A 72,089-nucleotide genomic window follows, 5' to 3' on the forward strand; every position below is an offset into this window, starting at 1 on the left:
ACCTTCTTGGGCCTGTGCCGAGGTTTTGAGACCTGGTAGGCCGCACGACATGAGTGTAAGACCCATGGAGTATCCCCAAGGGAGGGAAAGCCAATAGGTGTGGCAACTGGAAGAAAACATTTGGTTGGAAATCCCAGCTTGTCAACCAGGAGTGAACTCACCCCAGGGAGAAGAAACTCAATCAAGCTTCCTGCGCTGTTGCCCGGTGGTCCTGCTCTCCCTGCCTGCCTGTGTCATTTAACGCATGAGCATCCATCACTGCAGGCGTGGGTGGGGTGACGTGGCGGGGCAAGGAGCATGGGGGGAGATGGGAAAGCCAACTGGTGATCACTCACAGCTGGTCTCCCTCTGTCCCTCCCCCCTTGGACCCAAGGTTCCCAGGGGCAGGGGGGAGTCTGATTAAGAGCCGTCTGTCAGGACATGCCCACCAGCTGCCGGGTGACCTCAGAGGCTGTTTTATGTCCAGCCACACAATGTCAGTCACCACCTTTGGCCTGTCTGCGCGGTTGGAGGATGGAGCTTATTTCAAAGAGGAAAACATCTTTAAAATAGCCGCCCTCCTCAGCCCACCCCCGGCTTTTCCTGCAGCTTCAAGACTCTCCTTGGCAGTCTGAAGACGGGTGTTTTCCTTACTTCAGCCAAGCCAAGCGAGGAGGCAAGTGGGGAATTAACCCAGTGGAGTGGGGACCACTGGGACCAGTTGTTGCCCTGGAGTCAGTGAAAACATTGTAATTGTCAAGGAAATGTATCGGAGAGCCCCCTGCCCATTTTATGAAAGGGGATCTCCAATGGGGAGGCCCTCCCTCTCCTGTTTTCATTCATCGGGCCCTGCCTGTTAACCAGAGGGGCAGTGAGCACACCCGGGTCTTAGATGAAGAAGTCTAATACAGAAACCACGAACCACATGAAGATCCCTATCTACACACATCTGTACCATCACAAGCCACACATATACATATATTTACCTTGTTTGAAATTAAGTACGAAAAACGAGTTTTTTCAGTTGCCCTTGCCACTTTTCAGATACTAGAGACTCGATGTGCCTTTCCAGTTGCTACATTCCACCCCCAAACACAAAAACCCCAAACTCATTGCCGTTGAGTTGATTCTTACAGCAAGCCTGTAGGACAGAGGAGAACTGCCCCCTTTGGGTTTCCTGAGCTGTAAATGTTTGAGAGCAGAAAGCCTCATCATTCTTTGGAGGAGTTATTGGTGGGTTTGAACGGCTGCCCTGTGTCTAGCTGACCAATGCATAACCCACGGCGCCACCAGGATGCTTCTGGTTGTCAGGCAGATTCTAACTCATGGCCAACTCAGGTGTGTCAGAGTGGAATGGCTTCTTGAGGTTTTCTTTCATTAAATAATTGATTTTCTTATTTGCTATAGATGTTGATAATACAACACAGAACACACACCTATTCGACAATTGTTGCAGGTACTCAGACTCTGTCATTGAGTCGGTTCCAACTGATATCAACTTTACAGGACAGGGTAGAACTGCCCCTGTGGGTTTCTGAGACTGTCACTCTTCACAGGGGTAGAAAATTTCATCTTTCTCCTGAGCTGCCACCGGTAGTTTTGAAGTGCTGATCTTGCAGTTAGCAGCTCCATGCTTAACCCACTACATCAGCTGTTCTCAACCTGGGGGTCGAGACACCTTTGGGGCTCGAATGACCCTTTCACAGGGTCGTCTAAGACCATATTTCCGATGGTCTTAGGAACCGAGACACGGCTCCTCTATCTGTCTCCAGGAGGGTCTGCCCACATGCAGATACCCCTACATAAGAGTACCCGGTATGAAGACTGTTGCCCATGCTACATCATTCTTCAAGACAAAATTTCATTTATTTGTAATTAGAAATAAATATGTCACAATATATAATTACATATTGTTTTGTCATTATTCATTATGCTTTACTTATGTTCAATTTTGTAAAAATGAATCTTGTGTATCAGATATTTACATTATGATTCATAATGGTAGTAAATTACAGTTATGAGGTAGCAACGAAGAAAATTTTATGGTTGGGGTCACCACAACATGAGGATTTGTGTTAAAGGGTCGTGGCTTTAGGGAGGTTGAGAACCACTGCACTACATCATCATGGAAATATATATATATATATTTTTTTGCAAAGAGAATATATATGTATATATATATATTTGCAAAGAGACGTATGACTGATTTTATTTAGGATCATAAATATAATTTTGATGTGAAGCGTTCTGCATTTATGAGCTCCTGTGTTTTCTTTCTTTTTAAAAAATATTTTATTGGGGGCTCTTACAACTCTTGTTGCAAATCATACCTCAATTATATCCGACATATTTGTACATATATTCCATCATTCTTTTCTAGACATTTAATTTCCATTGAGCCCTTGGGATCAGCTCCTCCTTTCCCCCCCCTCTTCCCACCCCCCCGTAACCCTTGTGCCCCCCTGATAGAGTGTAGATTGCTAATTATTTTCAATCTCACTCTGACTGCCGCTGTCTCCCTTCCCCCTGCAGCTCTGTGGTATTGATTACATTCTTCTAGTTGTACAATCATTCAAATTGGTTTACTACAGTTCAACTCCCTACGGAGAATTTGCATTTCGTCACCAATACAAGGTATCAGAATTTACAGTTCATTAAGAGCCCTAGGTGATTCTTATGTACACATTAGACTCTATGAGAATCGCCTCGGGATCTCATTAAAATGTCAATGCTGATTCAGTATCTTGGTGGTGAAAATGTAAATTCTCACCAGTGAGCAGAAAAGGCGGGAACTGGTGTAAAGCCCTGCTCCTAGGTTTCCTAGGATCTCTGAAGTTCTTTTTGACAGTTTGAACCCATCTACATAGTCCTTTAAACTATGGTCTGGTTTTAAGAGGCCTTCAGGGGTGCAATGTATTATTTTCAATGGAAAAAATGTCCGCAAGGGAGTAGTTGAACTAGAGGTGAGATATGAAGGGCGAGAAACTTTAGCTCCTCCTCCTCCCCCACCTAACCTACCAGTAGGATTGTTCGTGGTATTTTTCAGAAGTCAATCACCAGCTCGTTCATTTGAGGTCCCTCTGCATCCTTCACCCTCTGGTGAGTAACTAAATGTGATGGGCACTTGTACCACCATGGCTGCCATGTTGGACTGGAGACCTATCAAACATTTCCATCGCTGCAGAAAGCTCCTTTGGACAGCGTCTAGCGTGGAACAGTGGTTCTCCACCCTGCCTCTTCAGTGGAATCATCTGGGGGAGCTTATGAAAAGTCCTGGGGCCTCTGTCCGTCTAGACTGTGGTAGGACTTCTCATAAGTGCGTCCCTATGCTTCTACTCTGTAGCCAGTACTGATCCAATATATTGCAAACTTACATGGGGCTTAAAAACAAAACACAAACACCAAAAAGAGATCCCTCAGAGCTAAACTAAAGGTCCATGGTTCGATCTACTCATTGGCTCCACATTACAAAGACCTGGCGAATTGGTTCTGTAGAGATGATCGATAAGGACATTCCCCGGGGCAGTTCTGCTGTCACATCGGGGTCTGTCCTGGGTCAGAATGGGCTGGTTGGTCTTTCGGAGGGACTGAGTTGGATGCATGAGTTGACCTTTTGACCTTCATATCTCTGCTCTTTCCAACCCAACATTACCCAAGAGAAATTCATCTTCTCATTATTCCCAGTTTGGGGTTACCCTCCTCCGGATCCCAGGAGGGATGAGCCGCTGACAGGCTCTCTCCTCCAGGGATGGAAGTGCTTTGGGTTTGGGGAAGGCCTGAGCAAACACAAGACTGGCCTTATCTCACTGACCCATCTCTGTTCTACCTCTTTTCTGGGAAGGAGGGGAGAGACTGTGACCTCCAGGCCCCCTTCAGCAAAATGATGGCTCCTAAAAAGGTCTTTCTCCAGTAGCTCATGAGGGTTCTCTTCTCACAGAGAACAAAAAGCAGCACATGGCTAGACAAGCAGGCAGGGAATCTCGGTGCACGAAGAGAAGGGGTGCTGGAATCAGCTCAACTTGTATTTGGATCCCTTCTCAGTCCTTTATTGCTGTGTGACCTTGGCCATACCATTTAACTTTTCCGAGCCCCCACCGACTCTACTGTAAAACAGAGAACAATAGTAATATTTATCTTTTGACTGCTGTGGGGGTTACATCAGATAATGGCTGTGGATGCCCCAGCCTTGCTGGCTGCGCACAGAGGCACGTAGCCATAAGCCATTTCTATCTGTGATTGTCGTTACCAGCCACCCAAGGAGCGATGCAGTGGCACGGAGGGGGAGCTGTCACGTGCCATCTGGAGTCGCCCAAAGGCCCCTTTCTCTCAGTGTTGATTGGGGACAGAGGAAGAGGGGGGTTGGTCCTGGAGAAAGGACCAAGGCCCTTTAATGAGCTCAGGAAAGCCCATCTCCTGACAATAGCTGACCAAATCTCTGCAATAACATCCTGCCAGAAGAGGCAGTGACAGGATATGTGCTGGGGGTGGGAGCGTGTGGCAACCCCACGCCTGCCTCCCTGCCCATCCGTAGTTCTCTCTGCTCCAAGGAAACTCGGGAAGTAGCAGTTAAGTTCAGAGGGAAATGAAGACTATCCCCTTCCCAGGCAGCTTGGGCTGATGTGGAACCTGGGAGATCAGCTCTTTGGATGGACAATCCCACTGGGCAGATTGCTGACACTCACCCTGTGAGCTGATCCCACCCTGTCACTGTCTCTGCCTTGGCTGGAGCTGCCATCTGGGGTCATGCTCCGTCACCTTTGGTGGTCTTCCTGGGCCCGGGAGCAGAACTGTCGAAGGGAAAGGACTCCATCTGCCATCTGCCAATCCAAACTCCAGTATTTAGTGAAGGCGTCCAGGGGTTGAGTGCAGAGCTTGTTTGGCAGTGAGAATGCAATGATTCTGGAGAGCCATATGGTTCCTGCACTTGGGGTCCTTATGGCTGGGTGGCTAAGGGTCTCAGTGAGTTGAATGGAAAAACTAGAAGCGCAGATTGCTTTGGGGCAGTGGTTCTCAACCCTTGAATATAGTTCCTCATATGGTGGTGACACCCCCAACCACAACATTGTTTTCATTGCTACTTCATAACTGTAATTTTGCTACTATTATGAATCAGGCGACCCTGTGAAAGGGTCGTTTGACCACCAAAGGGGTTGCGACCCACAGGTTGAGAACCACTGCTTTGGGGGGTTGTGGGAGATGAGAGGGCAGCAAGGAAAGGTATCTGGAGGAGGATGAGCATCTAGTTCAGTGCTTCCCTAAAGGCATGATAGTAGAATGATCCGGGGTGGGGGAGTGGGGGGTGGCCTTCAAAAGCAATACCTATACTTTAACCTGGATTATGGGCTATAGTACAAAAAGTGTTTCCTTGCCAAGGGTTGCCGAATACTTTATTCTTTTTTTCCTGGAAAGGGGGCCGTAAGCAAAACGTGCTTGAGAATCTATGATCTAGCAGATGGATAAGCAGATGTTGCCAGGTGTGTGAGAGCAGCTGAGAAGGGGTGATAGGGGCTACAGCTTCTAATTCCAACGACTGCAGGTGGAGAGAAAGTCGAGTTGGAGGTGAGGGGCTTTACAGACTGAAGGATGAACTTGGAGGTAGGGCAAAGCCACTGAAGCCTTTTGGGCCGGGAAATGGCTCGAGGAGATGTATGGTTTGAATCTTGTCCCATCAATGGGCAAGACTTGACAGAGACCTGCTTGGCTCTCAAGCTCAGACTGGACAAATGTGTTTTCATGGGAGGACGGAGCCCAGCAAAATAGAGGAGGGAGATCTGTGTGGGACAGAGAGGACCCTGCTTCTGCCAGTCATTCCCACAGACTTGAGCAAGTCACGTTTGCCTCTGGACCCCAATTCCCACATATACACAGAGATACTGGTACTAGGTGAATTCTACAGGTCTTTTCAGATCATCTATTCATGACAAATGGTAGAATGGCATACATGTTAGGCGAGAATACTGGCTAATTCCTAGAGATCATATGGTTACATCTATGGATTGTTGCCACTGTTAGTTGCCTGCTAGTGGCTCTTGTGTAGAGTCCTCCAACCAAAGAGACTCATCTTCCAGCGATATATATCTGGCGATTTTATTTTGTGAGCCACAGGACTTTCACTGACAACTGTTCGGAGTAAATCCCAGGTCTTGCTTCTAGTCTGGGAGCTCTGTCCCTCACAGGGGAGTCTTGTTGGTTCTGGAGATACTGGTGGCATATTTTTCAGCATCAGGGCAACAGCAAAGCCATCATAGCCCAGCCAATTGATAAAGGAGTCATGGGCATCTGTGGAGGAGGGTACAATGCTTTCTGTTTTTTTGGTCTGCAGAGAAGGAGGGTATTGCCGAGATGTGTTCACCTCCTGCTGGAACCGAGGTTGGGTTCCCCATTAATCCTCATCTTGGGGGAGATCAGCTTTTGCCGTTAGACATCTGAGGGGATCCAACAGGCCCTGTCTGCACCCCACCCCCCAGAAGAGTTGAATAATCTTGCCTTCTGGGCCCTCTTTTTGTGGTAGTACCGTAAATAGTTCCCATTCCTGCGATGTTGGGGAACAATGAGGGAAGATGTCAACTTGAAGTCACAGACTTGGCTTCCCCTCTTGCTGTGTGACCTTGGACATGCCACTCTCACTCTTGCTTTCTGCAACTAGTCTCCTCAAAGTTGTTTTTTTTTCTACTAGTGATAGTAATATGCCAGGCACGAGGTGCTGCTGATAATTATGGAGAGGCCTGGGTTCCTTCCACCAGGTAGTCTTCAGTCTAGTGGTGGTGCAGGTGCATCTGCTGAAACACATACATTCAGTGTAGTGTGCTAAGGAGAGTGCTATCGGGATGTTGAGGGGGTGTGAGAGAGCAGACTTGGATCCCTTTGTTTAGCCAGGGAGGTGTATGAAGGCCTCCTGGAGGAGGAGGCCTCATTAATGAAGCTCTGTATGATCAGTACAGACTCTAGAAGAGTGGTTCTCAACCTGTGGGTCACGACCCCTTGGGGGTTGAATGACCCTTTCATAGGAATCACCTGATTCATAACAGTAGCAAAATTACAGTTCTGAAGTAGGAATGAAAATAATTTTATGGTTGGGGGGGGGTCACCACCGACATGAAGAACTGTATTAAAGGGTGACAGCATTACGCAAGTTGAGAACCACTGCTCTTGAAGGAAGTGGGCTAAATGAATTTTGGACAATTCCCAAAGAATAGAATTCTATCTGTTTATTATGCCTGTCCACAGTATACACGCTGGCTGTCCAAACCCCCGATGTTCCTTGAGTGATTCCGCTGGCAAGGGGGCAGCCACCACCAGAGGTCTCTGAGGCTGGTCTTCTGAGCACCCTGGGCCGGAGGGGACATTGAGCACAGTCAGCATTATACTTGATTTGAACAGAATTTTTTCAGTATTCAAAGACTTGGAGCTGGGGTTAGTGTTGGTCTTTGCTAGAGTTTTCTGGAAGAGATGCCGTCCTCAGGGCTTCCTGAGTCATAGACAATTCAATCCCACTTACCTAGATTCTGAACATTCATTGAATATCAACTGTGTGGTGGATATGGGTCCTTTCCCCACAGAACCTACATGTAGCTCCAAGTATAGGAGGGTGTAGTAGACAAAAAAAATGAGCTAGTTTGTGGATGAGTGTGCGCGTAGAAACAGATCATGACCACCTGTGGAAAAGTGGACTGCTCTATGGGTGGGTCTGACCAGGGAATCTGAGCTATCTTAGCTAGTTGCCAAAAGAAGGGATGTTTGAGGTCTGATCTAAAAGAGAAGAAAAAGTAAATAAATAAAAGAAGAGAAGAATTCATTAGTTGACAGGGACTGATGAGCTAGTGAGGGGGAGGACCAGCACTCTAGACGACAGGGGCTTGGGAGCGTTGTCCTTTACAGAGGTGAAAGAAGGTCAGGTGGCCAGAGAGCTGAAGGCAGGGGAAGGGAACGTGTTTCCATGTGGAAAGGCTGTCTTGAGCCAGTCTTGGGTTCTTTCAGGCTGCACTAGGGTTTGGGTCTTGACTCTGACAGCAGTGGGCATTTACAGCAGTAGGGAGTGAACAGGAGAGGGTTGTTGTTTTGAGAAGATGAGTCACCATGGACATCTCGAGGACAATGGATCGTGGTAGGGAATCAGCTAGGAGGCTATGGAAGTGGTCCAGGAGGGAGGTAATAGCAGCCTGGATTAGGGGTGGACGTGGAGAGGCTGAGATGGGTCTAGTTTTGAAAGTGACCGAGAGTTGATAAAGTGCAGGCAGGTGTTATGAGAAAGGGTTTGTCCAGGTTTTTTAAATGTGAGAGCTGTGGCAGACTGAAAGATGATCTAGTCTATCCTCTCATCTAATGCCATGCGGAAACGGAGGCTCCGAGAGGCAGGAGGAACTTGCCCAGCCGGAAGAGTGGGGCCAACGTTAGAGTTAAATCTCATGCTTGCTTTGCTTGATGACAGCTGGTATAGCTACCGCCAAGCTGACCCCTGACTCATGGCGACCTTACATGCAACATATCCAACTGTTGTCACTCATAGGGTTTTCATTGGCTAATTTTGAGTCTAGAAGCTCCTCTGAAATCCATTCAACATCATAGCAACACACAAACCTCCATTGGCAACATGAGTGGGGGTTATACCCGAGGGGCATTGGCCAGGAACATAGAGGGTGAGAGTGGCATCACGGAACCTTCACTGTCCCTCATCGATCTCAGTGGAGTCGAGAATCATAAAGAGTTGGAGCTGGAAGTCCCCTTAGATGTCAGCATGTCTACTTCCTAACTATATATACATCTGTCTATCTATCTATCTATCTATCTATCTATCTATCTATCTATCTATCTATCTATCTATCTATCTATCTATCTATCTATCTACCTATCTATATTGAAGACCAGGATGTGAATGGGGCTTTCCACAACCGGCTGCTCTCTAATAAGGCCCCTTTGTGCCAGTCATTCTTGATTCCACTCTAAACATGCTCCCTTCTCCACCTCTGTGCCTTGGGTCCGACTTTCCCCCTACCTAGAATGCCTCCATGACTGTCCTTACTTGTGGAAAGAAACCCACCTATCGCCTTCAGATGTCCACTTCTCCCTGACATCTTCCTTGATACCTTCAAGGGGATCTGATCTCCCTCCTTCTACATGTGCACTGTGCCTGAACGTTTCTTCCTTCTGTCCTTGATTGCTTCTGCTTTGTCATCTGTCATCTGGCAGCCACAGTGTTCCTCTCCTATGAGACTGCGAGCTCCTTTAGGGCCTTGGTCCTGTTTCAGACGGACATCAAATGGGCTGTTGTCTTGCACACGGGCACCCAAAGCAGGATATTGCTTGTGGATCTGAGTGGAATTGATGGAATTGGTATAGACCTCTCCAACTGTAGGGGGACCAGCCTCCCCACAACAGAATGGGCTCAAGGGGCGGTTGTGGGATTGAAGGGTAAATTAATGGGACATCAGACAAGACATGCAGGGACTCACTTCTTCCATGGCAACCAGAACCAGAATTAGGAGTAATGTATTCTCTCACAAGCTTAAATAATCTCAGGCAGGCAAGCCACGTTAAGCACATGTGTAATAGGAAGGGGTTGCATGACAGACATACACAGAGAGGAGGGAGCAAGCTAGGGGTATACACACAATGGGAAGGGAGATGCTAGAGGGATACATGTGACAGGAAGGTACATAACAAGAGGGGCAGGTTCTAGAGTTAAGGTGGCAGCCCAGCCTTCGTCATCTCTGAGCTGGCTTGACCTTAAGGGCCCTGAGCTCTTCTTTAGGGGAAAAATGTATGATCCTTATCAGAAGGGAGTGGGCCCTAGTTAGGGTTAGATGGTCCAACTCCTTTTGATGGCAGCTAACCTTTAGGCAGATAGCCGTTTGCCCTTCAAGCATTTATAGTAGCAACCATGTGCTTACAAGCATCCTAAGATTGGCATTATTATGGGGGACATGATGGGGAACAACTTTTACTTGCGAGCATGTGACTGGGACGCATATCCAACCCACGAATGTGAAGGTCTCCCTCCATGGCAGGCCCGGTCTCCCAGCCTCCTTAGAACAGTGGTTCTCAACCTGTGGGCTGCAACCTCTTTGGGGGGTCCCTTTCACCAGGGTCACCTGAGACTATCGAAAACACAAATTTCCAATGGTCTTAGGAACCAAGACACCACTCCTCTATCTGTCTCCAGGAAGGTCTGCGCACATGCAGATACGCCCACTTGCGAGTACTCCTCATGATGACATCATCCTGTTAATCCCATTACATACACTCTCTACAAATACAGGTGTATGGGACAGGGTTGGCGCCATAATGTACTAATGCAGTCCAGTCACACATGGTAGAAAGCAGCTACTCTGTTAAAAGCAGCTACTGTGTTGAAAGCAGCAGTATTGGAGGTAAAATGAGACTTCATGAATTATAATTAATGGGTAAATGTAAAATAATGTACTGTAAAATCATCAACTACTGCAAAGGATGCTGATTGGTCTTTTCATATTTAGCTGTGGTTATGTTCAATTTGTAATGATTAAAACACTTCCAGCATATCAGATATTTACATTATGATTCATAACAGTAGCAAAATTACAGTTAAGAAGTAGTAACAAAAATGACTTTATGGTTGGGGGTCACCACACATGAGGAACTGTATTAAAGGATCGCATCATTAGGAAGGTTGAGAATCACTGCTTAGAATATGAGCAGAGAGCATTTGTCTTCCCAGTTTCCCACATCCATTGTGGCTTCATTTCCATCCTCTGCACAGGTCTTGTACTCAATTAGTCACTGGTGGTTTGGTGGTAGAATTCTTGCCTTCCATGTCAGAGGCCTGCATTCGAGTTCCAGATAGAATATTCTTCTCAGTCACCACCGGCCTTTCAGTGACAGCTTGCTTGCATTTTGTCATGATGCTAAACAAGTTTCTGTGGAGCCTACAGACTGAGCTAGACTAGGAAGCAAGGCCTGATGATCTATGCATGGGAATCAGCCAGTGCAAGTTCTGTAGGTCTCAACGGTCTGGTTGGATTGGAACTGATCATGGGGATGCTGCCAGTCAGTCCTGTGTTTCATTTCTATATACGTGAGAGAGGGATCGATGACATGGCCGCTAGCAAGAAGCCTCAAGGAGTAGAGCTAGAAGCAGGCAGGCACGGCGGAGGGAGGACCTCTGCTTCTTCTCTCCTCCCCTCCCCAGCAGAGTCTGTTTAAGAGCCGCCCTCTCCTGGGGCCCCTCTGACCTCGGCTGACCTTCACCAGGGCTGTTTTCTCATTCTGCTGGACCGGACTGGGAAAAACAGGAAGAATCATTAAGAGTCAGAGCCTTCCGAGCCAGCAAGATGATTACTGATTCTTTTTACAGACACTGTCGATGGCGTTGCCATTTGACACAAGAGGGGGCTTTTCCTGCCGGCCTGGCAGAGAAGCCTCCACCAGTCGCCTGGACCCATCCAGGCACCACTTCCAGCTACCCGCCCCCGTTCACTTCCTTACCTTTCCACCCATAGTCTCTAGTGTTTTCTACATTAAAAAAATAAAAATTAAAACATAGCCTTGGAGGCCTCTCAGGTGTATTCCGACACTCTTTAGAGACCATCTGCCCTTGGCTATCAAATTGTGGTCTGTGGACCAGTGATGGCTTTAGAGATGTCGCTCACAGGGGCTCTCCGCCCCGCCCCCCCTTCTCCCTACCTGTTACCATGGATTGTGACTATGGAGTCAGGACCTGCCCCTTCACAATATTCCCAAGTGATGTTCAAGTTGGAAAAACTCCATCCCATTCTTCAAACATTTCCTTCTTAATCAGAGGTGACCTATGCATCCCCAAGAGAGACGGTGGCCTGCGGTTGAGTGGCAAGATGAAGACCAATTCAGTTTGTCAAGCACTTGTTGAAAATGTGACTGTGCACCCAGTTCCACGCTACACACGGCAGATAGCAGGGGGAAGTAGGTTTTCAGGTCTCTTGGGTAATTTTTTCATGTTTCTAAACATGGCCAGATGAGGCCTTCAGTGAGTGTCTGTCGAGTGAATGAGTCTCTTGAATTCCAGCCCCGTTCTTCTTCTCCTTCGCTACAGCTGCTTTCTATAATTACCAGCCCCTTTGAGTCGCGTGTAGCATTTTCAGACAAAAATAAACACAGTCTTTAAGGAGGGATTCAGACAGTGAGCTGGCAGTCTCGTCTCTGTCTCACCAACTCTGGACAGTAGAGGTTCCATGTTCCATGCAATGCACACACCCATATATATCGTTTGATAGAAGGGGAGGCTCTGCACTAGAGCGACGAAGCAATAACGAAGCTAAGAACAAACAACCACTTGTAATGGACTTAAACATCTTTTTGAAAGGAATCCCGGTGGAGCTGTGAGTTGAGGCGCTGGGCTGTTGACCTTGAGGTTGGCTTCAAACCCACCAGCTGCTCCACGGGGTAAAGAGAAGGCTATGTGCCTTCTCAGAAGTGCTCTAGAGGATTGCCATGAATTGTAACGGACTCATGGAAGTCAGTTGAGTAGGGTGTGGGGTGAACATCTTTAAAGAAGCAGTGTAGGGGGGCGTCATACGGTGTTGGCTTGGATGTGGCTGTGGTGTTGGGAGGTATGCCACTGGTGTTTCACATACCAGCAGAGTCATCATGCATGATAGGTTTCAGTGGAACTTCCAGACTAAGACAAATAGGAAAGAAGACCAGCTATTCTACTTCTGAAAATTAGTCAGTGAGAACCCTATAGATCCAGACTTTTTGGAGCCTGAAGTTCGACTGGTATCACATACTCCACAAAGACAATGTTCTACATCTTACTTTGGTGAGTAGTGACTGGGGTCTTACATTTTATTTTTTTTAACTTTTCATTATGAATCAGGTGGAGTTTTTATAGAGCAGATTATTAATTTTGCATGTAACAATTAAGACCCACTTAATTTTAACTTATGCATCACAATTCCCTCAATGTACCATCACTTAGCCCACTCCTTCTCCTTTCCCGATACTCTGCACTTTGCTTCAGATGCATCTCAAATGGTTAATTATGTAACATGGGGATGAGTTGAATTCCAGACCAGAAGGGTGATCAAGGGCCACATGTATCTTTTGGCTGCTATATTCTTTCTGGAAGCTCAATATTTATTTACTACTGTGGAGTTGGAATCCCTAGGTGGTGCCGTCAATCAGTCATTGTCCTTGGCTGCTAACTAAAAGTTTGGTGGTTTAAGTCCACAAAGAGGCTCCTTGGAAAAAGGCCTGGAGACATCTTTATAAAAATCAGTCATTGAAGATCATTTTTAGACTAGACTATTATCTGGGGTTGCCTTTGTGTCTTTTTAAGAATGTGCTTGTCCCATTTCAAGCTGTCCTGGTGATACCCTTGTCTAGGCATTTGGCTATTAACCACAAGGTCAGATGTTCAAGATCACCAGATTCTCTGAGGGAAGAAGATGAGGCTATCTGTCCCCATACAGCTTTACAACTTGGGACACCCTACATGGAGTTGACTCAATGGAAATAGGTTAAACTGATTTTTTTCTTCTATATCTGAGTAAGGGTTATTTCACAGAATCACCACTACAGCGCTATGAGACAGGCAGTATCCCCATTTTACACAGGAGGAAATGAGTCATGGAGCTATTGAGTGTCTCTAGCTAGCTAGTGGCAATAGCAGGATATGGATTTTGGAAGTTTGACCTCAGAACATGGGCAGTGATACTGTATCCGACTTGCTTCTGGGATTGGATGGTTTCTCTGGTTTTCAGCCTGTTGTTGCAGACACCTTTTTGTCCCCAGGAAGCCTGCTTCTCATAGGCCAGCGTTTCAGCTGTCCACTGCTAGATAACATATCACCCTGAAGCACAGAGGCATAAGATAACTGGCTATTGGCCACTCCTAGAGCTCAACTGGACAGTTCTTTTGCTGGACCCATAGGCCAGCAGAGTGGCTGCATCTGAAATGTCTACAATGGATCCTCTCACGTGCTCCTGATGCCTTGCAGGGATGACTAGAAAGCTGCCCTTGGCCGGGATGCTTAACCCATTGCCATCAAGTTGATTTCCATTCACGATGACCTCATCTGCTCAAAGAACCGCTGCCTAGGCTTCCTGGGTGGTGGTGCGAATGGTGAATCGCTCAGCTGCTAGCTGATAGGTTGGACTTTGGAACTCACCTCAGAAGATAGGCCTGACGATCTGCTCTGAAGGGCCCCAGCCTTGAAAAACCCTCTGAGCATAGTGTTTGACGCTGTGCACTTGGGGCTGCCATCAGCAATCTGAGTGGAAGCTGAGGCGGGTTTGAACTGCTGATCTCAGGTTGGCAGCTGAGCACACACCATTTGCATCACCTAAGGACAATGGGCTCAGACTTACGAACAATTGTGAGGCAGGCGCAGGGCCAGGCAGTGTTTTGTTCTGAAGGTACATCTCGTCTCTGTGAATTGGAATCAACTTGATGACACCGAATAAGAACAACAAGAACACAACAACAGCAACAGGGACCTTGCTGATATCCTTGAGTGCCTTTCCTCTCCAGCTGGTCCCTCTATGTAGTCTCTCCAACAGGGCAACTGTATTTTAACCCATGGTGGCTCAGGGTCCCCAAGAGCCCCAAAGCAGAATCCTTTTAAGGGTTGGATCTGGACCTACTTCCACCACCTACCTTTGATTACACCAAATCATAGCTGGGTCAGCCCAGCTTCAGTGTGGAAGAGGACTCCTCAAGGGCTTAGATGCAGAGAGGGAACTCACTAGGTAAAGAGCCCTGGTGGCGTAGTGGGTTACTCACTGGCTGCTAACCACAAGATGAGCAGTTCGAACCCTCAGCCACTCCCTGGGAGAAGGCTGTGTTGGAAAGCCTAGGGAGCAGTCCTATTCTTCCCTGTAGGGTTGCCGTGAATTGCAATCATCTTGGTGAGAGTGAGTTCACTAAGTATCCAGTGTGGAGACTGACTGCCACACCTTACCACTGCCACACCTTACCAACATGACCACGGTGGTTCGGCCCAGTGGCGCTGGAGGACAAGTGTAGATGAAAACTCTGCCTTCACCACACACCAGCTGTGTGAGCCGGAACCAGAGACTCACATCTTGTAATCTCTAAGTCTTCCCTTTAAATGAGGGATGATCATAACAGTTCCTGTCTTTCATTGAAGCTCTGGTGTCGCTACCCAGTCAGTTCTGGTGGCAGTGACTGCTAACTCATGTTGATTGTTCAAACCTACCTATCACTCTGTGGGAGAAAAGTGAGGCTGTCTGCTCCCGTAAAGATGTATAAAGCCTGGGAAACCCTAGATATGGTCACTATGGCTTTTAACTAAAGAGGTGCAAAAGGGAGGTGCAAAAGGTTCTGGCCTCCACTAGTAGCTGAGAGGTCGGTGTTTCAAACCCACTCACAGGCACCTTGGAAAAAAGGCTTGGCAATTCTCCTTTCAAAGGTCATAGCTTCAAAAATTCCATTAGAAAACAAAAACAAAGCAAACAATGACTCACTGTCACCAAGTCAATTACAACTCACGGTGACCTTATAGGACAGAAGAGATCTTCCCCTACGGGTTTCTGACACTGTAACTCTTTACAGGAGTGAGCAATCTCATCTTTCTCCCACTGAGATGCTGGTGGTTTCAAACCTTGTGGTTTGAAGCCCACCACATAACCCCTGCATCCGCAGGGCTCCTTAGATAAAATACAAGCCAGCCAACAACCAACTAACCCACTCACCCGCCCACCCTGTAGAACAGCTCTAGTCTACACATATGGGATTGTCGTGAGTCGGAATCAACTCGATGGCAGTAACAGTAAAAACATTGTTGTTCTAATATGCTTACCTTAACAGGCACTGTTCTAATCTGTTTACATAAATAATCTAACCTAATTCTCCATAGATCCCTTATGTAGTAGATACCATGAGCTACCCAAATGGAAAGCGAATTGAAAGACAGGAAGACATGAGCTCTCTGTCTCTCTTAGTTCCCTGGGGTTGTGACAGCAGGAACATCTCACAAGTAGGTGCCTTTAACAAACAGAGTTCTCTTTTCTCATGGATGGGGAGGCTGGGAATCTGGAGGCAGGGCCCCAGCTCTATCAGAAGAGTTTCTTTCTGTGTTGACTCTGGAAGATGGTTCTTGTCTTTTCCGAGTTTCTGCTCCTGGACTGTCTTTATCTGGTTTGACATCTCTCTTCCCCTGTCTCTGCTCGGCTGGCTTCTTTCATCCCTTCTTATCTCAAAAGAGATGGACTTAAGATGTACACTACATTATTTCTGCCTCATTAACATAACAAAGCCAACCTATTTCTAAATGGGATTATAACCACCATCATAGAGACTGCAATGCATTTTGTATGTGTGGCAGGGGTGGAGGAGGTGGGGGAAGGACAGAATTCAATCCATAACACTGCTTAAAGCCACATAGTTGGCAAGTGGCAGTGTTGGGATGTGAACCTAGACACTATGGGTCCCAAGTCCATGCTTAATAGGAGCCTTCTCCCAGGGTTGTGTTCAGAATTCCCTCAGCCGTTGCAAACAGAGCACTTGGTGCTGCGTGTGGTACCAAGTAAATGCTCACACTCTGGAGTGCTCCGGGATGTTCAGGGTATTAATGTCACCCCGAGAGACCCAGCCCGTCACAATCATCTCTCATCCTGTTGCTAAAATGAGCACAAGCTGTTTGCTCCCACTCGTCTTTATATGATTTTACGCAGTTTCCCAGTCCAGACATTTTTGGGCCCATCTTAATAATTGTTTCCTGGATTTGTTTATCGATCTACAGCCAAGAGAGTCTTATACCTCCCTTCTAGAAAATGACTTTAGATGGATGTTCTGCCTCTAGCACATCGCCGTGGATGCACAACTAGCACATCTTTGAAAATGCTGCTGATGCCTTAGGTCTGAACTCGATTGCCTGAGCCCCACGGCTCTGTTTAAAGCTCTGCAGGGGTGCTTGGCTGGATCCTGCAGTCTTAAAACCAACTGTATGGCGTCCACGTTTGCTACCCAGGCTCTGGGCCTTGAGCTTTGGGCTGTTTCCTGAGATTATAAATCTGTTTGCATATCTGCTTCCTTCCTGCCACTTCTAACTAATTCCTGGGGCTTCTCTGATTTACTGATTATGGACAGTCTCTTGGTAGTTTTTCATGGAATTAAGATAGTGTTTCTGCTGCTTGTATCTGGCAGGGCATAGCTGGAGCTGGAGCTGGAGCTGGAGCTGGAGGTGAAGAGAGAGAGAGAGAGAAAGAGAGAGAAGTTATCCTTGACTCTTTTTTTTTTTTTGCCTTGTCTTCCTACATCTAGGGCATCAACATGACCCACAGGCTTTGCCTCCAAAACAGACCTACAATCTGTCCCCTTCTCCATCACCTCTGTTGCTACCCTTTCAGAACACCGTCACCTAGACCCAGGCAGAAGGGTCCTACCTGGTGCCCTGGTTTGCATACTTTGCCATCTATTGACCATTGCCCATCTAGTCTCTAGATTAGTCTTGGACAAAGAGAAGCACATCAGATTATTCACTTGCCTAAAATCTTCCAGCTGTGTCCCATCACCTTGACCTTAAATGTGATGTCCGATCAAGGCCAAAGGAACTTCTGCTTCAACCCCAGGTCCCAACTCTCTTCCTGCTACGTTTCTGTTGCAGCACTTGCCGTTCTTCGGAGTTACATGCTTTTCTCCTTGTTGTCCAGTCTCCTCTCTCCCGACATAGAGAGTAAGCTACGTGGAGCCAAGACTTTTTGTGCATGCATAAATTCCTGCCTTCATCTGCCACACTGCCAGTGTTAAGATAGTGCCTACCACGTGGAGGCGTGTGATGAACATCTTGAATGAGTGAGCGATTAAATAGCTCCTTGAGATGATAAAGGAGCCCTGGTGGCACAGTGGGTTAAGCGTGGGGCCATGACCCGAAAGGCTGGCAGTTGGAATCCATCAGCTAGATGCTCCACTGGAGAAAGATGAGGCCACGGTATCTGTAAAGATGTCTGCCTTCGAAACTGCACACAACATTTCCTATTCTGTTCTATGGGGGTCCTATGAGTCTGAACTGACTTGATGGCCTTGGGCTTTTGGGTTTATCTGGGTATCTAACTCTCGGCTGGCTACTCTTTCTGTTTTATTGCTTTTGCCATAAATTTACATGGCAATACCCAAAGGTCTCTTTTGGATTCTGGTACAATTTCAAGTATGGAATCTTCAGGGTTGTAAAAAATCAGCCCATTATCAAGCACTTCCTAGAACGTTCCCTCATGTACTTTGGGTGCGTCATTAGAAAGGACTTGTCCCTAGAGAAGGGACACCAGGCTTGGTAAAGGTCAAGGCCAGTGAATAAGAGGAAAGCCATCACCAGATGTGCTGGCACAGAGGTTGCAACAATGGGCTCAGATGCAGGAATGACAGGTGTGTGTGTGTAGGGGGGGTCAGGATTGATGGTATTTCTCTCTGCTGTACCCAGGGCTGCGGTGGGTTGGAACTAGGAGAAGACCTCCATGCTGTATATTTCTCATTGATCCCACAACCTAGGTGTAAGGGCTTGGAATAGCTTGACAACAGACTTTTCCTATTAGCCTTGCCACAGTGGTGTTTTATATCTCCCAACAATATCTGTCCTGGGGAAAGGGGAGGCTTTCTACTCCCACAGAGTGACAGTTCCAGAAACCCACAGGGGCAGTTCTATCCTGTCCCACAGGGTCACCAAGAGTCAGGCGTGACTCCATGGCAGCGAAAGGAATGACATCTGCTGTTCATGCGCAGTGAACCTGTTAGATCTCTCTGGAGCTAGAGTTATACCTCAGTCCTTGGCCCCGTGCGAGAAGGAATTCACGCCGAAGCCTGGTTCGTGATCTAAGTGAGTTTTATGAGAGTTAGAAGAAGTTTCTGGTTTACACGGCACCCATAGGACTCCTCCTGACCATGCAGCATGGCGCAAGCTGCTCAGTGTCACGCAGACAAAGTCTCTCTGAAGTCTGGGCTCCTGCCTTTTCAAGGTTTCCATGGGGAGGCATGGTAGACCACCCCTGATTGACCCCATTGGCTGAATTGAATTTACCTGGCCTAGGTGGGCCAATCCAGGTGGGCCAATCCAGGTTTAGCGCCCACGTATGCCTACCGGCGGGAAACCTGAACCTCTGAGCATGTGCAGTGCGCCACTCCTTTGTTTCATGGTTGGCTCTCTGGGCATGCGTTAATGGACATTCCCAAGCTCTGCGCTAGCCTACCGAACGAACCTAATGCTTATTAGCTGCGCAGTCTCAGGCAGGTACTTGACCTGCCTGTGCCTCAGTCTCTTCATTTGAAAAATGGGCATAAGTATAGTATTTAGCTTGTAATGTTGTATTAGGTGACTTAGTCATACTAAGCGCTTAGCACACCATCCAGCACATAACAGGTGCTCATTCCTCCCCTTGCTCTTCTTCCCTCTCAGGATCTCTAGTGGCTTGGTACTGAAGACAGCACACAAGTTAGTCTTCTGGGTGACTCCTGTGTCTTATTTCAGGATGTTTATTTTTGATTGTTTACTTGCGCTGTAGTATTGCTATTAAAGTTTAAGAGAAAATGTTTGCCTCTCTCCAGTCTGCTCCATGGGCTATGGTCTTCCCAGCTGAGTGCCCTGAGTCAACCCATGTGACCTCTTTAGTGGCTTCATTCTGTGGGTGCCACCTTTTAATGAACCCTGTGGCCGTTGGGTTGGGGGCCACAGGGGAGGTCGCAAGTGCTATAAATGCTATTGGAAGAAGCTTAGAGAGCCACTTCCTGCTTAGAGTCGCTTCCTTTTTGGATCAATGTCTCCATCAGTCATTTCCTCCTGAAGTACGGAGATACAGATGGTTGCTATCGTACTTACGGATGGGATCTCTCCTCCTGAGTCCAGCATTCCCAAGAGATACTCCCCAGCCATCGCATTTCCATGTTGTGCGGACATTTCCATGACCCGATAGATTTAGGCATTCCCTTTCTTCGACATGAACCTTGAACTTAGACTGAACTTATGCAATGGATGGGATCTTTCAACTCTCACTCTAAAGCATTTCGATGCCTGGTTTTCCTCCTTGCTGAATCTAGTATCCCTTTCCCACACTAGCTCCCTGGCACACACTCCCCAGTGATGCTAACCACACGGGCACCCCCACTTGTCTTGGCATGTTTCAGGGGTGACCCAAACTGTAAACCCCAACATGTATAAGACATATGCTCTCCTTTTTGTGTCGTTTCAGGCACCAAAATATGCCTACACATAGGGGTGTGTGCATACAGACACACGCATCTTCCTTTTTGCCTGGTAGAAATCTGCTTCTCTGATGTGCCTTCCCCTCCCACACATGCCCCTCCGTGGCTGGCACTTCTCCTAATTATTTCCATCGACTCCCTCCCCATAGACCTTTTGTGTGTATATTTTGGCACACATTCTCTTGGTTCTGCCTAGTTCCCCCTCCCTCCCCACCTCTTTCTTTCTTTCCTTGCTTCCCTCCCTCTCCCTCCTCTTCACAACTCTTCAGAAAATTTGCTAAACTATACACTCTTTATTATTAATGCGCATTTATGAAAAATTCTTCACAGTTACAAAAGTGCATGGTTATAAAATCATCTCCATACAAAGGTTGGCATCTTCCCCTGTCCCACCCCTCCCTCCCCCAGACATCAGCACTCCACAGGGCAGAAAGTTAGAAAAACTGAGAGCTATTGTTGCTCCAGAGTCTCTACCCAGTGCCAGCAAACACAATGGTGATTTATGAAGGACCTTGCTACCCGCCTCCGTCATTTCCTTCTTGCCTCTTTTTAGGGTGGTGAAAGCAGACGAGTTCCTTTAGCTTTGAGAAGATGTCCTTGTGAGTAGTGGACAAAAATGGTGTCCCCTTAAATTCTTCTAGAGCGGGAAAGGATGCCAGAGCTGTGTCAACCACGTGGGGGTGGGGACTGCAGATCTTGCTTGATGGTTGAAGAGAAATATTTGCCTTGGTCATTGCGAATTGTATACATCAAGGCCCTTGAAAGGAACTGGAAAACTACAATATGTCCAGGGACCTATTTTCTGGAGAAGCAGAGATGAGAGTGTGTCTGAGGGTGACCAGAGGCAGTTGGTCTAGCGTGGTGTGAATCTGAGATCTTTTCAGAGGACAATTTTCTTGGCTTAGATTGTGATCATGGTAGTCCTAGTGCGCTGGTTACACTTGGATCTTCTTGGATCAAGCAGGAGAGAGGCGCCTACGAGTAGGGCAGGTCTTTGCGGGATGGAGAACCGAGGGTCACAGGAAAATGTCAGAGTCTCACTAGGCTGCATGATTTTTTTTTCTCTCTCAGATTTTCTAAGCAGCCAGTCCAATTCCAAGCCTGACTGGTTTCCATCTTGGCATATCAAAAGATGCAACAGACAGAAGACTGAGTAGATTGTGTCAACGGACCGAGTGCAAATTCCACAGAGATCTGCTTGACATCTGTGGGTACCCAAGACATAAAGAGCCTTACAGTAGAGACAGACAATGACTCAGAAGTACCCCAACACATCCATGTTGACCAGTCTGGAAAAGAAATAATGAAGCCTGTGGGAATACCCTGATGGATTCTCAGTCACCAGGGAACATCAGTAGGAGCAATTCTCACTAGGATTTCTAGATTACCTCTAGAAGTGTGCTTATTTGTTGCTTCTGACAGTCAGAACAAGGCGGTAGTGGTGGTGATGGTGGTGGGGTAGTGAGCAGGGAATGGATTCCTCGCCAGTAGGGAGGTCAATACACCAAATCACTTCCCTCCTTGTAGTTCAGTGAACTGGGGACCTTTTAGCTTAGAAGTTAGAGAAACTCTGTTCTTTAAAGCCATCTCTCTTTCTCAGAAAGGGTTGCCATGAATGGAGACCAAATTATCTTACCAGAAAACAACAACAACACTGATCTTAAGGGATAATTGTCATTTTGCTAGGTCCTAGTTCTATGCAAAAAGGGACATATCTTGAGATATATTACCTATATATTAGTATATGAGTCCCTAGGCTATCATGAATGCGCATGGCGTTCCTCTATGGGAGGTCTAGTTATTTGCATCAGGACTATTATTTTGATGAGCTACTCCCTCAATACTTGAGCCAATCAGCTGGATTGGTAGACAGCAGCCCTAATCCTCCCCTCCTTGGGTGCAGAAGGAGAGACACGTTGCCGTTGTGTCTCAGATGTCATGGGAGCAGAACTCTACCCCCAGTGCTGTAAGATGATATTCAAGGGACACAGGTTCTAATCTCCCAAGCCTAGCAAACTCTTTGGTTGACTAGTCCAGGGAAGCATTCCCCAGTTGCTATTGAGTCCATTCGGATTCAGGGCACCTCTGTGCATGGTAGAGTAGAGCTGCGCTCTCTAGAGTTTGCAGGGGTTGACTTTTTTGAAAGTCGATCTCTGGCTCTTTCCTTTGGGGAGCATCTGGGTAGCCTCAAACAAACCTCCCACTCTGTGGTTAGCAGCAGAGCCCATTGACCATGTGCACCACCCAGGAACTCCTAGTGAGGCATAGGGAGGAAAGACTTTCTGGAAAGTAACATATTATACTTCATAGGCCTTGCTGGGCGCATGGGGTGATGGAAGCCTACTGGGGCTGGGGACATGGCAGAGAGCTACCGTTCCGATTCATTCCAGTCAGTGTTGCCAACACAGTAGACCACGACTGTACTTTGAAGTCTTATCAAAGATAAGCTAGCATCAATTTTCTTTTAATCTAGCCCTCCTTTAGGGTCTCATTATACGCCACCTAACCATCAGAGCCTGGTTTCTCTTTAGTCTTCATTCCTCTTTCTCATTACACTTAATTCTTCTTACAACACAGCACCTCAGGTGCTACGTAGGAATGGCTTACAGAGCTTCCTCTCCTATTTTTCACATGGCTGCTGCCACGACCACTGGTGCTGATGCTGCCTCTGTGCTTCAGAGGGTGTGAGTTGTGCTACAACGAGCCGATCTGAACCTGCCCAGCAGCTCAGGCTCACTGCCCTCTCTTTAGTCCATCTGCTAACACTCTCATGACCGCTGATCTAGGGCTCTACTCCCCACGCCCTCACCACGGTCTCTTCTCCAAGCACTGCACAAAACACCGGAAGGAGAACTGTGTTGGATTCAGAAGCCCCAACCCTACTGCTTGAGCAAGCCCTACCTCTCCAGCCTCTGTTTCCCCATCTGCATAATAGGAGCAATGAAGTTTAGTTGGCTTCTCACCCAGGATGGTGGACAGTGAAAGAGCTGTCCTGGGATGACCTGGCATGACCAAATCAAGTGAGGAATTTAAGAAAGCTGATGGAGATGATGGCCAGGATGATGGCAACCTTGTTTGGTGCCCAAAGTGACTTACTTTTTGAATGACCCATTTCCATGGATGGGGCTCCCTATGGCCTTCCTAATGCCCTTAGCAAGATATTCTGGGGTCAGAGACTCAGCTCTTAGAGCTGCAGATGATTTATCTGAAGAACGGGGTAAATGGTGCTGGGAGAGTGGAAGTACACCCGTCACTCTGTAAAAGTGCACGGCGTGGTGCCTGAGCTTTAGCAGAGCCTCATCAACATTACTGGAATGCCAAGTGCACAGTGATCAGTGGAGAGGAAAATGTGATGCTCTACCGCCCCACCTGAGTTTGTGAACACTTGAGAACCTTCATTTCGCTCCTTAAGGAGTGACTGGAATCTCTCTGGGTCTCCATGTCCCCATACCGGGACCCATCTGCAGAGAGAGCTTATCACAGTGCCTGGCACTGGCTGGTGCTCAGTAATTAATCACTCTCTCACCTAGGTGGCACAGATGGTTTGTGCTAGGCTACTAATCTCAAGGTTGGTGGCTTGAACCCATTCAGTGTTACCATGGAGGAAAGGGACTGGGAATCTGCTTACAATAAGCCTACAGCCAAGAAAACCCAATGGAGTAGTTCTGTAGAACATGGCGTCATGATGAGTCAGAACCACGCCCCTCAGCTTGCTATCTGAGACCTCACCAGCACGCTGCAGTTGGCAATGAGACTATGGGGAGCACTCCCTGGGAGGTGGTCTCACCTGGTAGCTTCTGATAGGGGAAAGGTGAGCAGGCTGGCGGGAAAGCTTTCTCCCTCTCTAGAAGCAGTGGTTGGCAATGCCCAGAGCTGATAGATTGAGTGTCAGAGGGAAAGTTTGGGTCCTGAACCGTTCCCCCTCCCTACACTTAAGTTACAAAGGATGGTTAATAATGTGCAACCTACTAGGCACCTTTTGGCCTCTGTCCTTTGCGCATGTTCACCCTCCTTGACAATTTTCTACTTGACCATGTCCTACTCATTCATCATCGCCCAGCTCCCAAATCACCTCCACTTTTATAATTCTCTCAGACTCTGCTAGGGACATCAATAGTGCCCTCCTCTGAGCTTTCAGAGCTATGTGCTCAGAGTACTGACCTGTCATCCTAAAGGGAACCGGGCGCAAATCTTGCTCCCTTGCTTAAAATAAGCACCTGGAGAGCGGGGGCTGGGTTAGACATATCTCATGCTTCCAGTTCCCAGCACTCAAGTGCCTGGCCCAAAGGTCATGCCCAGGTAAAGTGAGTTTCCCCAACTTTGTTCCTGTGACAATGGTGGTCAAGGCATCATGCATCGAATCAGAGTGGGCAATGAGCAAAGGTGCAGAGCGGTCAGTGGCAGCAGTGGTCGGCAGCATAGAGGGGTGCGAGGCTCGTCTGTCAAATCTCTTCCTCTTCGCTGGCTTTGCTCCAGCGGTGGCAGCAGTTGGCTGTGATGCCCAGAAGAAAGTTGGTGGCCACGGATGCAATGGAGACCACGAAGCCCACGAAGGCGATGAACAGGTAATCATCCAAGGTCAGTGTCAGGTGGCAGGCCTTGAAGCTCTCGTCAGTGAGGGAGAAGAGTGGTGCGCCCTCAACTTCGGGGGGACCCCGGCACTCAGCCAGCTGAGAATCTGCAACACAGGACCCAAGGGGGGTGAGGCCCAGGGGAGTCAGTTAGAGAGTTCCCAGCACTCCCACAGGAAGTGCCAGAAACTTCCTTGTGCCAAAACATCATTTATCCAAATAACCCTCAAGGCACCTATTTTTATTGATGATAAAATCATGATTTGTAGAATTTCATAACCTGTTGAAAGTACTGCAGCTACCACTAGTGCTGGGTCTAAGGAGCCCCAGAGGCATAGTGGTTATGAACTGGACTCAAGGTTCACAGTTCAAAGCTACCAGCAGTGTAGTCCCATCTTGACCAGTCCCTGGGCTCTCCCCATTTCACCTACTTGCTTTTTCTCTCTCTCAATAATCCTCATCACTGTAAGACAATTCATAATGGGTTTATTTTCTATCTCTTCTCCCTGGAGTCTTATTAGCTCCTTCCAGAGTATCTTTGGCATCAGAACTAGGTCTTATCCACACTAAGTGTTCAATGAATCTTGGTCCAAAAATTATATGAACGAATGACTCTGTACAACTTCAGGGCATTGGATCTTTCTTCTCCAGCTAGCTTTCCCACATACACGAATGATAGAGTTAATGAATAGCCTTGTTATCATGCAGAGTACATCAGAACATCTATTAGTGTACATGCAGTTTGGTGGAAATTTAACATCTCGTATTAGTTCCCTTTTGAGCCATTTAAAATTTGTTCTAGTTTTACATATTTATGCTTTCTTTTTCATAGAGGGTTTTCTGTTTTACTTTGTTATTGTTGTTGGGTTTTCATGTTTTTTCTGTTTATGAAATACAACATAGATATATCTATAGAGACAGTAATGAGATTTTTGAGGCTATGACAGGGGAGGTTGGGGGGAAATGGAGAGCAAATAACAATGAGTATAAGGAAGAAGAAAATGTTCTAAAATGGATTGAATTACTGATTATACAACTCTTCTTAATATGATCACACTATTGAATTATATGATATGTGAGCTATATCCCAATAAAACTGTTAAAAATGGGTATGGATTCTGGAGCTATTGGCCAGGGTTCAAATGTCCTTTCCATCTCTCACTAGTTGTGTGATTGCGGGAACGCTATTTAACTGCTCCCTGGTTTCGTCTTCTGTAAGATGGGGCCAGTTATAGTCTATAGGAAAAGGGAGAATGTCTATGAAGTGTATGTCCCTGGTGCATCATAAACCCCACGGGGAAACCAAACCAATGGCTGTCGAGTCGACTCTGACTTACGGTGACTCCATGTACATCAGCGTGAATGTCTATAGAGGTCAGCAGTAAGTGTCCGTGAAAAAAGAGGACGACCCTCAGTGAGAGGGAAGCCCCTCAGTGAGATGGTTTGAGCTGAAACAAAGGGCTCAAACACGACGGCTCTGAGGATGGTGCAGGACCTGGTAGGGCTTTGGCGAGGCCACAGGAGTTGGACACCACTCAATGGCACTTAGCGACAATGGCAATGGAAGCAGGGAAGAACTGGGCTCCAGGGGGCTTTTAGTAGCTGATCTTCAGAAGCAGATCACCAGTTCTTTCTTTTGAGGCACCTCTGGGTGGACTCACACCTGCGGTCTCTTGGTTAGTAGCTGAGCATTTCCACTGTCTGCACCAGCAGGCGATGCCCATAAGCACTAGGGATGTGCATGGTTTCCTTCTTAACCCACATTGGACTTTCTTGGCACGTCAGTGTGTCTGTGTGTGGTCATGCTCTGCACAGAAACTTCTCTAGGAAGGAGGTGGGGGGTGGTGTTCTCCTTCTATGGGACTACCTTTCTCTCCAACACTGATAGTCTCACCTCATCTTCCCAGGGTCACTTTAATGGACATCAATGTTCTCATCTTACTTTCCCTTGTAAGTCAGGGTGGCGATTCTGCCACAGAATGCCAGACCCTGGGCAGCTGGTGTGGCCACCGCCTTCCTTGCGGGCATCATAGCCACCTTCTGCCATCCCCAGAGCAAGGCCAGTAAAGAGGAAGCTTTTGAGATGCCGGTCACGCCCTCATTCTGTGGGTAAAGACGCCTCCACCTCTCACCTTGGGCAGGTTGACATTGGCCTTCATGCTCTTCTTAGATCTTCGAATTGTCTAAGAAGATCAATGTAAAGACCGTTTCTAAATCATGTACTGTGCAAAGACTCTTCATTTCGTCTGTGGCTTTTGAGGGCAGAGAATAACAAGATTGGTTTGAATGGACCCATTTGAGATTTGAATGAGCATCATTACCTCTAGAAATGGGAAGTCAAGTTTAGAAGCAGCTTGCCCCAAGTTCCAGGCCAAATGGTCCTTGTCGGCTGAATACATAGTACCCCAAATCCAACCCAGGCTGAGATGGCATCTAACCTTCAAGGGCTCTCCTTTGGTGACCACAAAATACATTGTTCAATTGTGTGTATGCGTGTGCGTGTGTGTGTGTTGGGGTGGTGGTGATAAGAAAACGGAGGCTGGAGGACATGGTGACATGAATATGAACCAGGCAGAGAAGACCAGAGTGTCATGGCAGGATTCCAAAGGAGTGACAGATGGGGAGGACATGGGCCTGATATTGCTTTCCGGTGAATCAGGGGGCCATTCTTGATGGGGAATATCTTCTGACAGTGCACTTAGGTCCCTCTCTCTTAGAACGTGTCTAAAATCCATGAGGAATTATGGGAATTGCATGACAAAAAGACACGCAGGGAAGAGGATCACCCAGTCCTACCTCCCCTGGCTAGTTCTTGGTCCCTGAGAGGAAAGACCCCGGCGGATGTGAGGCACTGCCAGTTGGGCTCTGAGAGAAACAGGGACCGTGGGTTCTTAGCCGTGGCTGCTTCTTTCTCCTCTGCACATGGGATCTCAGGCCTTCGCTCGTCCCTGGGGGGTCTGTGATTCTTTAGAAGTGTGGTGGAGACCTCAGAGGAAGATAATCCCATGTGTCTGAGGGAAGCGAGGTGCCCAGGACTGTCCTTTCTGTCCTTAGTGCAAGGGAGGCATAGAGGGGGAACAGGCAGGGAGACCACTCTGATAGTGTCCCCCCTCCCTATCCCCACCTTCATCCCATCTCAGCCCCCAGCTATTTTGGTCCTAGAGAAGGTCCTCCCACAGCTCTGTGCAAACACTGGAATCGTGACCCACAGCCCCCCTGAGCTATTTTGGTCCCCGGGCTCCCCACTCAGTTCTCCTCTTCCTCCTACCTCATTTAACATCCATTCTTCTGAGCACACACAGAGCCCAGGCAGCAGGAAAGTCCCTGGGACCAGAGCGCCAGGCTCTTATGTGGTTTAACTGCAGGGGCCATGTCCCTGCTCAGTGGTTCTGACAGTGGGGCCACAACGGAACATTGCTTGTCACCTGGCCAGAGACTGCACTGCTGGGTGAGGCCAGCCTCTATCATACTCATGTGGTTTTGGCTTCTTCAGCGCCCAATGCACCTTCCAATTTGGAATGGCTGGCTAGACTGCCAAGCCTTAACTCCTCTTCTAAGCTCCCCCCCTGCACCCAGCCCTCACTCAGATCTGCTGAGCCTCTCTGATCTGCCCAGTACTCAGACCCCGACTCTTCCTGTTAGTCCAGAGCCCGACGCTTCAGGTACACCACAGGAGGGCCAGGCTGACCATTGGGTTTGACTTCTGTCTTTACTTAGCAACTATGTGGCTTCAGACAAGTTAGGGCACCTCTTTTTCCCTAGGTATTCCTCCCTGCAAGGTGGGGATTCCTGAGGGTTCTTGTGAGGTGAAAGGACATGCTTACAATAGGTCCAGCACAACAGTTAACACTAGAGTAGCCTGTGTTGGCCACTACCATGTCTTTGAGCATTTGCACGGCGCTCAGTAGGCTGAAGAAGAAATCTGGTAGGGCAGGAGAGAGCAAAGGTTTTCACACCAGAGGGAATAGTATTGACAGCTTGCCAAGAGGTGAGGTTGGGGGGACGATGAGGCTCTCTACTCTCACAAAGAGTTACACTCTTGGAAACCCACAGGGGCAGTGCCACCCTGTCCTACAGGGTCACCATGAGTCAGAATTGCCTCGATGGCAGTGAGATGAGGCGGGAGGCAGAGAGCAAGGGAGCGGCGTTGAAGCAATAGTCTAGAGGGTTTACAAGTACGAACCTGGGTGGAGGGGAAAGTATGAATCCACAAGAGGGAGAAGAGAAGTCAAAGGAAGGGGGTAGGGTGAGCGATTACAGGGTTTAATAAGCAATTTAAGCTGCTGAATAGAAAATTGATTATCTGAAATGTAACCCTCCACTTAATTCACAACACAAAAATTGCTTTTTAAAAAATGTCAAGTAGACTTGGGTTTTGTCCTTGTCCCTGCCTGGTTCTCTGAGTACCACCGGGAATGCCTTCTAATTGTTCTAAAGTTTGGCTTCTTCATGATGCTACTTGAGCCCTGTCCGGCTGACTCGCGATGACCCCATGTCTACCTGCAATAGAACTGTGCTCTATCGAATTTAAAGTGGCTAGTTTCTTTTGGAAAGTAGCTCACTATGTCTTCTTTCTGAAGAGCCTGTAGATGGTTTTGAACTTTCAGTCTTTTGGCTTGCACCACCCAGGGATACCGGGGATAATAGGTGGGGGGCAACCCAATAGCGCAGGCCTACTGTGTCCTATAGAGTCATTGTGAGTCAGCATCAACGAGACAGCACACAGCTACAACCTTTATGGGGCAACCCCCCAGGTCTTTCTCCAGAGCCGAGGCTGGTGCTAACCATTGAGCTTATGGGTGAAGAGAGACAGCAGATGGTATAAGAGATGAAAATAAAAATAATTTATAAATGATCAAGGGTTCACGACGGTGGGAGGGTGGGGGAGGAAGGAATAAAAAGAGGAGCTGATACCAAGGGCTCAAGTAGAAAGAAAAGGTTTTGGAAATGACGATGGCAACATAGGTACACATGTGCTTGATACAATGGCTGGATGGATTGTTAGGAGAGTGGTAAGAGCCCCCCCAAAATAATGGTTTATTTAAAAAATAAAGAAAAACCCCATTTTGCTAGCAGGGTAGAACTCATTTATACACTATCGACTACTAGCTATTTGTTACTATCTGCCTGCCTGCCTGTTAACTGTAGGAGCCCTGGTTTCACGTGGGTTCCAAATTGGGCTGTTAACCACAAGATCAACAGTTCGAAACCACCAGCTGCTCCTCAGGAGAAAGATGAGGCGACTGACAGTCTCAGAAACCCACAGGGTCAGAGGACATTCTACCTTGCCCAACAGGGTCACTATGAGTTGGGATTGACTCAGTGGCAGGGACATGAACAAACAGGCACCATAGGGAAAGGGCCTATTTTATGAACGGATGGGAGACCACAGTCCCTAGCTCAGTGGTTCTCAACCTGTGGGTCGCGACCCCTTTGGGGGTTGAATGACCCTTTCACAGGGGTCACCTGATTCACCACAATAGCAAAATGACAATGATGAAGTAGCAGTGAAAATAATGTTATGGTTGGGGTCTCACCACCACATGAGGAACTATTAAAGGGTCGTGGCATTAGGAAGGTGGAGACCCACTGCACTCGCTGACGTGCTGAATGATAGAGCTGTCAGCCTAAAGAGGCAAGCAGAGAGCAGGACACACAGTAGGTGCTTAAGAGCTCTAAGCCTGCCTCCACTTTGAGAGTCTTTGTTTCCCGCCAGACAAGCCCTCCCCCTTGCAGCTCTGTCCTGTCCCACTCCCTTACCCGCTGTGCAGCGCTGGATCCGATTCCGTAGCCACTTCAGCAGGGGCTCCATGGTGCAGCCGCACACCCACGGGTTGCCACCAATCTGCAGGGTCACCAGCCCCGGTAGGCCCTCGAGAGCCTCCAGGCTGAGAAAGGCCAGGCCTCCGTAGCTGAGGTCCAGGTCTCGGAGCTGCACGAGGCCCTGGAATGCCTGGGGGTGCACCCTGCGCAGCCACGGGTTGTGGCTCAGGTCGATGTGCACCAGTCCGTGGGCTGCCCTGAACATGTCGGCCGGCACGTGGCTGAGGTTGTTGTAGCTCAGATCCAGGTGTGCCAACCGCTTGGCGTGCAGGAAGAGGCCGGGAGGCAGCTCGACCAGGGAGTTGTTGCGCAAATCCAGCACCCAGAGCTCCATGTAGCACGTGAGGTAGCCAGGCGGCACAGCGGTGATGCGGTTGTGCGCCAGGCTGAGGTTTCGGGTGTCCATGGGCAGGTCTGGGGGCACGGAGAAGAGCCGCTGGCCACTGCAGTCCACCACCTGGTTATGACACGTGCAGAGGACTGGGCAGCTGGTGCCAGCGTCCGAGTGCCTCATCCCAACTACCAGGAGGAGGGAGAGGAGCAGCATGGCTGGGTGGGGTGGCCCAGGCCACGGCAGCTGGGCCCCAGAATCTCCCATCTTAGCCAGCTGGGAACAGCAGTGTAGAAGGGAGCTCCCTGGGGCTGGGGCTGTGTCCATGGACTCAAGAGCCAGTGGCACAGGAAGGCAGCTACACCAGGGGCCAGCAGCCTGGAAGGTGGGGCCTCGCAGCGTGTGGTCTCATGGCTGAAACCTTTCCTGGGAGTCTGGTCTCACAGATGGCTCCCCAGGTGAGCCATTTGGAGCCTAGGGGGACAAGAAACCCAGGCGAGGCCCCCCAGGGTCTGGAAAGATGATCAAAACTTGAGGCAGGAAGGGCAAGAGGATGGGGCTGGGCCAGCTGTCAGCAATTCCTGGAAGGCTCCCTGCAGGTCTTCTGTGTGCCTCTGGCCCATACCTGCTGGGCCCTCGCCCTGGGTGCTCTGCACTAGATGTGGGAGCCAGGCGTTGAAGGAGATACAAGGTGCCCTTGGAGAAGTCCTGGCACTTTCCCCAAGAAAGCCTGCCCCCAATCTTTGACTGATTAGGCGAGCAAGTTTGCATCTGGGCCCCCAGCAATCAAGCCCTCAGAAGGTATTTCTCACAGTGGCTTTGGGGGGCTTGAGTCCGAGGGGGTCCCGTTGTGGGCATTGTGGGCAGAGAACTCAGAGAGAAGGAGGCCTCCATGGACCTGGGAACGTGGGAGCCCTTAGCCTGAGTGGCTGCTAGAGAGCCTGAGCAGGCCATTGTCTCCCTGGGGTGGGGAGGACCCCCATCGGTGTCCACCTTGAAGACTACTGAGGCTAAGAAGAGCCATTTGTCCAGGAGGGCGGGGCTGGGCGTCAGCTAGGAGAGCTCTGGCCACTTCTCCAAGCCAGCACCTTCTGCTTGCCTCCGGATTTCACAAGCAAGGGCAGAATTCCCTCTGTGAAGAAGAAAAGTCATCCAGTACAGACGCCTGTGTCCCCTCACCTGGATGCCAAGTCCCACCTCTCAAACTCACCCTCTCTCCCTGCCAAACCTCCTACCCCTTTTTGCTCTCTTGCCTCAAAGTTCTCAGCTGAGGGTCCTGAGGTGTGGCCACCCTGGGGTCCCATTGTTGTCATCTACCCAAATCTTCCCATTGGGACCTGCACTCACCAGGCTGGCGTGTTGAATGCATTTTCTCCTCCTCAAAGCCCCACACCCCATCATCTCAAAACACCCCGCCCATGTGCTGCCCTTAAGAAAACAAGCCTCCCCAGCTCTGACCATGTTGCACACCCTTTTAGATACGCCCAGCCTCTCTCTCTCTTAAACACACACACACACACACACACACACACACACACACACACACACACACACACACACACACACACACACACACACACAACCTTTCCCAGGCTTTGCTCTGCCTCCCGCTGCCAGCTCCCCAATGCGCCCTCCTGCTCCTCCCTCTGCGCACCCCACAGGGCTGAGGCCCCTGGCCAGTGGCTCCCACCATCTCGCCCCCACTGCAGACCCCAATCCCAGCATCCCTTTCCACAAATACTCCACTCCTCGGCTTGCTGCCCCGCAGCAGCGGAGCACTCAGTCCCCTCCTCGCAGGCCCAGGAAGAGGAATGGTGACATCCCAAGCATCCTAGCTAGCCCGCCGTCCGTTCTGTCACAGTGCTCACCTGCTGTCCTGGCCGGTCCTCTCCTCCTCGATGGCTGCCTCGCCCCGCGCAGCCTCTCCTTCCAGCCTCAAGCCGCCTCTCGGGGACACCACCCCAGCTCCCCTTCAGCCAGATTACTTCCTTGGAGGTCTCTCCCGCGCACATCCACAGCGCCCCCCCCCGTCCCCCCCTCCTCCCGCCCGCCGAGCTTACTCACTCTGGTCCAAGGAAGCAGCCATCAATTTGCCTCCGGCACGGGTCTCCCCTCCCGCACCCCAGAATGCCCGCTCGCTGGTGGCTTCACCAGAACAGATTGCCTCCCTGGCTCTTCCCCTCCCCCGGCCTCTCCTCCTCCATGTCTCCTGGATCCCGGGGCAGCATCCTCTGGTGGCTTCCTGCCCCGATATCCCAGGGTCGCCCCTTGTACCCCAAAGGGGGATCCGAGCGAGGACGCTTAGAAGAAAGTTCACAGACTCGCAATCCTTCTCCCAGAAACTAGGCTCTTGCGGAGGCTGCCTGTGTAGGAGGCTTCCGCCAGGTCTTCCCCTCCTCCCCCTCTCTTCTCCTCCTTCCATCCCTCCTCTCGCCCTCCCTTCCCCTCCCCTCTTCCTTTCTCGCTCCCCTTTTTCCTCGAGGGCCAGGTACTGACGTTGCACTGTCTCTTAGCAACTGCCTCCACATCTCTGAGCAACTGGAGAATGGGCGATGGACCCCCACCAAGATGAGAACTAGGAACAAGAAGCAACCCCAGAATCAGCAAGGACCCTCAGGATCCCAGGGCAGGGCAAAGGTTGAAAGCAGAGGCCAGAGGCTGGGCAGGACTTCAGCAGGGGGAGGAGGTGCAGCCATGGGTAGGGTGGGGGCAAAAAGACCTCGCAAGAGAGGTTGGAAATAGGAGTAAAATGGGGTGAATCTGGAATTTGAGATGGGATGGGGGTGTTAAGGGTATTAGATCCAGAGGGGAAGGTAGAACTTGGCAGGAGAAAGGGGGACGGCAGAAAATCAGGGGTGGCTGAGAGACTCAGGAATAAGGATGGAAGCAAGGACAAGACTGCCACCGATAAGTTTGGACACTCAGGGATGCAGGTACAAACCCAAAGGGTCGGAAAGAGGAATTCATGACAACCAAGGAGTATTTCCTTCAGAAAGGCAGAGCTGGCCAAACCACCTTACCACAGAACTGAAATAAATTTTTTTTAAAAAAGGGGAGAAACCTTATTTACCTCAAGAGGAGCTAAGAAAAGTACTCAGCACACTTCAATAGTTCATGTTGATGAATGAAAACTTGTCAAAAAGAACAGAGGTCGTCTTCTTGTGCAAAGTACATACGTTTCCCTTGTATCCTCTGCTCTCTTCTTCCGTCTCATTCATTCTTTTCTCCTCTCTTGTGCTTCACACCTTATTCCTCCTTTTTCTTTCTTTTTTTTGGGGGGGGGGTGTAGGAGGGGGTGGGGTCAGCTTTATTACCACCTCAAATAGGTTTGGGAAATACTGAACAACTCCCTCTGGACCACCTCGTGCTTAGATGTCTTCACTTTCACCACTTGCACTAGTAATTGGGAGCTCCCGAGGTCATGATTTTACACAAAGGAATAAAACTTACACAGAGTATCAGAGTTATTATATAGGTGGATAAGAAATCCATGTCCAATTGGGCCTCTGCTCAAGTACTCCCTCAATGCAAGAATAATTTGTTCTATTAAACTGGCATTCCATGATGCTCACCTTCCAGACAAAGCGGGTGCATAAGCAAATGTGGTGATGAAAGCTGATGGAGCCAGTTATCAAAAGATATAGCATCTGGGGTCTTAAAGACTTGAAGGTAAACAAGCGGCCATCTAGCTCAGAAGCAACAAAGCCCACATGGAAGAAGCACACCAGCCAGTGTGATCATGAGGTGCCGAAGTGATCAGTTATCAGGCATCAAAGAACAAAAAATCATATCATTGTGAATGAGGAGGAGTGAAGATTAGGGACCCAAGACCCATCTGTAGGCAACTGGACATACCTTACAGAAGGGTCACGGGGAGAAGACTAGCCAGTCAGGGTGCAGTGTAGCAACGATGAAACATACAACTTTCCTCTAGTTCCTAAATGCTTCCTCCACCCCCACTATATCATGATCCCAATTCTACCTTACAAATCTGGCTAGGCCAGAGGATGTACACTGGTACAGATAGGAATTGGAAACACAGGGAATCCGGGACAGATGATCCTTTCAGGACCAGTGGTGTGAGTGGCAATACTGGGAGCGTAGAGGAAGGGTGGGCTGGAAAGGGGGAACCTATTACAAGGATCTGCATGTAACTTCCTCCCCGGGGAACTGACAACAGAAAAGTGGGTGAAGGGAGACGTCGGGCAGGGCAAGATGTGACAAATAATAATAATTTATAAATTATAAAAAAATTATCAAGGGTTTGTGGGGGAGGGAGAGTGCGGAGGGAGGGGAAAATGAGCTGATGCCAGGGGCTTAAGTGGAGAGCAAATATTTTGAGAATGATGAGGGCAATGACTGTACAAATGTGCTTTACACAATTGATGTATGTATGGATTGTGATAAGAGTTGTATGAGCCCCTAATAAAATGACTAAAAAAAAGGAAATGTACTAAAATAAAAGTGTTCTGGGATTCTCATTCTTCTCCGTAGTATCTGTAGTTGGTTATGATCCACAGTCGAATGCATTTTCATGATCAATAAAACTCAAGTACACATTTTATTGTTCTGGGATCTCTTGCTTTGAACCAAGATCCACCTGATGTGAGTAATGATAATCCAATATTCCATGTGGTCTTCAGAAACTACCTTGATTTTCTGGCAGCTCCTTGTCAATATAATGCTGCAAAGGTTTTTGAATGATCTTCAGCTAAAATTTACTTGCTTGTGATATGATATTTGGGGATAATTTCTATATTCAGTTGGGGCATCTTCTTGGAAAGGGGTACAAATATGGGTCTTTTCCAGTCCATTGGGCAGGTATCTGTCTTCCAAATTTCAAGGCATAGATGAGTGAGTGCTTCAAGTGCTTCATTAGCTCATTGAAACATTTAAATCATTATTCTCTGGACCGTGGAAACTTGATTCTTGCTAATACCTTCCGTGTAGCTGGGAACTTTTCTTTCAGTACCACCAGTTCCTAATCATATGCCATCATTGAAATGATTGAACGTTGACTAGTCCTTTTTGCCATTGTGACTCTGCATTCCTTCCATCTTCGTTTAATGCTTCCTGCATAGTTCAATATTTTGCACATAGAATCTTTTAATATTACACCTTGAGGCTTGAAAGTTTTTCCTCAGTTCTTTCAGCTTGTATATGCTGAGGGTGTCCTTTGCGTCTTCTAACTCCAGGTCTTTTCATATTTCATTATAATATTTTACTTTGTCTTCTCAAACTGCCCTGTGAAATTTTCGGTTCAGTTCTTGACTTCATCATTTCTTCCATTTGCGTTAGTTCCTCTACAATCAAGAACAGATTTTAGAGTTTCTTCTGACCACGTTCATCTTTCTTTCTTTCATGTCTTCTCAATAATCTCTTGATTTCTTCATGTGTTACATGTTTTATGTCATCCCCCAGCTCTTCAAGTCTTCTGTCATTGGTGTTCAATGACATCTTGAGATGTTCTTGAAATTCAGCGATTATTTTTATCCATTTCTACATCGTAGATTCAGTATTATATGGCAAAAATGCTTAAGTTGGTGCTTTAAATTCATGCATCAACATCACAGGAAAAAATAGATTTTCTGATCTTGATCCATCAAGGCTGAAAATAAAACCCTATGGGACTGTATTATTCTGCCCCATGGGGTCGTTATGACTCAGAATTGAACACCAGCCATGGGTTGGGTCTGGTTATTTATGTAATTTTGGATAATGAAAAATTACTTCCTAAAAGTAGAGTATATCCCATGATCATTGTTTAAAAGGCAAATATTGAGTAATGTTGAATCGTTATTATTTGGCAGCATTTATTTTCATCTATTAGGCAAATCTTCCTTCACTACTTTTAAATATTTCTTTTCATCAGCGTCAATACAATTTTCTTTATTAAAAATCTCTGCATTCTTGCCCATATTCCACCCCGTTTGCTCACCAGATTTTGCTAAATACTTCACTGACATATTAAAGTTTCGAAAGCAGAGTTCATCTTTCTTACCTGGGACTTTCCCAACTGGTGATATTAGCTTTCATTTCTGCCTGAACTTTCACTCCATTAAAGTTGCATAATTTCCTCTAAGTACATTGTTTTTGTGGTGGCTTCTATTAATTCCTGTGCATTCAGAGGCTTTCTGGCATTAGCACAACTCATCTATCAAGCAAACCAGGAAATCATAATAATGGAAACGATTTTCAATTCTTTCTGCATGCCACAATGCTCTCATTTCTGTGTGAAGCCCGTGACACTCATAGATCGAACAGTCACAGTTTCAATCATATGCAAGCGCATCCAGGAGACCATGATATATAATAATTGATTACTTTGCTCTACCTCAAAATTGAATCACACCCTCTGTAAGGCCGATATGGAGGAGGAAAATCACTTTGTTAAGAGAAGTAGCCAGCCACCCAGCAGGTGCAATTCAACATGGATTTCTTTTCTTTTTAAAAAAAATCATTTTATTGGGGGCTCGTATAACTCTGATCACAATCCATACATCCATCCAGTGTGTCAAGCACATTTGTACATTTGTTGCCATCTTCATTCTCAAAACATTTGCTTTCTACTTGAGCCCTTGGTATCAGCTCCTCATTTTTTCTCTTCCCTCCCCCCTCCTTCCTCCCTCATGAACCTTTGATAATTTATAAATTATTATTTTGTCTTATCTTACACTGTCTGACATCTCTCTTTACCCACTTTTCTGTTGTCCATCTCCCAGATAGGAAGTTATATGTAGATCCTTGTAATTGGTTCCCCCTTTCTACCCCACCCTCCCTCCACCCTCCCAGTATCACCACTCTCACCACTTGTCTGAAGGGATCATCTGCCCTGGATTCCCTGTGTTTCCAATTCCTATCTGTACTAGTGTACATCCTCTGGTCTACCCAGATTTGTAAGGCAGAATTGGGATCATGTGAGTGGGAGGCTTGGGCAGGGGCGGGGGAGAGAAGGAAGCATTTAGGAACTAGAGGAAAGTTGTATGTTTCATCGTTGCTACACTGCACCCTGACTGGCTAATCTTTTCCCAGTGACCCTTCTGTAAGGAATGTCCAGTTGCCTACAGATTGGTTTTGGGTCCCCAATCTTCACTCCCCCTCATTCACAATGATATGATTTTTTGTTTTGATGATGCCTGATACCTGATCCCTTCTACACCTCGTGATCACACAGGCTGGTGTGCTTCTTCCATGTGGGCTTTGTTGCTTCTGAGCTAGATGGCTGGTTGTTTGCCTTCAAGCTTTTAAGCCCCCAGGTGCTACATCTTTTGATAGCCGGGCACCATCAACTTTCTTCACCACATTTGCTTATTCACCCACTTTGTCTTCAGCGGTTGTGTTGGGAAGGTGAGCATCATAGAATGCAAATTTAATAGAAGAAAGTATTCTTGCATTGAGGGAGTACTTGAGTGGAGACCCAATGTCCTTCTGCTACCTTAATACTAAACCTATAAATATATGCACATAGATCTATTTCCCCATCTTCATATATACATATATTTATATATGCACATGTTTTTATCTAGACCTCTATAAATGACCTTTGCCTCCCAGCTCTTTCCTCTAGTTCACTTGACTTTCCTCCTGTCCCAATATCATGCTCAGTCCCCACCAGGGTTTCAGTAATTCTTCTTGGTTAGATTACCCTTGATCAAGCACTACCAGGCCTCCCACATCCTCCTCACCACCAATTTTGATCATTTGTTGTTCCCTTGTCCCTGGGTTTGTTAACACCACTTCCTTTCCCCTGCACCTCCCACTCTCCCAGGTCTTCCCGGAACTGTCGGTCCCATTGTTTTGTCCTCCAGATTGTTCATCCCAGAACACTTTTTTGCGTGCTCATATATTAAGAGGCAAAAGTTAAAACCGAACAAGGGAAGACTGCATGGTTTAAAATCAGGAAAAGTGCGTGTCATGGTTGTATCCTTTCACCATACTTATCCAATCTGTATGCTGAGAAAAAAATCAGAGAACCTGGCTTATATGAAGAAAAATGTAGCATTAGGATGGGAGAAAGTGTTTTTAATAACCTGAAATATGCAGATGACACAAACTCGCTTGCTGAAAGTGGAGGATTTGAAGCACTCTCTGATGAAGATCAAGGAATGCATCATTGAATATGAATTACAACTCAGTGTAAAGAAAACAAAAATGCTCACACTGGACCAATATGTAACATCATGATAAATGGAGAAAAGATTGAAGTTGTCAAGGATTTTGTGCTTAGATCTACAATAAATGCTCATGGAAGTAGCAGTCAAGTGATCAAATGACAGATTGCATTGGGTATATCTTCTGCACAAGATCTCTTAAAAGCGTTGAAAAGCTGTCGGACAGTGCATGAAATGACAAAATAATAATTTATAAATTATCAAGGGTTCGTGAGGGAGGGAGAGCGGGGAGGGAAGGGAAAAATGAGGAGCTGATGCCAGGGGCTTAGGTGGAGAGCAAATGTTTTGAGAATGATGAGGGCAATGAAAATACAAATGTGCTTTACATAATTGATGTATGTACGGATTGTGATAAGAGTTGTATGAGCCCCTAATAAAGTGATTAAAAATATGCAGGGGGGACAGCAAAAATATGTTAACCTAAATAAAGAATAACTATAAAACAAACAACCCAAAAGCTTTGAAAAGCAAGGATGTTACTTTGAGGACTAAGGTGCACCTGACCCAAGCCACAGTGTTTTCAAACACCTTGTATGCATGCAAATGTTGGATATTGAATAAAGAAGTCTGAAAAAGAATCAATGCATTTGATTTTGGGGGCTGGCAAAGATTAGTGAAAGTAACCATAGACTACCAAAAGAACAAACAGATGTATGTTGGATGAAGAATCGTCAAAATGCTCCTTAGACGGGAGAATGATTAGACTTCGTCTCATGTATTTTAGACATGTTAGTAGAAGAGACCAGTACCTGAAAAAGGACAGCAGACTTGGTAAAATAGAAGGAGAGAAAAAAGAAGATCCTTTAAGTGACGGATTGACACAGTGACTTCGACAACGGGCTCTTAATAAACAGCACTTGTGAGGGTGACACAGAACAGGTTGGTGTTTCGTTCTGTTGTACATAGGGTCATTACTCGTCAAAATGAACTTGACAGCACCTAACAACCACATGGTAGGATGTATTAGTCTGGGTACTTTAAAGAATCAAATCCACAGAAACTCATGTATGAGAGAGTTTTATATAAAGAATAAGTGCCCATCAAGAAAACATCCCAACCCAGATTTGGTTTAGTACAGGAGTTTGAGTCAGAGAGTGTGTGTTGGGTTGTAGGCAAGAGGGATGTGGGTGAGTTGGAGTCAGAAATGAGATAGAAATATGGAAGCAGAGGTAGAGGATTTCATATTTGCTGTGTTTGAATTCGAAGGAGGTGGTCATGAGCCAAGGAATGTGGGCAGTCTCTGGAAAGAAGAAAAGACAAAGAAACAAATTCTCCTCTAAAGGTCCAAAAGGATTGTAGTCTTTTCTGATCATCATAACTGTAGGATAATACCTTGTGTTGTTTTTCACTGCTAAATTGTGGCAACTTGTGATAAGAATAATAGGAAACGAATCGAAGGGCTTCCAAGATTCCTGCTCTTTGGTGTATATTCTGATTATAATCTCCTCTCCTTGAGTTTGGGCAGAACCTGTGAATATAATGGGAATTGATTAATGTGTTAGTCTGGGTACTTTAGAGAAACAAATTCACAGAAACATGTATAAGAGAGAGTTTTATACAAAGGTTAAGTGTGTATCAAGAAAACATCCCAACCCAGTGCTGCCCAAACCCACAAGTCCAACATTAACCCATATGTCCGACACCAATCCACAAAATCCTCCTCCATCTCACAAAAGACACGCAATGATTCCGACTGCAGGAGGAAAGACAAGTCAGTGAAGGTGTAAACATTTCAGTGCTGGCAGGGGTCTCCACACAACTGCTCCAGCACCCAAGGCTACATCGGGGTAGGTCCATGTAACTTCTCCTTGGGGATGTCTTGCAGGAAGTGAGCCTTGCAAGCTGAAGCAGGGAACTGCTAAGGCAGCTGCACACTTGTGCGACCATTACAAAGCAAGCGACCAGAGAACTAGAAAGGCTAGGCTCACAGAGCCATTTATCCCTCCACCCTTCAATTAACCCCACATGTGTTTATTGGCCAGATTGGTGCAATAAACTAACTACCTCAATTAATATTCAGCAATTTCAAGAGGTCAGATGTGAGTAAGATTGATCAAAAGCCCAAACTGCACTGAAGGCATTGGCAAAAAGTGAGGTTCCAGAAACTGATGGACTATCAGTTAGGATGTCTTCAACAGATATATCAACTCTGAAAGCACTCACTGCTTTATGCCAAGGAATTTGGAAAACAGCTGCTTGACCAACCGAGTGAAAGAGACCCATATTTGTGCCCATTCCAAAGAATGGGACTAAATAAAATGTAGAAGTTAATGTAGCTGTACTGTACTTGAACTTCTGGTCTATAGAACTTGAAGATCATGAATGTGTATTGTTTCAAGTTTATGGTAACTTTAGGCAGTATTTGATGAAAATCAAATATTACAGCCTTCGCTATGGATTCTAACTCCACGTGAATAAAACAAAAATCTTCGCAAGTGGACCCATGATAACAAACCATGATAAACAGAAACTATTGACATTGTCAAGATGTTCCTTTTACTCGGATCTAAAATCAACCCCCATGGAAGCTGCAACGAGGAAATCAAACGACATCTCTCACGGGCACATCTGTGTCAGCAGATCCTTTAAAATGTTCGAAAGCAAAGATGTTGCTTAGAGGACTAAGATGTGCTTGACCCAAGTCACAGTATTTTCAACCACTTCTTATGGATGCGAAAACTAGATCATGAATCAGGAAGATATATCAAGTAAGCACTGATGTCTTTGAAGGAATGCTGGTAAAGAATATTGACTATACCTTGGGCTCAAACGACAATTGTGTGGATGGTACAGGACCCGGGGATGTTTCGTTCTGTTGTACATAGGCTTCCTACGAGTCACAACTGACTCAAAGTCACTTGATAGCAACAAGAACAAGAGAAAGCTAATACAAACATCATGTGAAAAAAGTATGTGGTCCTACTAGCAAGGAAAGAGATGAAAATAAAAACCAATGTGTCATAATACTAAATTATCAACAGTAACTGCATCCCTAAAGTTCCATTTTCTGGGTCTGAGGAATGCAGATAGACATACACTTCCTAAAGTTGCTGCAGACTGGCTCAGGTACATGTAGGAAATTGTCAGTCACTTTGGCTTGGTAATTAGTAAGAAATTACCGTATATACTCGAGTATAAACCAACCCGAATATCAGCCGAGGCACCTAATTTTACCACAAAACTGCATTAAAAGTGTGCCCAAAAGCTTGGCTTAACACGAGTATATATATATGATAAATCATACCAAAATATTCATAGCAGGACAATTTGTGATACTGAAAACTCTGACAAAAATGTGAATGCCCATTAACAGACTATGCCAAGCAAAGCAAACACCACGTTACCAAAAAAATGCCACGAACTGCCACCCTGATGGGTGGCATGGCTGCCTAGCAAGTGCGTAGAATCAAGCTAAATAATGAAAGCAGTGTCCCAATACGCTTGTATTTATTCCACTTACCTCTACGTATCCCTCTCCCTCGTTCATGACTGTGTGCTTTGACCTTTGTTACTTATCTGCATCATGCTCATTTCCCCATCTCTGAAGTGGGCACGATATTAATGAGAACTTCACAGTGCCACTCTGAAATTCAGAAGAGACAATACCTACAGAACTTGGCTCAGTTCTCGGTCCTCGGAAAACGCATTGTGGTGCTAGCCACAAGGTCAGCAGTTCGAAATCACTAGCCTCTCTCTGGGAGAAGGAGGAGGCTTTCTATGACTGTATATTGTTTTATGTGAATATTATTAAGGAGCGAATTGGATGCCGTCTATTTCTGGTGCTTTAAAAATCTCTTGATTCATATGTACAAGCGTGCTTGACACAATGGATGCATGGACTATTAGAAGAGCTGTAAGAGCCCCCAGTAAAATGAGGCATATTATATACTTATACTTATATACTTATGGGAGACTGCATAATGTATTGACTATGAGCAAGGACCTCGGGATAATGATAATGGAAGTAACAACAACACTGCAATAATAATGTATGGCTCATGAACTTGTTGAGAGTATATGAGCCATGTCAAATGTTTCGCATAGCACCTGTCACACAGTCAACTGTCAACACACCTTAGCTATTATGATTCTTATTTTCAGCTGGTTGGTTGATATCAATATAGAACCACATCTCAAATAATACCACCTGTTCATTAGGCAATTACCTCTAACTCATCTTTTTTTCCTCATGACAAGCTCGCTCCTTTTTTTTCTGCTGCTTCTTGGTTTCTGAGCTTCTTTTTTTCGGCTTTAAAATATTATTGAATAGATGAAGGTAAGTAACAAAGTGTTCCTATAAAACCATAGAAACATTTATTAAACAAATATATCAAACTGTGAAGCTGTGAGTTTTCACCATATCCTCCACTCAGGTCTATGTCCCTCTGAAGGTGGTGTTTCCATCTCTCTCACCTTCCCTAAGAACCCTGTGCTCATCAGCAGACTCCAGGCCCAAACTTTACTTTTGGTATCTGGGTGGGCCACAAATTGCATTTTTCTTTTTTTTTTTAGTTTGGGGAGGGGGCAAGGCTGAGGGGGCAAGATGAAGTCTGAAGGGTGGGTGGGGTAAGGCCTTTTAACAAAATGATCCCAGCACAGCTCTTGCTACTCTCAAAGAACGAGTCGGTGCACTGTCATGAAGCAAAACACTCCTCTGTGCAACTTTCCTTGTCCTCGCCCGTGCACTTTTCCACGTTCTTAATACGCATTTATACTAAGCCTCCATGATTGCCCTGTGTCCTTCTAGAAAATCGATTAAGAGAACGCCTTTGGGATCACACAAAACAGTGGCCACAACATTTTGAGCTGAACTCTTTGCCTTGAATTTAATGGGCAAGCAGGGCCCTTCAGAAGCCCCTGCCGACCTGTTGAGCGCATTTTGCTTGGGATAAGCCAGTGCACGTATGAACTGGAACCCTAGTAGCAAACGTTTTAAAATTATCCTCATATGATAAATAAACGGCTTGTATATCACATGGATGTATGTGTGTAGTGAGCGAGCAAGAGAGAGAATCGATTTTCCTTGATGAGGCCAATAGTTAATGCACTGCAGCTAACCGAAAAGTTGGAGGTTTGAATCCTCCCGAAAGCACCTTGGAAGAAAGGCCTGGTGGTCTGCTTCTGAGAATCAGCCACTGAAAATCCCATGGATCAGACTTCCACTCACACACCTAAGGGGCTGCCATGAGTTGGACTTGGCTGGTTGCTGGTTATGCTGAGTGCATCTCTCCACCTACATCCTAAACGTTCTTTAGAAGGACGGATGGTGAGAGTTTGACTCACTTACTTTGGATGATCACCAGGTAAGACCACTTTATAGAAAAGGGACACGATAGCTGGCAAAGCAGAGGGCCTACCAAAACGAAGAAACCCCTCAATGAGCTAGAGAGATGCTTAACTTCAGCAATAGACTCAAACATGCCAATGTTCGCGACGATGGTGCTGGACCAGGCAAAATTTTGTTGTGAAACACAAGGTTGCCTTGAATTGGAGTTCACTTGAGGGCAACGAATAAAGCAGCATCTAAGTGACATGATGGGGTGTGGGGGGGAGACCTCCTGAAGAGTCACGTATTAACGGAGAGCTGAATGGGTTCCTTCTGTATGTTCCTGGGCCCTGTGTGGCCTTCATAAGATCACTGACTTTGAAAAGCAGTCCTCTTTCCTGTATACCTCACTATATTTCTCCACTTGCATTTCCTGCTGAGACCGGGCCCTTTTAAGCTTGTATCATGTGTGTTGTTGATGCTGTCCAGATGCACTGAGCAGTCCTGGCCCTTGACCCGACAGTCAGCTGCTCCCATTAGCAGCCACTGACTCTGAATCATTCCTATGATTCATTACTTCAGGGCAGTTTTCCTTCTTCCAGACATATTTAGAATTATGGGAAGAGGGTGGTGGGAGAGGAGCCCAGTTCCTGTCCTGGGATTTCTTTTCTTTTTTTTAATGAGAGCAGTAGTGTCTAAGGAGGAAGAGAGAAGAGGGAGGAATTGGTTGTAGGCATCCTTCCTTGGCCCTCAGGATGTGGTATCTCTTTCAGGAGGGTCCTCAGTAAGTGAAGCTTTACCTGGAAATATCCTGGAGCTGCAATGAGGTCATGCTTACCCACCTCTGTGACCTATGCCTTTCCATTCTCCCTCCGTGTACACGGAGGGAAAGGTGCTCCATCTCCTGGATCAGACACAGCACATCTGCCACACACCGACGATGCCAGCTAGGCTGCCACTGGTCATCTCTTCTCCTTCTGCTACGCATGCCCAGGACCCGCTGAATTAGAACCAGAAGACCTTGGTTGGAGACGAAGCTCTGTTATTTTCTGACTCTCTGCTTTTGGGGACTTCATTGTATAGTTCATAGTTATGAACTATTGCCTTATGCCAGGCACTAATTTGAGTGATTTACATATATTATCTTATCTCACTCTGATGGGGGGGCTACGTTTGAGTGGGGTGTTCTGTCCATCATCCCTTTTGAAATAAAGATGAAACAGATACTAAGGGCTCCAAGATGCCTTTTCTGCATTCCTGAGAGAGCACCCAATCAGCCATTCACCCACTTGATTGCTAGGTTCTCCACTACCTACTATGTGCCACGTCATGGATTTTGCGCTGGTTTTTGTCTTTGCCAGTGACCGACATTGACCAACGGTAACTCAGAACGATTGCACTCAGACTGTGATTGAGTGCAACGCTGGATGGGGACCGGAGGGGCATACATTCTACAATGGAAACTGAAGGAGCGAGAATCCTCAAGGAAGGCCTCCTGGTTGAGACAGGACTTGGGAAGGACTGAGACAAGCAGGAAGGCACATTTTCAGTTTGCAGATGAGCAAATTGACCAGTGAAATAAATTACTCAGGTCAAGTGTAGAACTGGATTCTAACTCTCACATATCGGGCATGTCCAGAGTTCATATGGTCACTATGAGTCTGCATTGGACTCACTAGTGGGTGGGAGGATGGGGGGCACTCCTAACCATAAATGATGGAACTGCACAAGGGAACAGCGAATGGTTCAAAACCAGAGGAGGGAGGGGAGGGGAGGACTGGAAGGGAGTGACCAAGAGCAAGGTAACTGAGAGGAACTACTGAATCCAGAATGAAGGCTAAACATGGTAATGGGTCGGGAGGAAAGCGAAAGGAAATAGAGGAAAGGAGTAGGAGGCAAAGTGCATACAGAGAAGCCTAAATACAGACATGTACATATGTAAATATATTTATGATTATGGGGGCAATAGATTTATATGCATATATTTATAGGTTCAGTAGTAGGGTAGCAGATGGACATTGGGCCTCCTCATGCATAATCCCCCAATACAATAGCACCTCGCCCTGCTAAGCAGCCATTGCAGGATACCCATCTTCCCGACACGATCACTGAAGACAGCCGTGTGTGTAAGCAAATGTGGTGAAGAAAGCTAATGGTGCCCGGCTATCAAAAAAAGATATAGCGTCTGGGGTCTTAAAGGCTTGAAGGCAAATAAGTGGCCATCTAGCTCAGAAGCAACAAAGCCCACAGAGAAGAAGCACACGGCCTAAGCGAATACAAGGTGTTGAATGGACCATGTAGCAGATACAAAGGAACAAAAACAATCATTGTGTGATCACCTTCCTCACATAATGGCTGAAGACGAAAGTGTGCATAAGCAAGTGTGGTGAAGAAGGCGGATGGTGCCCGGCTACTGAGAGATATAGCGTCTGGGGACTTAAAGGCTTGAAAGCAAACAAGCGGCCATCTAGCCCAGAAGCAACCGAGCCCACACGGAAGCAGCACACCAACATAGGTGACCATGAAGGACAGAGGAGACCAGGTCTCCAACATCAAAGGTGGGGTGGTGGTGAGAATCACATCACCGTGAAAGAGGGGGAGTGCATGATGGGGACCCAATGCCCACCTGTAGACAGCTGGACACCCCTTCCAGAGGGGTAGTGTGGAGGAGATGGGCCACTCAGGGTTCAGTGTAGCAACAATGAAACTCAAAACCTTCCTCTAGTTCCTGAACGCTTCCTCCCCTCCCAATCATCATGACCCCAATCCTACCTTGCCTTGCGGACCTGGTTATACCAGAGGATGTACAGCGGTGCAGTGGGGATCTGAGGCACAGGGTATCTAGGACAGACAAACCCCTCAACACCAGCGGTGGGAGTGGCGACACCAGGAGGGAAGGGCATGTAGAAAGGGAGAACCGATCTCGGAGATCTATGTGTAACCTCCTCTCTGGGAGATTGTCAAGGGGGAGGCGGGTGAGGGGAGACGCCGGGGAGTGTAAGATAAGATAAAATAATTATTTATAAACTATCAAGGGACCAGGGGTGGGATCGGGGAGGGAGGGGGATGGAGGGAAAAAAGGGAAACTGAGCTGATTCCAGGAACCCAAGTGGAAGGTGAATTATGAGAGTGACGAGTGCAACGAATGTATAAGGGTGCTTTGCTCACTTGATGTATGTACAGATTGTGATAAGAGCCTTAGGAGCCCCAATAAAAAGATTAAAAAAAAATGATGAAACTGCATGGGATAGTTCCCATTGTCTACCTAGGATGAGAAGGTGGGGAGAATGGAAGGAGGTTAGGACCAGTTAGAACAAGGAGTTAAGAAATTTATTTCCCTTTCTTCTGCTTTTCTATCTCCTCAAAAGGGGCATATGAGGCCAAGTTGATTCTACCTGGGAGCTGCCTTTGACCTGGAGAACTGAGAAGGACTATGGAAAGGTGGAGATCTGGGGGATGGAAGTTTTGGCTCAGACTCTGAATCAAGACGAGAAAGTGGGGCTAAAAGCCCCATCATGTGGTCCCCAGTTGTCTTAGTTTCTCAGTGCTTCTGTAACCCCAATGCCCAATGTAGGTGATTTTGAAGTAAAACATAAAAGTTTTTTCTTCAAGTTCTGGAAGAAAAACTTCAGATCTCAGCCATATCAGTTCTTCCCTTGTTTGTAGCTCTGAGTGTTTCTTGAGTGACTCTGGCTTATAGCAGATTCTCCCATGGCATCCGTCTTCTCTCATTTGTATATATTTCTCTGTCTCTATTATGATCCTTTTAGAACTCAGAAGCGATTCGGTTAACGATCCACCATTCGCTAGGATGACGGCAACGGATTGATTGTCTCACAGTGCATTATGGAATATAATTGCATTATATGATATTCTGGAAAGTAATCTGTTCTAGATGACTAGATGGTGTAAATGATTGAGTGCTCAACTCCAAGCTGAACTATTGGTGATTTGAGCCCACCCAGAACGGCTTCAGAAGACAGACCAGGTGACCTGCTTCTGAAAGGTCACAGTTTTGAAAATCTTCTGGAGCAGTTGAACTCTGCACACCTGTGGTAACCACGAGTCAGAATTGACTCAACGATAACCAGCACCACCACCACCAATCTGCTTTATCCAAGGTCAGCTGGTTTACTCATGAACCTACTCTCTGAAAGAAACCCAACTGGGCAAATAACTGGGATCACGCTTTAGCCAAATCATCACACAAAATTTAACATCGCACCGATACAGCATGTAAGTGCAGGATGCAGAGTTAGAAAAGAAATCTACACCTGCAGCTCAACAAAAAATATGGAGGCGTCCAGGCCAAGAGCTGATCCAGCAAAGGAGAGTCTAGTTCCACCTGCTCCTGAAGAGGGAGATGGTGATGCCTAGTGTGAGAATCAGAATCATCAGAATCTTTACCTGGCTGCCCAGGTTAAGACATTCTAAATGGAGGTTTTTAAGTTCCCTGTAGAATCTTGGGACAGTTTATGTGTATTTACTGGGTCTCCATGACCTCATCTGTAAAATGGGACGTTTGGATCAAATAGTTCTGAGGTTGATTGGGTGACTTTAGAGTTCCCATAAGGACAATGACTCAGCAATGTACAATGATTCCAAGTGGTATTAAATACTTTTTTTTCCCACTAAGGGTATAAATCTCTTTATCCTGACTGTTGGGCTTTGAAGTCTCAGGTCTCAGATCGGTGTCAACAAGGCAGTGGAGAGAGGACAAGGGTCTCCCTGATCTTCTGGGGAAGTGAGGACAGGCAGGCCAGGGTGATGAACACCCCTTCTTGCACCCAGAATAGCTGTAGTCTTCCTGGCATCTGCTAGCCTGGCTGCAAACTCTCATCCCATTGGCTGCTTCCGATTCCTGCCATCTGGCAGGTGAAGCTTTCCAGGGTTTTGTGGTACCAATGAGGCAGCCCTCCTTCTGTGCTGCGGTGTGCTGGCTGCTGCTTTTAGTGGCTGGCTCGCCATGCCCCTTCTCTGCTTCTCTCAAGCCCACCTCACTTCTCTTTCCTGATGACAGAGGATAATTCAAGCAGATCCTTTTTGGGTTTTGTTTTTAAAGCAGATCTTATAAGGGCAAAAAACGGCCCAGAATTTGTGCCAGGGGTCTTGAATTCTTGTTGCTCTCACACCACGTGCCAGTTGAAACAATTCTCTATCCTCTAGTAGCTTCATCTGGCAAATGGGTATAATTATCCTACTATTCCACTGGTGTTCACCAATGTGGCCGGGCTAGTGTTTCCTAGCTGGGTCCATTCTGCTGAAAGTGCCCACCGCATTCTGGTTTTCACATTTTTAGAATATCACCGTGGGGGATTGTAATTGCTCCCAGGTTTGGTGTACGTATTCAGTGTCAGTAGATAAAGGATCGGAACAAGTGCTTTGAGAATGGTAAAGCCACACTCAAAATGTCGACTACACCTTTCTTTCCAGTGTCTATTTGTGCCCTTCATCTTGGATAGCAACCGAACCTCAATTTTCCACTCCCCATATGGCTTAGATAGAGCTCACACCACAACTAGCTTGAAGTCTGCATGTGACCTAGGCCTGGGAAGCCAAGCGTGTCTTCTTCTGCTTCACAGTGACAGAATGGAGAAGGCACCCAGGACCCGTACCCAATCAATAGGTTTCACTAGAGCCCATCCTGAGAGAAAACACAGACCGGACCAATAATATACAGCTCCTTGCTGTGGTCATATGACCTATGAGAGATGGGCATGTGATCCAAGTTAGACCAGTTAGATTATTTCTCTGGGATTATTCTTTCTTGAGCTGATGGGAAAGACCTCTTTGCTCTTATGGGGCAAGCTTTAAACATGTAATTCAAGGCGTCTCATTCAGGTGAAGAAAGGTGTCTGGGTGGAAGAGAATAAAGCCAAATAGAAAAGACAAGAAATGAGAAAGGAGTCAGAGGAGCATTGAGAAGGAGGAGGAGGAGGAGGAGGAGCAGCAGCGGATGAAGAAGGAAGAAGGATCTATCTATCATATATCCATCTATCTATCAATCATCTATCTGTCTATCTATTGAAACTGAGTGACATTACACCCTGACTCTCTCTGTCCCAAATACATGGGTTCCTATAATTCTTCCTGAAAGCAGAGTAAATACAGAGTCGTAAGAGGTGAGGCATCTATTTACTGTTTCATTGTGGTAATGAGGGAATGCTTCTCTGATAAAGTTAAATATAAATTTAGGTCTGAATACAGGGATTAATAAATATTTTTTGTTAGATGGCTAGAAATTATTTTCTTCTTTAAACTCCTCTCTCTTATTTTTTTTAATCAGTTGTAACCAAAGGGCTCTTGAATCTCGATGAAAAGTTTGCAGAGTGATCCTTCCCATGAACAGTGCTTGACAGTTTGCAGAGCATTTTCACATTCATTGAAACCCGGTGACTACACAGGCCTAGAGAATTCCACCCAGAGGAAGTAGAAAGGGAGAATGCCTTGAGTCCTGGATGTCTTGGTACATTCAAGAAGCACAAAGAAGTCAAGTGTGGTAGATGCTACGTGAGAAAGTGGAAACTTATCTTAAACGCTCAACCCGGGGAACCTCAGCTTAGTTTTTGTCTGAACTTGAGTTTGTGCTGGAACCTGCATCTATAGCTCCAAAGGATTTTGTGTCTATATATATAGCTGCCATGGGTGGAAAAGACCTGACACCAGAATCAAGACTTATGCGATCTCTGTAATTGTATGTCAGGTAATATCTAAGGGGTGTGACCTTCTTCAGCATCCTCTTAAAAAGCTACCTAGGATCTATCATTCAACTCCTATTTCTGCAGGCATCCAGAGAAGGGGGGTGGGGAACCCCTTGTGTTTAGAGTAGACAGAAAAGCTTCAATGGAAAGGATTTCTTTCATTACAATTGCTGAGGTGTGACATTCTATGAACACATGCCAATTTGATTCCTCTGTGTTTGTTCCTTTCCTCATTCATTTAGCAAGAATTTATTGAGTATTTGATATCTGCAAAGGTATACAGAAAGCCACTGAGTACACAAGGATGAATCAGTCACAGTTCCTGCTTTCAAGGATCTCCGTCTGCGGTGGATGTGGAGGAGGCAGCCATGTAAACAGATAATTAGAGAGACACATGGGAGGCGCTGAAACCGAGGTTGGAACTCAGTGCTCGCTGCAGAGCCTTGAGGGTGGGGTGGTGGTTTAACCTGGAAGAGTCGGGGTGGCCAACGCCGAGGATGTGAACTCTGAGCTGACATTGAGAGAGTGAAGTCTGCCTAGTGGAGAGCTGCTCTAGAGTCAGTGTGTGTGAGAGAAGGCAGGCACACACACACACACACACACACACACAATGCCAATGTTTAAGACAGAGGGCTTCAGAACTTGAGCTGTTGTTAGTCACTGCAGGAGTAGAAATGCTTCACAGGGCTTTCAATACCATTGCCTTTCCCCCTCAGGACCACTGTGGAGAGTAGCCGTACCAGGAGGGGAAGGGGACGGTGGAGGAGAAAGGGAAAACCAATCGCAATGATCTACCTACAACTTCTTCCCAGGGGGATGGACAACAGAAAAGTGGGTGAAGGGAGACATTGGTCAGTGTAAGACATGAACAAATAATAATACTTTATAAATTATCAAGGGTCCATGAGGGAGGGCGGGCGAGAGGGTGGGCACAGGAGGGGAAAAATGAGGGGCTGATACCAAGGGCTCAAGTAGAAAGTAAATATTTTGAAAATGATGAGGGCAACACATGTATAAATGTGCCTGACACGATGGGTGGATGTATGGATTGTGATAAGAGCTGTATGAGCCCCGAATAAAATGATGAAAACTAAATAAATATAGGTGCTCAGATAGAGCCCTGATAGAGTACACACACACACACACACACACACACACACACACCCCACTGTTACCTTTCAGAAACAGATTCCCAGGACTGTTTTCTGAGCTACTCTGGGTGGTTCAAATCTCCAAGTCTTTGGCTTCCCTGTTTGTGCATCCCAGAGATAGTCTTGTAGCTTAAGTGTTGGTAGACAAGGTAGCAGAAAATTGAGCTCAACCCAGATGGCACTAGATGTTTAGGGCTTGTTCTGTGGTTTTCGAGAATCCACATGGGAGATATCTAAGTTAGAAAGTCATGAAATCCGATTAGTTAGTAATATTATGTTGTTAGCGACCATTGGGTTGGCTCCCACTAATGGCAACCCATGTGCAACAGACTGAACTGTTACCTGATTTTGTACCATGTCCACAACCGTTGACATGACACGTTGTTGTTGTTAGGCGTCATCGGGTCAGTTCCAAGTCATAGTGTCCCCTACTGCAACAGAAAGCAACACCGCTTAGACCTGTGCCATCAAACCACTGCTATGGTTGAGCTCTTTGCTGTGGTCATTATGTCAACTCATCTCGGTGAAGAGCTTTCTCTTTTTCACGGACTTCTACTTTATCCAACACGAAGTTTTCCCCCGGGGATTGGTCCTTCTTGATAACATGTACAAAGTACACGAGACACAAAGTCTCACCTTTCTCTTCTAGGAACCCTGGTGGCGTAATGGGTTACAAATGGGGGATAACTACAAGGCCGGCAGCACAGACCCACCAGCTGACTCTCCGAAGAAAGATGTGGCTTCCTATGCTGATAAACAGTGACAGTCTTGGAAATCCACAAGGGTCGTTCTAGCCTGTCCTATAGAGTTGCTGTGAGTCAGAATTGATTCTTTGACAGTGGGTTTTTCTCCCTCCCCCCCCCCCTCACCGCAGCCCATGATATATTAAAAAAAATTTTTTTTGGCCAACACCATATTTCTTTAGTTCATCATTTTCCATGGCTCGGCTTTCACGTGCATATGAGCCAATTGAGAGGACTATATGGCCTGGGTCAGGTGTATCTTACTACTCAAAGTGACATCTTTGGAACAATTTAAAGAAGTCTTTGGCGGCAGATGTGCCCAGCACAAGAAGTAATTTCATTTCCCGACGGCTGCTCCAATGCCTGTTGATTACGGATCCAAATAAAAGGAAATCCTTGACAGTGCCAGTCTTTTCCCACCCCGGTTTGTCACGAGGCAGCGTACTGGGTTGGCTGGCAGTTTCCCCTTCTTCATGTTGCAGTGTAATCAACACCTAAATGAAAGCCTTTGATTTTTATCAGTCGAGAAAGTTCCCTTCACTTCAAGTTCCCTTCACTTCCAGCAAGGGAGGTTGTGCACATAGCAAGTTTTTAATGTTTTTTTCTCAACCCTGGTGCCATATTCTCTTCCAATTAGTTAAGCTTCTCAGATTAGTTTCTCAGCATATAGATTTATTAAGTATGATGAAAGGATACAACCCTGACACACACCTTTCCTGATATTAAAGGACTCAGTCTCTCCTTGTCCTGTTTTAATGACTGCCTTTTGGTCTATGCGCAGGTTTGCGTTGAGTCAAATGTCATACAATATGATGTGATGTGGTATGATATGATATGATATAATAAAATATAGAATGAATCCCTGGATGGATCGATTAGTTAAGTGACGACTGACCAAAAGCTTGATGGTTTGAACTCACCCAGAGGTATCTTAGAAGAAAGGCCTAGAAAGGCCTAGTGTGTTAGTCTGGGTCGACTAGAGAAACAAATCCAGAGACAATCATATGTGTGTAAGAGAAAACTTTATATCCCAGAGGAATTGTAGATTATGGAAACATCCTAGCCCAGTCCAGGTCAAGTCCATAAATCCAATATTAGCCCATATGTCTGTACCAGTCTATAAATTCTTCTTCAGACTCACACAGCACATGTAATGACACCAAATACAGGAAGAAAGATTACCGGCCAGTGGGTGGAAAGTCTTATGGATCCAGTGGCAGTGGAAGCCTCTTAGCACTGACTTGGTTCTCCATGTGGCTCTTCCAACCCCAGGGCTCTGGCTCCATCAGTGTAGCACATCTGGCTTGTCAGCAGGAAGATGAAGCAGAGAGTGTCTCTCACCTGCAGGGAGGAATACCGGAGTTCTCAGAATCCTCAGGAGAAGGCCCTGCCCACATGGAGGCCTCATTGGCTATGGCCTGATTGACAGGCTAGACTCCACCCCTTCTAAAGTTGACAGGAGATGATGTAACTAAGATACCTTGTGATCTACTTCCAAAAGGTCACTTTCTTGAAAACCTCTTGACTACAGTTTTACGCCACATCAAATGAGGTTGCTATCAGTCAGAACTGATTTGAGGGCGACCGGTTCTCTGGTTCTAAGATAATATCATGTAAAATATAAAACTAAAGGGAGATAATAGGAAGAGTTTGTCTTGGTTGAGATGTATCACAAGCATAATGCCAATGAGGACTATTTGAATAACCTAGAAGAACAAGGAAATCAATAGGTCATGTTACCTACTGTCCGATGTCTGAAGGTGCTAGTCAACTTGATTGATTATTGCCTAAGGAGAAACTCAAGTCCAACATCGTTAGAGTTCCTGACTTTTTTTTTTTAGGGTTCCTGAATTTTCAAGAGCATCTGGAAATCCAGATCTTTATGTAAAAATCTCACCATTTTTAATCCTTGGCAACTAATTTAAAATTTTACAAAACTCTGTGTCACCAAATGTAACACATCTGTCAACTTGATTTGTCGGTGGGCCATTGGTTTATAACTTCTGGGTGGAGAAAATAACTTTCGTCTAAAGAGATATCTAAATGGTTTTCATCCAAAGATTAGTGCCTGAAATGACTTTCTTCCATCCTTGAAGATCAGTGCTGACTCATAGTGACCCCCTGTGGGTTTCTGAGACTGTAACTCCTTACAGGAGTAGAAAGCCCAGTCTTTCTCCCAGAGAGCTGCTGGTGGTTTCAAACTATTAAGCATGCAGATCGCAGCCCAACGCATGACCACTACCCCACCAGGGCTCCAATGGACACTGTTCACTTCTCCTCTGCTATGCTTCTCCTGTCACCCCAAACACTCCAGTCCACTGTACAACCACTAAGCAGCCATCATTCCTGTGTGTTCCACTTGTCTCCCACATGCGCTGATACATACTTGAAAAACAAAAGCGGCAGATAAGGAGAGAGGCCAGTGCCAGAAGAGAGTCCTTGATCTGCGGCTGGAGTCGTGGCTTGTAGAAACAGTGACAGCTCAGCACAGGTCCTTAGAGGCCACAGTTGCTGCCTAGCCGGACCTCATCCGGGATTGAAAGAAGCAAGATCTGAAATGAAAGGTGAGATACGCAAGAACAGGTTGAACTTCGGGGTCTTCAGAGAAGGCTCGACACTATGAGGTTCTATACGACTTGATTTTCAAGCAGAGCTGTGTACCATTCTTCCATCTGTAAGGCCTCTAGTTATCATGAGTCTGCGGAGACCAGGCAGACTGACCTGGTTGTTTTTGTGAAGGGATTGAGGTTAGGGGGGTGGAGTGGACATCTCTTGTCCAAACTGCTTTCATCCTTCTTTGGGTTCCTCTGGGGATTATCCTCCCCACTTCCAGTCCATGTGCATGACTCCGACATGAGTAATCAAGTTTTCATAGTCCCTTGATCTCGTGATCCGTTCCAGGGGTGGTTACATAACTCAATTAAAGTCAATGAATATTAGATTCAAGATGCTTATTTGAACTGGCAAGAGAAAGACATTTTCTCTTTTCTGCTGTATTTGAGCCTGAGAAGGTCACGGTCTAGGACAGCTGGCAGTGGAAGCCAGGATAGAGGGGAGAAGAGCTGAGAGAGGGAGAGAGATTTGGGTACAGATGATATCATTGGGCTCCTTAAACTATACCTAAAGCTATTTAAAACTCCAAGTCTTGTTATGTAGTTAATAATTTTTTTTCTTCCGTAAACTATTTTGAGTCATATTTTCTTTTGTCAGCTGCAACCTGCACCTTTGTAACTCAATCAAAGGCATGAAAATCCTGTCCCGTGAACAGTGCTTTGGAGTATGTAAAGCAATTCCATCTTCATTGGTCTTAATTGATTCTCTCAAGTCTCCTGTGAAGAAGTTAAATCAGGAATTATTATTCACATGTCACAGAAAAGGTCACCAAAGCTTAACGAGGTTAGGCCCCATAACTGGATAGGTAGGAATTCCCGGATGAAATTCCATCCCTCTGAATCTAATTTCAGAGCTTCTCGGGGTTGATAAGCCACACTAAATTAAACCCTGATGATGCTGAACTGGATTACAGTAAAGTACCCCTAGAAATAGTCTCTCAGGCTCAGAATTCATGCTGGGTAATTACAAAATAACCTTCTTCTCATTATTTTCCTACTTACATATCTCCCAGAGATGGGTTGATGATAAATGTCAGGGTTGGCACAATTTAGGTAATTTTTTTAATGTCTGCCTGAAGGATACATTTTATCAGGGTGCTTCTATCTCTGATTTTAACCTCTTCTTGATAATCAAGGAATCAGGGATCCTCTATTTATGTTCTCCACACAAGTCAGATTATTTTGTGAGGAAATTGTTGAGAGCCTTCCTCACGCTATTCCGTCTCTCTAGAATGATCATCCCCCTGCCCACTCTTCTCATCTACAGCTTTTGCTTTCCCTGAACCTCTGCGCTATTGACTGAGTTGTCTTCTTTGATTATTATTTTGTAAAGGATTTTTCTTCTCCCATCCTCAATTTTATGCATCTTAAAAAAAAAAAGCCATGGGGATCGCCTCCATTCTGACTCGTGGAGAATACACGTTTTACAGACGAGATCTGAGCTCTCCGGGTCTCCTGGCTGCTGTCCATATGGAAGTAGGCCTTTCTTTGGTAGAGTCCCGAGGCTTTCGATTCATAGTTGAACCCTTACCTATGTGCCCCACTCAGGAACGCCTTCCCTCCATGCGAGGCCATATTGTGTTCTCCATAGCATTTTTTCATAATTAAAACTCTCTGAAGAAAGAATAGTTCTTTCCAATAGAAACTACCACAGCATATAAATTGTGCCTTTCTATTTCTAGCACCCAGTTAAACATCCGGCACATAGTAGGTGTGTCTTAGATATTTGTTGATGGGATAAATCAGTGACCAAGCGGTGGCTTAAGAAGATTCCAGTGAAGGGGAACTGATAGCCTTTGCACATGTGGGGCAGATAAGTTCTGGGCTGGCGGGTTTAGATGCAGTGAGAAAGCAGAGGAGAATCCTGAGGGAGGATTGGCATGGTGGTGCCAAGGACTGGGTCCTAGGATATGGAAAAGCCATGGAAAGGCACAGGGCTGGCAGAAACCGTGTGCTGGAAGCCAGAGTAGGAGAGAGCTGAGGGGGAAGAGGGGATTGACAACATACCCCGACTCCATGCCAGGGCATCTGATTCACACCTGACTTCCTTTTCTAATTATTTTTGCCCTGATTGTAGCTGTTGGCAGATCTCCAAGTGGCAGTGCGATTTTGTTTGCTGCCTGCAATTTTCACCTCTCCAGGTTAGCAGGCATGGGTCCTCTGACCTTGCCAGCGAAGGTGACAACTCTCAATTTAGCTCTATTTGCAAATGTCAGCTGAGATGGCGTGTGCTAGTTCCACTGGGTCTTTAAGAGCAGTCGCAGGAACACACACACACACACACACACACACACACACACACACACAGATGCTTCCTTTTCCACATCTTTTGCTCCATTTGCAAGTGAGGGAAAGGGTATGGCAGGGGGATGGAAGGATCTGCCAGACCTCTATTTTAATCTGATTTACAACCCATCTACTTGAGGGTCTTTGTCAACCTTCTGTTCTGTTATCAATTGAATTGTGTCCTCCCTCCAAATATGTATGGTAGACCTCTATGGTTTGGGTTATGACCCCAGTTGGGAATGGGTTGTCTTTCTTATGTTCAAGAGACAGGATTGTGTGGGGTGTGCTTTAAAGTGATCCCTTTTGAGATATGAAAGAGATTAGACAAGTCAGGGAGAGCAACAGAGATGAGAGAGATGTCACGCTACATGAAGATAATCTAGGCGCAGAAGCTCAAAGAGACAAGGATTCTCCTCCAGAGCCAACACAAACAGAAAGCCTTCCCCTAGAACTAGTGGTCTGAATTCAGATTTCTAGCTTCCTAAACTGTGAGAAATAAATTTCTCTTTGGTAAGACCACTCATATGTGACATTTCTGTTTTAGCGGCACTGGATAACTAACTCATAGAGACCCTGTAGGACAGAGACAAACTGCCCTTGTGGGTTTCCTAGATTGTCACTCTTTACAGGAGTGGAAAGCCTCGTCTTTCTCCCACAGAATGGTTGGTGGCTTCAAACTGCTGACCTGGAGGTTAGCAGAGCTGGAATCGACTCAATGGCAGTGAGTGAGATAATTAAGACAGATATTATGGTGTTAAATGGAAAAAGGACATACTTTGAAGGGAAAACTCTTAAATCTCAGGTGTTTTCAATGATCTTTCGTGCATGTGAAAATTGAACAAGTAATAAGGAAGACTAGATACATTGCAATTGATACACTTGAATCCTGGTGCTGGTGAAGAAGATTGGAAGTGCCGTTGTGGAGTGCCAGAAGAGAAAGCTCTCTTGGAGGAAGTATAGCTAGAATGCTCAGTCAAAGTGAGGATGGCGAGACTTACTTTGAACATGCTCACGGAACTTTGAACATCCTATCAGGAGAGACCAGTCCCTGGAAACAGACATCGTACTTGGTAAAGTAGAAGGTCATTGAAAAAAAAAAAAAGAAAGAATTCTCTCAATAAGATGGAGTGACACCATGGCTTCAACAATTGGATCAAACACAACAATTGTGAGGATGGTCCGGGATTGGGCAGTGTTCTGTTGTGTATGGATGAGTCAGACCTGACTTGACACCTAGCAACATCAAAAACAGCATGTGGTTGCAGATAGAGGGTCTTGGAAACAGAGGTAGCCCATCAACAAGAGGACTTGACCTAGTGGCAGCAAGAAGAGGGTCAAACAAAACAACTGTGAGGATGGTGCCGGACAGGACAATGTTTCATTCTGTTGTACATAGAGACGATTTGAATCAGAACTGACTCAACAACACCCAACAACAATAACAACATGGAGAGAGACAAAGCTGGGTCTTTATTCTTCTAAGGCAGTGGTTCTCAACCTATGGGTTGCAGCCCCTTTGAGGGTCGAATGATCCTGTCACAGGGGTCACCCAATTCATAACAGTAGCAAAATTACAGGTATAAAGTAGCAATAAAAATAATTTTGTGGTTGGGGCGTGTCACCACAACATGAGGAACTGTATTAAAGGATCACCGCATTAGGAAGGCTGAGAACCATGGTTCTAAGGGGTCTGCTATAAACTGAATTGTGTTCCCTCCAAAGGTTGTTGAAATCCTATTCCCTGGTGCCTGTGAGTGGATGTAACCTTGTTTGGAACAGGTTCTTTGAATGTTATCGATGAACATAAGGTCATACTGGAACAGGGTGGGTTCTAATCCAATATGAGCAACAGTGCTAGAAAAGAAATGCTGATCCAGAGGGTCACAGAGGGTAATGCAAAGACAGGCAAACATTGGATCTGCAAGCCAAGAAATGCCTTACCAGGTAGGAGAGCGGCATAGGGCAGATTTTCCCTCAAAGCCTCAGAAGGAACCAGAATCCTCATTTTGTATTCTCAGACCCCCTAACCTGTGAGACTATAATCTCTGTTTCTTGTAAACCATCAGATTTGTGGTCCTTGGTTACATCTCAAGAAATGACAGAGCTGAGTCCTCCCCCTCCAGAGTGACACTCCTGGTCCCTTGTTCCCTTTTGGAGAGAAAAGTCCTCAGCAATCACATACTGGTGACAGTCAGAGATTTTCATTTTGAGACCTTATAATAGACTCAGCACTACATTAAACTCTGTGAAGGAGCCCGGGTGTTTCAGTGGGTTATGCATCGGCTGCTAATCACACGTTCAGCAGTTTGAAACCACCAGTATCTCTGCAGGAGAAAGATGAGACTTTCTACTCCCAGAGTTGCAGTCTCAGAAACCCACTTCTACCCTGACCTATAGGCTCACTTTGAGTTGGAGGTGACTTGATGGCAGTGAGCCTGCAGCTTTATTTTACTGAGTCTTCCTTGGGACCCTGCCTGGTCAATGGAAGGGCTCCCTCCCTGTAAGGGATGAGAAAACCCAGATTCAGAGGAAGTGTGATATGACGCACTCGAGACCACATGGAATGTACGGAATGGAGTTGGGGATTATTATGAATTGAATTGTGTCCTCCCTAAAATATGTGTGGTCTATCTTAACCCTCTGGTGGTGCAGGGGTTAAGTGCTTAGCTAACCAGATGTCTGGTATGGACCTGCGTGGCAGTCTGCTTTGGTAGAGATTTAGGCTATGGAAGCCCCTGGGGGCCAGATCTACTCCAGGACTCCTGTGAGTTGGAACCAACTTGATAACAATGGGTTAGTTTCTTTTTTGAGTATAATCTCATTGGGCAATGGGTTTCTTTGTTAGGTTTATGAGGCAGCATTAGTGATTTAAATCAGTGTCTTTTGCGATCTGAAAGAGCAGATGAAGCACACAGGAAATAACAGATGAGGAAGCTGGATGCCAATGCTCACAGAGATCTTTGAGGAGCCCAATGAATCCTCTCCTACAATCGAAAAGAATGCATTGGAAAGTGAATTACAGAAGATGCAGCTAGGTGGAAATTTGATGTCCTGTGGGACCTGTTTAAATTTGTTCTAACTTTTAATATTCTTTTTGCTTTCTTTTTGATTGGGGTTTTTCAGTATATGAAATCCAAGATAGGTAAATCTATAGAGACGGTAGCTGGGCCAGTGGCTGCTTGAGGGCATGGCAGGGGAGGTTGGGGGAGATGGAGCGCTAATCACAATGAGCACACGAAAGAAGAAACTATTCTAAAGTGGTGATGATTGCACAACTCTCCGTAATCGGATCAAGCTATTAAACTGAAGGATATGTGAATTAAATGCCAATAAAACTTTTTTTTAAAAAGGATCACCCATGAGCAGAAACTGAAAAGGGACAAAGATCTTCCTCAAGAGAAAAGAGAGAGAGAGAGAGAGAGAGAGAGAGCGAGTGAGTCATTGCCTTGGATTTAGACTTCCAGACTCTTGTTGGTTAACCAAACAGAGTCCTGTTTGTTAAAGCCACTCACGTGTGGTATTTCTCTTATTGCAGCGCTGAGTACCCAGGACAGGAACTCAATTCAGATTTGCTTTTCCCATGACCCTACTTTGTTGACAGAGACACTGAGCCTTGCTGCATACCTGATGCAGATCGTCAGTGCCTGTCCCTGGGCGGTGCAAATGGTTTGTGGGCTTGGCTGCTAACCAAGTGGTTGAAGATTCAAATCCACCCAGAGGCAATTTGAAAGAAAGGCTTGCCAATCCACTTCTGAAAAAAAAACAAAACAAAAACGAGTTATCCCTAAGCCTATACAACTTCTACTCTGACGTACATGGATTGCCACGAATCAGTGTCAACTCACAGACAGCTGTCCTTGTTTGTTTGTTTCTGTAATTGGTGAACTGGGTCCTGGCCTTGTGCCTGAATATCAGTGAGAGCCACTAGCTGGCAGGCAGTGCCCAATGGACAGCCTTTCTCCATCACACCCTCTCCTCTACATCTTTCCAGAACCATCCAGGGTCCCTGCTTCCTGGTGGGGCATGGGATGTCCACTTCTTAAAGCGGAAAGGGACTCTTTTCCCCGCCGAACATTCAAACAGAAAGTCAAGCAGAATACAACCCTGTTTTAGACAGAGCTTGGTGGGATTGCCCAGTCAGTCTCCCAGGGAGAGCCTGAGCTCTCAGTGTGATTGGCAAAGAAGAGGTGGATGGGGGTGTCCTGGATGACTCGGGAGGAACGTTGACCACCACTGCAAGGTTGCCCGTTCTCCGGGGTCCCATCAGCCTCTGGAAGGTGGTCAGTGAATCAACAGGCAAGCAGCTTTGGAGAGGGACGAAAGAAAGGCATCTTCATATGCAGGAAGAAAGAAGGTGCAAGGAGACAGGTGAAAACAACAGCAACTGTGAGCAAAGCAGTGAGTGTCCTTGGTTGATCCTGGAGCAGCTGATAGAGAGGTGGTGGGATTGGCTTCAGACATGCCTTCTGTCCCCGCCCCACCGTTATCTGCCCCACCTTACTTCCCTAGGCTATCTTCTCTGTTACCAGGAAAGGAGGCGTAGGGGACTAGCCTACACACTGGGGAACTTGGTTACCCAACCTTCCTCGCTTGGGTGTACTTTCTTGCCCCGGAGCTTTGAAGCCACGCAAGTCATTTCTGCCATGTCTGCTTGCTACCCATGTGCTCCTCCTTTAAGCTGCCCACCTCCCTGCCATGGAGTTGATTCTAACTTCTGGGGACCTTAGAAGTCAAGGTAGAACTGGCTCTGTGGGTTTCTGAGACTGTACCTTTTTATTTTATAGGAGTAGAAAGCCTCTGCTTTCTCTCTTGGGGCCACTGATGGTTTTGAACTGTTGATCTCATGGCTAGCAGCCTAACAAGCCACCAGTACGCTACGAGGGAGTCTCATTTTAAGCTGCCAGAACCATTTTACACCAGGTAACAGCAGCTTTCAGGTATTGTGACAATCTGCTTCTGGCTCTCTGATGCAGGGGTCTCCCTCACCACCCAGTTTTCTGTCTTGCTGCCAGGGAACAAAAGCAGTACGCGGCCCAGTGGCATAGCAAGGTCAGCAGATTGAGATCACCAGCCAGTCTGAGGAAGAAAGATGAGGCTTTCTACTGCCGTCAAGAGTCTCAGAAACGCAAAGGGGGCCCTTCTTCCTGTCCTATGATCTCATTATCAGTTGGAATTGATTCCACGGCAGGGAGTTGGAGGGAGCTAGGGCATAAGGCTGGAGTCCAGGGAGCTCTGTTGTCCCCCGTGGACAGAAAGGTGGGAGGGGGTGATCCAGTGTTGGACCAAACCTTTGCATCAGTGGGCAGTGACCTCAAGAGTCAGTTTTTAGAGGGGACGCATCGGGGTTTTTCCTGTGTCCCGGGGCCTCCCTGTGGCTTTTTGAGTTTGGTTTTTCATGAGACTCTGCGTGTCCCGTGATAACCACGGAGCCCTGGTGTCGCAGTTGTTCAACTCTCAGGTGTTACCACCCGTGATGTGAACTTACCAGCTGCTCCCTGGGAGGAAGATGTGGCAGTCTGCCCCTGAGCTGGTTTCCAGTCGTGAAACCACCAAGGGCAGTCCTGCCCTGTCTAAAGGCTCTGGAGGGACAGGAATCGACTTGGCAGTCAGGGGTTAATGGGTCCTGACATGGACAGGAGGAAAAGAGGCCTCTTCACGTGGACTGCTGCTGCTGTTGCTGCGCATGTTGAGTCCTTTCTGACTCCTACCGGCTCTAGATGGAATAATTACACCCCCATAAAACCCCTTCTTGGTTCCTGTAGCCCCTCCTCCTTCCTCTTTTGCAATAAGCCATTTCTAATTTCCCTAATATGCTGCTGCCGCAGGCAGTGACACTGGGCACTGATATCTGTTTTTCACCTGCTCTGTGGCGGGCTCTGGGCTGTGTAACCTCTGCGCCTGATCTTGCTTTTCACTACAGCTCTGGGAGTTCGGTGCTGCTATGACTCCAGTCTTACAGCGGCAGCCTCGGCAGTGCAGGGAGGGTGACTTGCTTGAAGTCACAGAAAGCAGGTGGAGCCAGGCATATACCGGAGGAGCTCAGCAGCTGTTTTTTGCAGGGACCCAGGTGTTTTGGGGCTGAGGACAATGGGCTGGGCAGGTGTACTGGCCAGGGCTGGGGGGCTACTCGACACAGATTCAGGCAACCTTAGGGGGACTTTTCCAGTAGCAAGAGCCCGCAGGTAGGCTCCTTGAAGGCTCAGCCTCGGCTAAAGGCCATCTCAGTAGGAATATTTCAGAAAGGTGGTGAGGCCCAAGTGGCTTCAGGGTGACCTTTAAGATTTCTTTCCACTCTGAGATTGCGAAGTTATTCTTAAGATGCCAATAAAACCCTTTGCAAATATGAAGCACACTCTGCCCCACCTCCATCCAGTTCTTAACGGGAGCTGAGCGGATGTTCATGCTGGAGCAATGCATGCCAACGCTGATGATGTTTGCACCCTGGGGATCAATATCAGTACTCACTCATCCAGGGGCAATATTAACAACAGCCGACATTTATTGAATGTACCCGGCATCACTATAAATCCCTTACATGCAGAAACTTAATTCTCCTAGCAAACCTGTGAGCTTAGTATAGTAGTCAGGCAAACCTGCAGTAAAAAAAAAAGAAAGAAAGAAAAGAAAGGAAGAAAAGAAAAAGAAAAAACTAAGACCCCCAAACTGATCTTTTAAAAATTAAACCTCAGAGAATTCTTTGAAAAGGATGATGGCAACATATGTAAAAATGTTCTTGAGACAATGGATGTGTGTATGGACTGCGATAAGAGTTGTATGATCTCCCAATAAAATTATTTAAAAAAAGTAAACCTCATAGGGATCCAATGAGTAAGTTATGTAAGTTATGGCAACTCCCCCAATAATAGTAATGATAATAATATAATTTATTAATGGTTCAGGGGGGTGGCAGTGTGGGAGATAGAGAAGATAAAAGAGAGCTGATATTAAGGAGTTCAAGAAAAAAGAAAATGGATTGTATATGAAGGTGGCAATAATTGTACAACTATGCTTGGTCTAACGGAACTATAGATAGTAACAATGAAAGAGCTCCCAATGAAATGTTAAAATAATAATAATTTAAAAACATCTCGGTAGCTTAACACAGTGAGGTTTACTTCTCTCTCCCTCTCTCTCCTTTTAAAGTGCAAGGGCAGCCAAGTTATTGATTTATTTATTTCGGTTTACTCTGCATGAACCTGTGGCTTCCCAGGATGCTGCAGCACAGAAGGAGATGGAGGAAGAAGGGGAGGGGTGTGTTGTGTGCAAACCCAGAGCTCTCAGTGACGTTCGTGTGTGGACACCCATTGGGATAGTGGAATGACAAAAGTAGACACGGGGCATCTGGAACCACTCAGCAGGAAATGATGACCACAGGTTAATGGGGATGGTAACAATGATCTATAGGACCAGCAGGGGAGGGGGGTCTGGAAGCCAGACACTGAACACCAAAGTGGGACAGGCAGACAGGAGGAACCTGACCGGAGTGCAGCCCTCTCTCCTTGTCTGGACTCATCCATGCCTGTCCTTGACTCAGACGCCATCCTGACCTGTTGTTGGTGCTGTTAGATACCATCGTGTCCGTTCCGACTCACAGTGACCCTTCACACCACGGAACGAAAAGCTGTCTGGTGCTGCACCAAGCTCACATTCGTTGCTTTGCTCAAGCCCATTGTTGCAGCCACCGTGTCAGTCCATCTTGTTGATGGTCTTCCTCTGTCTTACTCACCCTGGAATTGACCAAGCATGACGTCCTTCTCCAGGAACCGGTCCCTCCTGATAATGTGTGCAAAGTATGTCAGATGAAGTCTTGCCATCCATGTTTCTAAGGAGCTTTATGGATAGACTTCTTCCAAGACAGATTTGTTCGTTCTCCTGGCATGTTCAATATTCTTGGCCAATGCCATAAGCAAATGCAATTCTGACCAGGGCATCTCAGTCCAACTTCTGCCAGGGGCCTGGCGACTGTTCTTCAGCCCCTCCTCCTCCTACATGCCTCTCTTCCTGTGGCTAAGCATATGCTATGGCATTTTTGTTCGGTGCCTATTTATTTATTCATTCTATCATTTATTTATTTTTGCTGGGACTAGAGCCTTTCCTCTGTCCATCACCACTTACCACTCTGCCTGGCCCAGAGCTGTGATTCTGGGAGTGAGGGATTAAAGAAGTGTCTGCTGTCTCAGCAGCTCTTCCAAGAATACTCTTTTCTCTGCTGCTGTGCCTCATATAACCTACTGTCCTCAAGACAACCCTCATCCGCTCCTGTGGCAGCTCTTCCCTTGCCACCTGTCTTGTGGCCTCATGCTTGAGTCTGTCTGAGCCAAGAATCTGAGAACTTGGGAAGGTGCTAAATTTTATTCAGAGGCAGTTTGGCAGAAGGGTTTCCAGTTTGCTTTTAGAGTTAGACCGCCCGGATCTAAGTCCTGGTTCGGTGGTTTTGTTAGGTAGCTTAGCCTAGGGAAGTGGGAAGTCCATTTACGCATGCCCAGGAGAGCCAGCAAAGGACAAAAGCTGGATTTTCCCATGGGTGGGCCCAGATGGGCGTTACACCTGGAGCAGCCCACCTGGGCCGGGTGATTGCAATTCAGCCAATGGGATCGACCTGGGGTCGTTCACCACACCTCCCCTGGGAACCTTTAAAAGGCAGGGACCTGAAGGGAGAGGTGCTCTTGGGCTCTTGGGCTCTTGGGCTCTTGGTCTCTTGGTCTCTTGGTCTCTTGGTCTTGTCTTGCCTTGCTTGGGTGGTCTGGTCGTCTTCGTGGGAGGGGAGAGATCCTTGCGTGTCCCGGAGCAGTCTCTGCCAGGCCGCATGGTCAAAGGAATCCTATGGGTGCCGTGTAAAACCTGATGCTTCTTTGAACTTTCATTAAATTCACTTGGATCACAAGCCCAGCTTCGGCATGAAATCTTTCTTGCGCGGAGCCAAGGACTGAGGATGAGATTTAGGCCGAAGAGAGAAACCTAACAGTTTCTTGCTGGATCACATTGGTCATGTGACTGGTGTCCCAGCTTCCTGGTGGTGTCCTGGGTTACCAGCTAGGTGGTTACCCTAAAGGTCGGTAGTGTGCAGTCACCAGGAGAAGGACGAGGCTGTCATTTCCCAGAAATATCTACAGCTTCAGAAACCCACAGGGGCAGTTCTACTCTGAACACTAAGGTCCCTGTGAACTGGATCGGACTGGATGTCAGTGAGTTTTTTTTGAGTTTTATTTGAACTAAGAGGGATGGTTGAGAAGTTGCAATGAGATAATCTGCAAAAAGTGAAAATAAGAGTGTCCAGAACCACAGTGTCCAGAACCACAGTGTCCAGAACCTCTGGGCCCCAGGAATAACGCGTCAAACAGAAAGAAGTGGCTGTTGAGTTCGCGCCAACTCACATATGTGTCAGAGCAGAACTGCGTTCCACAGCATTTTTCCACGGCTAACTTTTGGGAAGAAGATAGCCAGGCCTTTCTTCTGGGGCTCCTCTGGAGGAACCCACACTTCCAACCTTTCGGTGATGCAGCAAAGCACGCTGACTGTTTGTACTACCCAGAGGCTCCCGTATGCTAATGCATCTTCGCTGCCGTCCTAAAAATACGTCTCATTATTATTCTAATCCAAGTCTGTCTATCTAAAACTTTTGCCTTCCCACTCTATCTCACTTCACCAAAGGATCTCTTGATGGAAAGCCAATCTGGGAAGCAGAATTTTGCATTTTCTCTGGATGCTGCTAAATTCACAGGGGATACTGGAGAAGGATATTTTTAGGAGGCATTACTGAGAAGCACAGCAGGTGGCCAGATGGTAATGACAGGAAATATGGTCCCTTCTGTCTGCAAGAACAACTGAGTGGTAGTCAGGTGTGTAATAAGATAAACTATGTTTCTTGAGACATCATACTAGCTCCAAGTGGGAGCAGGGGTACCCTGGAATATTGCCAGAAAGCGTAAAGTCTAGGAAGATATCAAAAACAATCTGTTCTCCGGTTGTCCTTTCCCTGCCTTGGCTTTGACACTTGGAAATTCCCACTTGCCTGCCCCCCCAACCCCCCCGCCCTGCCCTTGTCAAGGTTCTCCTACAGGGGCTGAGGACTGAAGGTAAGATCGTATGCTGGCTACATTCTCTTGAGGTTTCTGCTCCTAACAGTGCCACCTTCATTTACTGAATCTGGAGCGTTGCTGGAAAATTCGATGATTACATCGGCGATATTATCTCTTGAGGACAGACTATTTCCTTGGGTCTAGCCTTTCTCTCTGGTGTCGCATTCTTCTGCTCTGGTTTTATTTGATTCTACTTTTATTTTGTGATAGAGGGCGATAGATCTAGTGGGCATTATCCCTTTCTTGGCTGACTGGTATTCATCCCTTTTTCCAAGACCATGCTCCCAAATGTTGTGGGTCTTCAACCCACATACCATTGTGTGGACTGGTCTTGATGGGAAACACAATTCCCCAGGGTCTACCTTCTTCCTCCAGGGAAGTCATGGAGGATCACTTGCTTCTTTTTCCACACTTAGGAAAAACCCAGGGTGGACAAGGTCTAACCCCACCACAGAGGTGCACCTTTGATGGGACTTTGAAAAGTCAGTCTAGGAATAAGGTTGTGGAGGTGAGTGAAGACTGCCTGAATTAGGTAACTCATGGGCAAGTCTAGTTGGACCATGGTGCAGTTGCCTTAGCCAGTTCCCTGCTTCAGCTTGCCAGACTCACTTCCTGTAAGACATCCCCAAGGAGAAGCCACATGGACTTACCCTGATGCAGCCCCGGGTGCTGGAGCAGTTGTGTGGAGACCCTGCCAACACTGATATGCTTAACATCCACTGACTTGGCTTTCCTCCTGTAGTCGGCATCATTGCGTGTGTTTTGTGAGATGAAGGAGGACTTTGTGGATTGGTGTCAGACATATGGGTTGATGTTGGACTTGTGGGCTTGGGCAGCACTGGGTTGAGATGTTTTCTTGATGCGCACTTAATCTTTATATAAAACTCTCTCCTACACATGAGTTCCTGTGGATTTGTTTCTCTAAAGTACCCAGACAAATACAGGCCTCTTTCTACTTTGACTCATTTAGATTGTTGTTAGTTGTCATCGAGCTGGCTTTGATTTGTGGTGACCCCACGTCCAGTGGGACTGGGCTCTTGTGATCCATAGGATTTTCATTGGCTGGGCAGCTCCATGGATTTTTCTTCCTAGTCCATCTCATCCTGGACACTCCACTGAAGCATGCTCAGCATCACAGTAACAGGCAAGCATTCAGCAAATGAAGCAATAGGCTGAGGCGAGGCTTTAAGAGTGAATGACTGAACCCCAGATGCCCTCCCAGCACTCATGTTACATGCTCCCAATCACCTAAGAACCTTTCCTACCCCTCCATCAGGCCCAAATGTCTCGGTTGTCTTTTGTGCTTTTCATAAAGAGGGAAGTTAAATGGCTTGTCCGAGGTCCCCTAGGAGCATCTATTGGTGGGACCTGAGACCTAGGCTGGCAGGCAGAGGGATATTTTCCTGCAATGTTCTTGCAATGCTCCTTCTGTCGTCTCGTGTGCAGGCACCGACTTTTTCAACTGGGCTTCCTCTACTCCACTGCTTGGTCTTCCTTATAGCTGGACTTGGGCTGAGACACTTTCATCTTCCCTCCTCCCCCCTTTAGACAAAGCTGCCTTGAGTAAAGTCTATACGAGTGAATTGCCTGGAGAAGCCAGCCATTGCTCCCCACCCCCATCCCTTCTGTTTCTTCTGTGGTGCCTGTGGTCTCTGATGCTCCTGTTTGTACTCCTTGTATCTCCAGGCAACACCGTGGTGGACCAGCATGGGCATGTGAGGTTCCCCAAGGAGACCCAGGTCACAGGCTTGAGTGGGCTAAAGCATCCTGGGCCTGGACAAAGAAATATCTGTTATTTGACTGTGGGACATGAACTAAGAGGCCACATAATGTTGAGGTCAGAATTTCTGCCATTGCAGATCAAAGCTATGTGTCATTCGAAGATGCTGGGGCACACGGGAGCCCCCAAATCTGTTCTGCTCCAGGAAAATAGAGAGGGAGAGAGAGAGGGAGAGAGAGAGGAAGAGGGAGAGAGAGGGGGAGAAGGAGAGGGAGAGAGAGGAGAGGGAAAGGGATTATGACCCACAAGAGACTGATCTCACTCCTGTTCTCATGTGCTCCTTCATCGCCTGCCCTTGCAATCCTGTTGCGTCTGAGCTACGTAGGCCTACCTAAATCAGACTGTGGAGTCAGAGAGCGCTCTAGGTTCAAATTATAGTTCTGCTCCGGATACCATAACTATAGGCAAGCAGCGGAACCAAATTGAACCTTGGTTTCTTCATTGTAAAGGACAGTCTGAGCCCCTCCACCATCTGTCTGCCAGTTTGCTGTCCCGTGGCGGAATGAATGTTGCTATGACGGCAGAAGGCACGCCACCCGCATTTCATGTTCTAGTGATGTTACTCATGGTGGATCGATTTCAGTGGAATTTCCAGACTAAGGCTAGGAGTAAAGATATAGTAACCGACTTCTAAAAGTTAGCCAATAAAATCCCTGGATCACGACAGAGTATTGGCTGATAGAGTGTTGGGAGGTGAGACCCCTAGATTTGAAGGAACTTCAGCTGCACAGTGACCTCAACAACGCACTCAAGCATACCAGGGATCCTGAGGAGGGTGCAGGGCGGGGTAACGTTTTGATCGGGTATATGTGAGGCGTCTGTAAGTTGGAGCCGACTAGCTAGTAACTGACAACAACAACGTAAGCACCGTATATACTCGAGGATAAGCCGACCCGAACATCAGCCAAGGCACCTAATTTTACCATAAAAGCCGCATAAAAGGTCTGCTGAAAACCTCGGCTTGTACACGAGTATATATGGTACCTATTTCCTTGGGAAGCTTGAGGCTAGATAGTATGACAGCAAGCACAGACATTAGCTTGGAATAGTTTGGAACGGTTTCCCCTTCTTTTTCCTTTTTTTTATTTTCCAACTAAGAATTCAGGACAAAAGCAAAGGCCTGTGGCTGACTTATCACTTTTGTCCCGTGTCTATGCATGAATGGGCTAATTTCCCTAGCTGGATAGATCTCCTCCTAGAGCCCGGAGTCCACCTTCCCTCCTCCGTGGACACGGAAATTGAGGTCTGGAGAGGGTATGTCCAGAGGGACAACGAGGGGGGCTTCGCTGCTGCTCCGCTGACACTGACCCTGAATTCAGTGCTCCTTCCTTGAGCACACACCAGGCTCTTTTGGAATGATGGACTGGACCTCTCCTCCTCTTCCTTTCCCTCTATGTGGGATGCCCAGTGTGCTTGAAGAGCCTTCCAGAAGGCTTCGCGGATGAGTTCCTATTTCTTCTCACATGAAGAGTTGGCCCTTCTGACCTCCATATTCGAAGTGGTGCCAAACATGCAAATCAGCAGCACCAGGGTTCGTAAAAATAGCTCAGCAATGTTGCTCTCTCCTCCCCGGCATCTGAGCTCCTGTCCTTCATCCACCCTCCTTTCTTGTTTCTTCCCTTTGCCTCATTCCAGGCCACCTTTAATCACTTCCCTCCCTCGTGCCTCGTCTCTCTTTGTTCTCATTCCTCCCCCAACCCCCTCCTGCACCTCTTATCTCTCCTTGCCTCTGTCCTTCCCGTTTCTGGCTTTCCCTGCCTTCTTGGCTTCTTGGCCAGGGCTTGTTGAATGAGAGGACAAGATTCTTCACCGCCTCTTCGGCAGACGGGAAGTGTAACTGACTGGCATTATTTTGAGGAGTTCTTGCACCCTCTCGGCCCTATAAAAGGAGTCCTGGTGGCGTAGTGGGTTTTGCATTGGGTTGCTAACCACAAGCTCAGCAATTCGAATCCACCAGTGGCCCCATGGAAGGAAGGCGAGGCTTTCTGCTCCTGTAAAGATTTACAGCGTTGGACACCCAAAGGGGAAGTTCTATTCTGTCTTTTAGGGTTGCTATGAGCTAGACTCGCCACAATCGCAGTGGACTTGGTTTGAGTTTAGTGCGTCCTGGGCCCTGTAGAAGATGCGGTACGGTGACTGTGCTCTGGGCTCTGCAAGCAGACCACCAGGATCAAGTTCCAGCTCTGCCTTCTGTTGGGATAATCTTGGACAAGCATTTCAACTTTTCTGAGTCCCGGTACCTTCACCTGTAAGAGTGTCAGTAATGGCAGAATCTGCCTCCTGGGCTCGCTAGGAGAATCACTTGAATTTGTAGAGGTACCTCGTTCAGAAAAATCAGCCCACGACGACCAGTATTGTGCTAAGCAAACACTTTATATGGATTAATTAATGCTATGTCCACAGCATCTCTCTGAGGCAGGCACTACTACCAATCTC

At 46.7% G+C, this 72,089-nt stretch overlaps 1 protein-coding gene across 2 annotated transcripts; it reads right to left on the bottom strand.

Moving 5' to 3' along the window:
* Nucleotides 1–20,515: 20,515 nt before the first annotated feature.
* LRRC55 (leucine rich repeat containing 55) lies at nucleotides 20,516–33,272 on the bottom strand. 2 transcript variants are annotated; one of them, XM_075545704.1, is made up of 3 exons: nucleotides 32,929–33,272; nucleotides 30,471–31,996; nucleotides 20,516–24,817 (listed from the first exon to the last, which is right to left on the bottom strand). In XM_075545704.1, exons 2-3 carry the CDS (start codon nucleotides 31,189–31,191, stop codon nucleotides 24,582–24,584), a joined length of 957 nt encoding a protein of 318 aa, XP_075401819.1. In that variant the 5' UTR covers nucleotides 31,192–31,996; nucleotides 32,929–33,272; the 3' UTR covers nucleotides 20,516–24,581. The 2 variants fall into 2 exon arrangements, with proteins under 2 accessions (XP_075401819.1, XP_075401818.1); XM_075545703.1 differs by lacking the exon at nucleotides 32,929–33,272 and adding an exon at nucleotides 32,733–32,891.
* Nucleotides 33,273–72,089: the final 38,817 nt, after the last annotated feature.

The sequence above is a fragment of the Tenrec ecaudatus genome, chromosome 4, assembly GCF_050624435.1.
Source record: "Tenrec ecaudatus isolate mTenEca1 chromosome 4, mTenEca1.hap1, whole genome shotgun sequence".
NCBI lineage: Eukaryota > Metazoa > Chordata > Mammalia > Afrosoricida > Tenrecidae > Tenrec > Tenrec ecaudatus.

Coding starts and splice junctions, on each gene's coding strand:
- LRRC55 (XM_075545704.1), bottom strand. CDS start 31,191: ATGGACACAGCCCCAGCCCCAGGGAGCTCCCTTCTACACTGCTGTTCC. Junction 24,818..30,470: donor GATCCAGCGCTGCACAGCGG/GTAAGGGAGTGG, acceptor CCTGTGTTGCAG/ATTCTCAGCTGGCTGAGTGC.